General features: G+C 56.5%; 1 protein-coding gene and 1 non-coding gene across 5 annotated transcripts; one reads left to right on the top strand and one right to left on the bottom strand.

The window, feature by feature from the left end:
* The first annotated feature begins 20,687 nt into the window (after positions 1–20,687).
* On the top strand, positions 20,688–38,980 carry WDR5 (WD repeat domain 5). Of its 4 annotated transcripts, XM_065878674.1 has the most exons (14): positions 20,688–20,794; positions 23,543–23,718; positions 24,403–24,511; positions 24,719–24,792; positions 25,485–25,574; positions 25,779–25,868; positions 26,002–26,085; positions 29,693–29,748; positions 33,694–33,740; positions 35,973–36,048; positions 36,678–36,711; positions 36,972–37,046; positions 37,567–37,654; positions 38,598–38,980. In XM_065878674.1, exons 2-14 carry the CDS (start codon positions 23,638–23,640, stop codon positions 38,696–38,698), a joined length of 1,005 nt encoding a protein of 334 aa, XP_065734746.1. In that variant the 5' UTR covers positions 20,688–20,794; positions 23,543–23,637; the 3' UTR covers positions 38,699–38,980. The 4 variants fall into 4 exon arrangements, with proteins under 4 accessions (XP_065734746.1, XP_065734748.1, XP_065734747.1 ...); XM_065878676.1 differs by lacking the exon at positions 20,688–20,794 and having other exon boundaries at positions 23,638–23,718; positions 25,485–25,565; positions 38,598–38,698; XM_065878675.1 differs by lacking the exon at positions 20,688–20,794 and having other exon boundaries at positions 23,638–23,718; positions 26,002–26,082; positions 38,598–38,698.
* Positions 38,981–43,412: 4,432 nt separating this feature from the next.
* Positions 43,413–43,538, bottom strand: LOC136125226 (U6atac minor spliceosomal RNA). Its single transcript, XR_010655995.1, has one exon. It is a non-coding gene; the product is annotated as a U6atac minor spliceosomal RNA (small nuclear RNA).
* Between the last annotated feature and the right edge of the window lie 25,443 nt (positions 43,539–68,981).

Genomic DNA, 68,981 nt, shown 5'->3' with positions numbered 1-68,981 from the left:
CTCCGTTCCTCCGCCTGGGTGCTCCCTTTGAACCATATTCCACGCAGGACCAGGCTGCCCCACCAGAACGGCAGCCCTGCCCTGCGCCAGCCCCGCACCGACCCTGGAGCCTCCACGCCGGCACCTGCACTGGGTGCTACCACTGACCCACCTTGTAGAAGAGAAACCGAGGCTAAGGGGACGTAGGCATCAGTAGGTGTCAGTAGGTATCAGAGCCGGGATCGGCCAACACCCAAAAGGGCTCCCCCACTGGGCTCCCCTGCATGTACTGTGCCCATACTGGCAAAGTTCTGCACACAACACCGGGAGGTCCACAGAGGCCAAGGGGGTGCAGGGACCCCAGGTCAATAAGCGGGTCACAGAGCAGAGCAGGGAGCCAGGGCGGTGCACAGTCGCGTAACCCCTAGAGATTGGCAGGGCTGGGACAACACCGCAGAGGGAGCTGCATGCAGCCCTGCCGGTCTTCCCGGTGCCCGAGGCCATCCAGGGCAGCCACACCACCAGGAGCAGAGAAGGAGCTGGAGAAGGATGGACGCCTGCCTCTAGTTTACAGTGTCTCTACGCTGCAGTGAGCCCAGGCGCCTACACACCCACGAGCCTGTGACCCTTGCCTGGCCCCTCCAGTCTCTTTAAAAATAAGCTTTTAATTTTGGAATGGTTTTAGATTTACAGAAAAGTTGCAAATGGCACAGAGAGTCCCGTGTACCTTTCTCGCAGTTTCCCCATCCTTCCCACCTTACATAGCACAGAACGTCCGACACAACTAAGAAGCCGCCTTTGGCACAGACTGCATCTGGGGTTTGCCAGCGTGTCCGTTAGCCTCGTCCTCTGTTCAGAATCCCCAGATGCCGCTTGGACTCCAGCTGTCAGCCTCCACCCCTCTGTGGCAGTTTCCCAGATTCTTCTTGTCTGGAGAAGTACTGGTGAGGTGTTTCGCAGAATGTCCCCCAACCTCCGGTTGTCTGAGGTTTCATCATGATGAGTCTGGGATTATGGGTTCTGGAAAGAGACCACAGAGGTGGAGAGCCCGTCTCATCCCACCCCATCCTGTTGGGGTCCATGCTGTGCATCGCTGCCTGAGGCTGTGTCTTTTTTTTTTCTTTTATTTTGCGGTACGCAGGCCTCTCACTGTTGTGGCCTCTCCCGTTGCGGAGCACGGGCTCCGGATGCGCAGGCTCAGCGGCCATGGCTCACGGGCCTAGCCGCTTCGTGGCGCGTGGGATCTTCCCGGACCGGGGCACGAACCCGTGCTCCCTGCATCGGCAGGTGGACTGTCAACCACTGCGCCACCAGGGAAGCCCAGGCCGTGTCTTTTGAAGTCAGTTACAAGCACTTTCCACCCCAACTGGGCAGAGGGTTGAGCGCCCCCTCCTGGAGGGGGCAGTTACTACATGTACGATTTGGACTGCTTTGTCTCTCCTCCCCCATTTTTAAAAAATAAATTTATTTATTTATTTTTGGCTGCATTGGGTCTTCACTGTTGTGTGTGGGCTTTCTCTAGTTGCGGTGAGCGGGGGCTACTCTTTGTTGTGGTGCACGGGCTTCTCATTGCGGTGGCTTCTCTTGTTGTGGAACACAGACTCTAGGCACGCAGACTTCAGTAGTTGTGGCAGGCGGGCTCAGCAGTTGTGGCTCACGTGCTCTAGAGCGCAGGCTCAGTAGTTGCGGTGCACTGGCTAAGTTGCTCTGCAGCATGTGGGAATCTTCCCGGACCAGGGCTTGAACCTGTGTCCCCTGGATTGGCAGGCGGATTCTTAACCACTGCACCACCAAGGAAGTCCCTCTCCTCCTCCATTTATTCAGTCATTTCCTTTTATCAGTGTGGACTCACGTACATCTATTTTATACTTTGGGTCATAATCCAATGCTACGTCATTTATTTACTTATTTGCTCAAGTCACTCCAGCTCTGGCCTGCGGCATCTCCTTCAGGTCCCCCCTCCCCACCATGTCCCTGTGACTCACCACCATCCTTTTGTCTTCCGAGCAACTTCCAAACTTTCTGGCACTACGAGGTGCTCCAGGCTTGTATCAAAAGCTGTCACACCCACTCTCCGGCTGATTGACTTAATCTTCGGTGAGTTTCTTAAGCACCTGCTGTGTACTGCTGCTGTAATGGCACCGGGAATAAAGTTGGGGTTCCTAAAGTGTCCTCCCATCCTTCTGCTCAGCAAAGAGCAGCTCGTGAAGCCGCTGCTTCATCCCCAGGGTTGCACCCAGCCCGGGGAGCTCTGGAGAGCATGATGAACGTAGCAATAACTCTGCAATTAGGAGCGTGATGAGGTCGAGGCAGGAGGAAGTAATGGGAAAGTTTGGAGCCCCTCAAGTAGATGGAGACTGTAAATCTCTGACTCTTTGGAGCCAGCCACGGTCTCCATCCTCTTGGCAACCACGTGGCACATGACAGTGTGCACAGCACCTCTCCAGAACCCTCTCTCATTCCACGGGTGGCTCCTTGGACACGGAGGTGGAGGGAACCTGAACACAGGTCTGTCTGAATGGCTGGGCACAGGATGGCAAAGCTGGCAGGTATCACCATGGCAACCCGCCTCCCATCCCTGGCAGCCCTCGGCTCAGGGCACTCTGGTTTCCCACACCTGAGTGGGGAGCAGGGGCTGGTTAGCTGAGCCACATGCATGGCAGGTGCTATCTCAGGCGCTATTGTGTTATGACCACAGCTGACGCTGTGGTATCTCACCTGCACTGTGTACTGGCCTCCTGATGGCCTTTCCTGTATTCTGTTCATCCATCCATCCAACATTGATTGACTACCACATGCAGGCACTGGGACGTTGGTATGTCCTGAGCCCATTTCTACATTTATCTTTCTAAAGCAGCCTCAAGGTATATTATTTTCTAGTTCAAGATGAACCAGCAGCATTTTTGAAGGGCTGCTTGTTAGTATTTATCTAATTTAAATGATTTCTGCTTCTGGGAAGGTGGAATGCCATGGTGGTGAGTTCCCTGGGCTTTCCTTTTGCCTCTTGAATTATAGTTGAAAAGCCAGCAACCTGGAAATGAACAATGGTCACAGACACAAAAGCCCAACAAAAGCCTGCTCTACTGAGACAAAGGACCACAAGAGAGGCAGCCTAGCAAGACAGAAAACTTTTAGATAATAACAACTCTTCTGTAGCCCAACAACACAGAAAGCACTGTGGCACCACTCCACCCAGGCCAGCAAAAGCCGAGTGGGGAGATGACTTCTACCCTCTCCAGGCTGTACTGGGGCACCTAATCCTCCCCCCACAACCCCTACACTGCTGGGGCAGAGTCAGAGAAGGACAATTAGGAAGCTAGGAGTTTCATCCCTGCTGGGTGGAAACACCCCGCCACGGCCAACGGCCACAGTGTCCCCGGAGGCCACATTGGGGGCAGTAATGAGGTATTCCTACCCCTTCCAGCTGGGAAGGTATCAGTGGAGTCCCACAGGAGAGCTGGAAGCCCTCCCCTCTCATGACTTTCCCATTACTTCCTCCTGCCTCGACCTCATCACGCTCCTAATTGCAGAGTTATTGCTACGGAGCTCTCCAGAGCTCCCCGGGCTGGGTGCAACCCTGGGGATGAAGCAGCGGCTTCACGAGCTGCTCTTTGCTGAGCAGAAGGATGGGAGGACACTTTAGGAACCCCAACTTTATTCCCGGTGCCATTACAGCAGCACTACACAGCAGGTGCTTAAGAAACTCACCGAAGATTAAGTCAATCAGCCGGAGAGTGGGTGTGACAGCTTTTGATACAAGCCTGGAGCACCTTGTAGTGCCAGAAGGTTTGGAAGTTGCTTGGAAAAGGATGGAGGTATGTCACAGGGACACAGTGGGGTGGGGGGACCTGAAGGAGATGCCAACATTGAAATGACAGAGATCTTAGAATTATTTGAAAAATATTTTAAATCAGCTAACATAAAAAGGCTTTACTGAGCAATAGTGAACACACCCAAAACAAGCAACAACAACAACAAAGTCTCAGTAAAGGAAGAGAATATACAAAGAAGAACCAAATGGGAATTTCAGAACTGAAAAACAGAATAACTGAAATTTAAAAACTCAGTCGATGGGCTTCCCTGGTGGCGCAGTGGTTGAGAGTCCGCCTGCCGATGCAGGGGACACGGGTTCATGCCCCGGTCCGGGAAGATCCCACGTGCCGCGGAGCGGCTGGGCCCGTGAGCCGTGGTCGCTGAGCCTGCGCGTCCGGAGCCTGTGCTTCGCAACGGGAGAGGCCACAATGGTGAGAGGCCCGCGTACCGCAAAAAAAAAACAAAAACAAAAACAAAAACACCTCAGTCTATGGGCTCAACATCAGAATGGAGAGGAAGAGGACTTCCCTGGTGGCGCAGTGGTTCAGAGTCTGCCTGCCAATGCGGGGGACACGGGTTTGAGCCCTGGTCTGGGAAGATCCCACGTGCCGCGGAGTAACTAGGCCCGTGAGCCACAACTACTGAGCCTGCGCGTCTGGAGCCTGTGCTCCCAACAGGAGAGGCCGCGATAGTGAAAATCCCGCGCACCGCGATGAAGAGGGGCCCCCACTTGCCGCAACCAGAGAAAGCCCTCGCACAGAAATGAAGACCCAACACAGCCAAAAATAAATAAATAAAATAAGTAAATAAATAAAAAGAATCTGCCTGCCAATGCAGGAGACACAGGTTCGTGCCCTGGTCCAGGAAGATCCCACATGCCGCGGAGCAACTAAGCCCGTGCTCCACAAGAACTGAGCCTGCGCTCTAGAGCCCGTGAGCTACAACTATTGAGCCCGTGTGCCACAACTACTGAAGCCTGTGCACCTAGAGCCTGTGCTTCACAACAAAAGAAGCCACTGCAATGAGAAACCCGCACATCACAACGAAGAGTAGTCCCTGCTCGCCACAACTAGAGAAAGCCCTCACGCAGCAATGGAGACCCAACGCAGCCAAAAATAAAATAAATAAAATTAAAAAAAAAAAGAATGGGGAGGAAGAGAGAACAATAGAAATTATCCATTCTGAACAACAGAGAGGAAATAGACTGAGAAAAAAATTACAGAGCCTCAGGACCCGGTGAGATTCTAACAAAAGATCTAACACTCATGACACTGGAGTCTTGGGGGGAAAGCAGAGAGAAGGCAGAGCTAAGAAAGCACCCAGAGGAAAAAGAATGGCTGATAACTGCCCAAATCTGGAAAAAGACTCAAGCCTACCTAGAGATTCAAGAAGCTGAGTGAACCACAAATAGATTCAACTTAAGGAAATCCACACCAAGACACATCATAGTCAAACTACCAAATATTAAAGACAAAGAAAAAAACATTAAGAGCAGCAGGAAAGAGACAACGCTGATTTAAAAATATTGAAAGGAAGGGGCTTCCCTGGTGGCGCAGTGGTTGAGAGTCCGCCTGCTGATGCAAGGGACACGGGTTCATGTGCCAGTCCGGGAGGATCCCACATGCCGCGGAGCGGCTGGGCCCCTGAGCCATGGCCGCTGAGCCTGCGCGTCTGGAGCCTGTGCTCCACAACAGGAGAGGCTGCAACAGTGAACGGCCCGCGTACCGCAAAAAAAAAAAAAAGAAAAAAAAAGGAAACTGAATGACAGCAGATTTCTCATGTGAAAGTATGGAGGTCAGAAGGGAGTGGAACAACATTTTTAAAGTGAAAGAAAAGAACTGTCAATCCAGCGAAAAAGATCCTTCGAGAAGGATAAAGACATCTCATGTGAACGGTAACGAAAAGAATTTATGGCCAGCAGATGTGCTTTAAGAGAAGTTCTCAGGTAGGAGGGAAATGAAGCAAGAAGGAAATTTGGAATGTCAAAAATGAAAAGAGAGCAACAGGAATTGTAAGTATCTAGGAAAATAGACTCTTTTTCGGTTGAAGGAAAAAGCATCACATTGTCTAGTGGGAATTTTCAAGTATTTAGATCTAATACATATGGCAACTGCAACACAATGGCAAGCGGGTAGAGGGATCAACATGCTGGTGAGGTTTCCACATTCTACTTGAAATGGTAAAGTAGGAAATAAATTTAGAAACATACCTATTTTAACCCCCAGAGAATCCACTAAAAACTATACACACAAAACATATACGCAGAAAATCCACTTGATAATTTAAAATGGAACACTAAAAAGTATTCAAATAAGTTTTTAAAAAGCATGGAAAGAGAAAACAGAGGAAGAAAAAAAAGAAGACAAATAGATAATAAATAATGAAATGGTAGCCAAACCCAAACATATCAATAATTACATTAAATGTAAATGGTTTTTCTACAGTCAGCAAGAATACATCGTACACTCAAAAATCTGTTAGGAGGGTAGATATCATGTTAAGTGGGCTTTACACAATAAAATGAAAAAAAATGGCCTAAACACACCAAAAAAAGAAAAAAAAAGATAAATTGTCAAAATGGATTAAAATCCATGACCCAACCACAGGCTGTCTATGAGAGACTTACTTCAGATACGATATAGGCGGGTTAAGAGACAAAGGATAGAAAAGTATATACTAGGCAAACACTAATCAAGGAGGCTGGAGTGGCTAAATTAATACCAGACAAAGTAGACTTCAGAGCAATGAAAATGACTAGGGATAAAGAGGAACTTTACATAATGATTTAAGTGCCAATTCACAAAGAAGACATAACAATCCTAAAGGTCTATACACCTAACAACAAAGCTTTAAAGTGTTTGTTGCAAAATAATAATAAAACTGAAAGAAAAAATGGACAAAATTCTGATTATAGTTGTAGACGTCAACATTCCTCTCTCAGTAATTGATAGAAAAAAATTGACGAGAAATAAAGGAAATAAAAAACTGAAAAATACCTCAAACTGACCTGACCCAATTGGCATTTATAGAACATTTCACTCAACAACAGTTGAATGCACATTTTTCTAAAGTGTCTTTTGAACACTTTCAATATATATTATAACCTGGGTCATTAAACCAAACCCTGAAACAGTTTTTTTCTTCTTTTTTTCTTTTTTTTTTTTTTTTTGCGGTACACGGGCCTCTCACTGTTGTGGCCTCTCCCGTTGCGGAGCACAGGCTCCGGACGTGCAGGCTCAGCGGCCATGGCTCATGGGCCCAGCCGCTCCGCGGCATGTGGGACCTTCCCGGACCGGGGCATGAACCCGCGTCCCCTGCATAGGCAGGTGGACTCTCAACCACTGTGCCACCAGGGAAGCCCCCTGAAACAGTTTTAAACTGTTAACTTGAAATTATACAAAGTATGTTCTCTAACTATAGCTGAATTAAATTAGAAATATCTAATTCACATACATAAGAAAATTCCCAAATAAGAAATTAAACAACACACTTCTAAATAACCTATGAGTCAAAGAGGAAGTCTCGAGGGAATTCAGAACATAGTTTAGATGTAATGAAGATGAAAACATATCAAAATTTATGGAATGCAGCTAAAGCATAGCTTGGAGGCAGGAACTCCAGAGCATTAAGTGCTTATATTAGAACAGAAGAATGGTCTCAGATAAATAAGATAAGCGCCCTCCTTAAGCTAGGAAAGGAAAAGTAAGATAGAGCCAAAGTAAGCAGAAGGAAAGAAATAACAAAAACAAGAGCAGAAATCAATAAGATTGAAAACAAAAGCAATAGAGAAAATCAATGAGACTAAGAGCTGGCTCTTTGAAAAGTCCAGTAAAATTAGTAAAACTATAGCTAGACTGACAAAAAAAGAGAGAAAACACAATTTACCAATATCAGGAATTAAAGAGAAGATATCATTACAGACACCCACACACACACACACACACACACATTACGGGGATGATAAAACAATACCACGAGCGGCAGTCTGTACATAAAGTCATCAACTTCAATGAAATGAATGAATTCCTTGAAAAGCACAATCTTACCCAAACTCACCCAAGAAGAAATGGATAACACGAACGGTCTCGTATCTAGCGAATAAATAGAATTTTCAGTTTAAAATTTTATGAAAAAGAAAATAATCTAGGCCCGGACAGTTTCACTAGAAATTCCACTCAAATTTAAAGAAGAAATAACACCAATTCTACATAATCTCTCCCAGAAAATAGAAGAGGAGGAAAGTCTAGCCCCTATTATGAGGTCAGCATTAATCTGATACAAAACCTGACAAAGGCAATTCAAGAAAAGAAAACAACAGACATATATGCCTCACGAACATATGTGCAAAACCCCTAATATAATAGTAGCAAGTCAACTCCAGAAATAAATAAAAAGAATAACACTTCATCACCAAGTGAGGCTTATCCTAGGAATGCAAGGCTGGTTTAACATTTGAAAGTCAGCGAATGTAATCCAGCATGTTAACAGACTAAAGAAGAAAAATCACATGATCACACCAATTGATGCAGAAAACGTTTTTGACACAAATCCAATATCAATCCGTGATAAAACCCTTGAAAACTAGGAATAGAAAGGAATTTTCTTAACCTTAAGGGCAGCTACAAAAACCTATAGTCAATTTCATACTGAATGGTCAGAGACTGGATGCTATCCAGTAAGATCAGGAATCAGGCAAGGGAGTCCACTCTCAGTTTCCAGCACTGAGAAGTTTCTTGCAATAAGGCAAAAAAAGGGGGGGGCATCTTTTCAAAGAACAAACTTTTTTTTTTTTTTTTGCGGTACATGGGCCTCTCTCTGCCGTGGCCTCTCCTGTTGCGGAGCACAGGCTCCGGACGCGCAGGCTCAGCGGCCATGGCTCACGGGCCCAGCCACTCTGTGGTATGCGGGATCCCCCCGGACCGGGGCATGAACCCGTGTCCCCTGCATTGGCAGGTGGACTCTCAACCACTGCGCCACCAGGGAAGCCCCAGAACAAACTTTTGATTTCATTGATTTTCTTTATTGTTTTTTCTATTCTCTATTTTATTTATTTTCTTTCTTCTGCTAGCTTTGGGTTTAGTTTGCTCTTCTTTTTCTAGTTCCTTAAGGTGTAAATTTAGAGTGTTGATTTGAAGTCTTTCTTTTTTTAAATGTAAGTCTTTACGGAGATAATTTTTTTTCTTAGTGCTGCATTCACTGCGTCCATTAAGTTTGGCATGCTGTGTTTTTGTTTCCATTTGTCTCAAGATATATTCCAACTTACCTTGTGATTTCTTCTTTGATCAACTGGTTGTTAAATAGAGTGTTATTTAAATTCCACACACTTAAAAATCTTCCTTCCTTCTGCTATTGATTTTTAGTTTCATTCCATTGCGTTGGGAAAAGACACTGTACATTTCAATCTTTATAATCTTTTAAAGCTTGTTTTGTAGCCTTACATATGGTCTATCTTGGAGAATATTCCATAAGCACTTGAGAAAATGTGTATTCTGCAGTTGTTGAATGGAGTGTTCTGTATATGTCTGTTAGGTTCAATTGGTTTCTACTTTGCTTTATATATTTTAGACCACTGATGTTTGGTGCACATACGTTTATAATTGTTACATCTTCTTGGTGAATCAATTCTTCTATCAGTGAGTATGTCATTCTTTGTCTCTTTTAATAGTTTTTAAAAGGTTTTAAAGCCTATTTTGTCTGATACTAGTGTAGCCACCCTTGGTCTCTTTTGGTTGCTATTTACATGGATAATATTTTTCCATCCTTTCACTTTTTTTTTTTTTTTTTTTGTGGCTGTGCCACAGGCATGAGGGATCTTAGTTCCCCAACCGGGGATTGAACCGGGGCCCCCTGAAGTGGAAGCACAGAGCCCTAACAACTGGACCACCAGGGAATTCCCCATCCTTTCACTTTCAACCTATCTGTGTACTTAGATCTAAAGTAAATTTCTTTTGCTTGATTTTTGGCAAAAGTCCAGAGACATTTCAGTAGGGAGAGGATAGTCTTTTCAACAAATGGTGTTGGAAGAATTGTACATTTATTGCATTAAAATATACCTATACCTCACACCTAATACAAAATTTAACTCAATCTGGATCATAGATCTACATGTAAAATGTAAAATTATAACTCTTTTAGAAGAAAGACCATGGACTAGGCAGAGTTGTTGCATACGACATGACAAAAACAATTCATAAGAGAAAAAAATTGGTAAATTGAACTTCATCAAAGTTTTTTTAAAAACCCTTTATTTTGTGAACGACACTGCTAAGAGAATGACGGTAAGTACAGACTGGGAGAAAATGTTTGTTAATTACATATCCTGCAAAGGAATGTATCTATAATATAGAAATAACTCTCATTACTGAAAAATAAGAAAACAAACAACCCAAATTTACAAATGAGCAAAATAGGGAATTCCCCAGCAGTCCAGTGGTCAGGGCTCTGCGCTTCCACTGCAGGGGGCACAGGTCCAATCCCTGTTTGGGGAACTAAGATCCCGCAAGCCCATGGTGTGGCCAATAAAAATTTTAATTAGCAAAATATTTAAACAGAATAAATACTTCACCAAAGAAGATATGGAGGTGAAAATATGCACAACAATAGCCCAAAGATAGAAACAAACCAACTGTCTGTCAATAGATGAATGGATTAAAAAATGTGGTCTAGACATGGAATGGAATCTATTCATCCATAAAAGGGAATGGAGTACTGACACATGCTACTGTGGATGAACCTTGAAGACATTATGCTACTAATCCAGACTAGAAGGGAAAAAGAATTCATGATTCCACTGGTCTGAAGTACCTAAACGGGCAAATTCAGAGAGACAAAAAGTAGAATAGAGATTCTCAGCGGCTGGGATGGAGGAGGTGGGAATAGGAGGTTTATATTTGGTAGGTACAGAGTTTATGCTTAGGACGTTTAGGACGATGAAAAAGTTCTGGAAATGGATAGTGGTGATAGTTGCAACAACGTGCGGGAGGTACTTAATGCCACTGAATTATACAGTTGACCCACGAACAACATGGGTTTGGACCGCGTGGCTCCACTTATCTGTGGGTGGATCCACAGTCAGCTGAATCCACAGGTGCAGAACTACAGATACAAAGGAACTGTGTGTACGGAGGAGCCATGTCCAAGGAGGGCTGATTAAAAGTTCCAGGTGGATTTTCAGCGACATGGATGGTTGGCACCCTTAACCCCCGAGTCGTTCAAGGGTCAACTGTATTCTTTGGTAAATTTTAGGTTCTGCGTATTTTATCGCAATAAAAACTGTTGGCAAAAAGCCCGCAGTGAGAATTCACTGCACATCTATTAGAACGGGGAAAAACCTGATCATACCGAGTGCTGGTGAGGCCGCTGAACAACGAGAGCTCTTACACACTGCTGGTGGGAAAGCAAAACGGTCCAGTCACTCTGGAAAACAGCTTTGCAGTTTCTTAAAAGTTAAACACGTACTTACCCAAAAGATCCAGCAATCCCACCCCTGTGTATTGACTCAAAAGAAATGAAAATTTGTGTTCACGCTAAAACCTCTTCATGGGGCTTCCCTGGTGGCGCAGTGGTTAAGAATCCGCCTGCCAATGCAGGGGACCCGGGTTCAAGCCCTGGTCCGGGAAGATCCCACATGCCGCGGAGCAACTAAGCCCGTGTGCCACAACTACTGAGCCTGCGCTCTAGAGCCCTCGGGCCACAACTACTGAGCCCGCGCGACACAACTACCGAAGCCCGCGTGCCTAGAGCCCGTGCTCCGCAACGAGAAGCCACCGCAATGAGAAGTCCACGCGCCGCAACAAAGAGTAGCCCCCGCTCGCCGCAACTAGAGAAAGCCCACGCACAGCAGCAAAGACCCAACGCAGCCAAAAATAAATAAACAAAACAAAAAAACCTCTGCATGAATGCTTATAGCAGCTCTATTCATGATCACCCCAAGCTCGAAACAACCTACTTGCCCTTCAGTGAGTAAATGGTTAAACAAACAGCAGTCCATCCATGCAATGGAATATTTCTCAGCAATGAAAAAGAACAGACTTGATACAGCAACAGCGTGGATGGCTCCCAGAGGCAGTACGCCGGGTGAAAGAAGCCAGTGTCAAAGGTTACCTACTGTCTAATTCCGTTTGTATGTCATCCTGGAAAAGACAGGACTGTAGGATGTAGGACACATCTGTGATGGCCAGGGGTTAGGGATGGGGGGGATTTGACTGCAAAGGGCAGCAGGAGGAATTTGAGCGTTTGGTATTCGACAGTCCTGATTATGGCGGTGGTGGCACAAATGTACATGTGTGTGCAACTCATGGAACTGGAGAGCACCCCTCCCATTTCAATTTTACAATATATCAATTTAAAAAGCAGTAAAAGACTTGTAAACAGCTGGACCTTCAGAGTGCCCACTGGGGTCTAGACCCTGCACCGCATTCCACGTTATTACGTGAGAACCCTTCACACACCCCACCAGTTGGGCTTAGCGTTCCCATTTTACAGATGAGGAAACTGAGGTGTAGGGAGCGGCCTGGGTGTGTCTGACTGCAGAACTCACGCTGGTAGCGACCAGGCAGTTGAGAGCCTTGTAAAAGTCAAGTCCGTGTTCAGGCTGTGGGGGCAGCAGGCCTGCTTCATGGAGCCTTCAAGGAGACTGAGAAGAGGCCCATGGCTTCCTCGGGGATAAACCAGGACTCTGGCACTGGACAGACCACCCAATGGGAGGGGGACAGAGGCCGAGAGCCAAAGCGGATCACCCGGGCCGGCTGGCTGGGCGAGCACCACAGGATGGCTGGAGATGTCTGGACACCATGCCAGGCAGGCCGAGGCAGCTGTGGTCACACCACGGCCGCTTCGAAGCTTCCGTCGGCCAGCACAGGCCCTGCCAAAGGAGCAGCCCTGGGCCAGGACACTCCCCACCCCTGAAAGCATAGCTGAAGAGGGGGTACTGGCCAAAAGTGGCCTCCCCCAGGCTTGCCATTGGGAACGGGATCAGGAGAGACTGAGGCCCTTAGAAGGAAGAGCTGAGGCTGAATGGGGTCGGGGTTGGGGGAGAGGGCCGCGGGGGGTGGGGGTGGGGCAGCGTCAGAGGGAGCAGAGGCTGGGGAAGCAGGGGGGACGGCAGGCCTGACCGAGGTCTCAGCCACAGGGACAGATGGCGGGGGCAGACTCGTCCGAGGAACGGGTACGTCGGGGCTGGCCCCAGAACAGTGTTCCTCCGAGCGTGGCCAGGATGCTGCAGGGGGCCAGCTGGAGCTGCAGTCACCTGGGCTCCCACCAGGCACAGGGGGGGGTCCCAAGTCTGAGAGGCTCTAGGCCCAGTGAGGCGCCCAGAAGCCAAGGTCCCCTGCAGCCTCGCTACCTGTGGCAGCTCTCAGAGGGGCTTCCCCTGCTGCCCTCCCTTGCACCCACCAGAGGTAGCCTGGGGCACTGGGGGGGGGGTGTGCTCTGCACTCAGGGCCCCGAGCGCAGCAGACAGCAACCCTAGCCCTCCTAAGACTGAAACCCAGCCACGTTGGCCTCCTTGCCTCGGACTCACTGCAGGCTGCGCCATCCAGGCCCAGGCCCACCTCCCTCTCCCAGCATTTCCTAACGAGGGTCGGGCTCCCTGCGCAGCTAGGAGCTGGGCCGAACGCCTTGGGCTCACAAGGGCTTTGCTCTGGCAGCAGCCCTACAAGGCAAGTCCGCCCTCACATCACCCGCATTTTCAGGGGAGGAGGCAGAACCCATGGAATGAGTGTCCAGGCCACTCTGGGTGACCCAGCCAGTCTCTGGGTGCCACGGTCTAAGCCCAGAGCCCAGAGCCTCATCCCCGTTCCTACTGCTGTCCCAGGAGGGTTGGTTTCTTCCATCCTTGTGTCTTCCGGACCCTCTGCAAACTCGGGGCAAATCCCCGGGTGTGGGGAGCTGCAGGCTCGCCGCCCTGCCAGGCCTCATCCTCGAGCTGAGCTTTTCCCGTCCCCCGGTCTACGTCCTGAAGCCCCGCTGTCCGCAGCTTGCTGGCTGGGCCCTGCCTGCTCCAGCCTCACGCCTTCACTCCTCCACCCCGCTGGCCTTTATGTGGCCTGTTCTCCCCTCCCCGACCGCCCTCCCCCACCGGCCTGCACCCTGATTGTGGGCCAGCCCCTGTGCTTTGGGTGCCTCTGGTCAAACACCATCTGGGAAGGCCTCCTAGACTTTCCACCAACCCGCTAGAAGCCTATTCTAGAACCTGGCACCACGTTCTGGGACCACTGGCTTGTGGGTCTGGCTCCCTTTAGACAGAGAGCTCCCCTGGGCAGGGGCCCTGTGGGCCCAGCTTCACATCCACGGCCCCTGGCAGCAAGGGGTACGCGGGCCCATTCTGGGGGTGCTGGTGGGTGGGTGAGAGGGGGCCGGGGAATGGGCTGGATGGAGGGAGAAATGTTTGCAATGGCCTACCTAAATCATGTCATTCTCCTACTGTGGAAATGAAGGAAAACCGAGACCCATTATTATTCCCTTTAATCACAACGAACATCCGATTGGAAGAATCTCGGGGCGGGGCATAAAAGGAAAACTGAAGGGTGCCCCCTCCCATCCTTCCTAGTCCCCTCCCCCGGGCACCTATGACAGGGATGAACCCTCCAGAGACTGTGCCCGCAGATTCTCACTTTCTCCCTACACACAGCTTTATTTTACAATTGTATTGTCCTCTGCACAGCCTCTTTCTCCATGTGCCACGGCGGCTGTCCCTCCACTCACAACGCCCCCAGCTACCTCATTCTTCGGGAGGCTGCAGAATGTTCCAGTATCCAATGTACCATGATGGATTCACCTCTTCCCCTAGGGATGGACATTTACGTTGTCTCCAATTATTTCGTCCTTATAAATAATGTTGCTGTGGGACCTCCCTGGTGGTCCAGTGGTTAGGACACCGTGCTTGCACTGCCGGGGCCCGGGTTTGCTCCCTGGTCGGGGAACTAAGATCCCGCAGGCCTTGTGGAGCGCCCAAAAAAAAAAAAAAAAAAAAAAAAAAATTGTCGCCGTGAACTTCCTTGGGCAGCCTGCAACCTTCTGCAGCTGTGTCCGAGGGAAAGATTCCCCGAAGGGAACGGCGGCAGGGTCTGTGTGTTCTAAATGGCACTGAGGTCCATCTTTCATTTGGGTTTTAGGGACTACTGTTTCTGTTATTTAAATGGCATTCCTACCTTTGTAGTCCCTCCTCTTTGGTCCCCGGACAGCGTTAACATGAATTGATGTCTGGGATTAGAGCTATAGCCAGAACACCCACGCCCCACTTCCTCTGCCCCAGACTGCGCCAGTCGGCCCCAATTTCGAGTTTGCTCCAACTTCCCAAAGCGGGCCCACAGTGGGGAACGCCTGTCCCATTTGCTGGGAGCTGGAAGCTGGGTGGAGTGGGGTGCCCCTCCCTGCCGCCAGTTCCATCCCCCAAGGTCAGGCTCACACAGGAAGACAGCTGCGAGGAAGCCCTGGCTGCTGGCCAGCCTTGGAGAAGCCTTGTCCAGGGTGCCTGCAAATGCGAGGCCCTGAGCTGTTTGCAGGGGGATTTAAAGGCCCCGAGGATGATGGAGGCAAGTGGGGACGCAGATGCTGGGGGCACCGAGGCTCCTCGGGGGGAACCGGGGCTGGAGGGAGCGTGCCGGCAGCTGCAGCCGGAGCGCCTGGGCACAGACTTCGGCCCCTGGCGTTTCCCCTGTGTCAGCTTTTCTATTTTAGGCTGGTTGCTCCTCGTCAGGGAATTCTCAGCGAGCCGTGGGAAACCCAGAAAGGCGGGCGATGGGTCTGCGCGGCTCCCGCGCGCCCTTCCGCGGCCCTGGGGTGCCCTCCAGCACCCGGGCGAGGGGCGCACCCGGGTTGGCAGGCTCGCTCGCCCACACGAAGGTCACCCTTTCCCTGGCCTCACCCTTTCCCTGGGTTACGTGTCCCGTCGAGAATGTTCCCAACTTGCGACCCAGTCGGGCTCCTGGATCTTATCCCACAGAAACAATTTGCAGACGTGAAACCCTGGCAACGGCCCAAGCGCGCAGCCCGGGGCTCACCGCGGCCGTGGGAAGGGGGTGGAGAGCGCTGAGCGGGGTGACGTGGGAAAAGCCCGCGACAGGCGCTGAGCAGGAAGGGTGACTGCAGGACGGCTGTGATTACAGTTACGTGGAAACCGTATCTGCGCACGGAAAACGGCGGGCGGCTGGTGGCACGCGCGGGAGACTCAAGGCCGAGGGTGGGGTCAAGCCCCAGCTCTGCCATTCGCTGTGGCCTTGGGACCCTCTGCGCCTCCATTTTCCTTCTCTGTGAACCTCAGAATAGCTTACCACCACGTTTGGGGTTTAAGGGGACCGTGTTTATAATCCTCAGGCCAGGAGGACTCAGAAAGGCACACATTAGGGGCTCAGGAAGGGCAGCTGCCGTGGGTTTTATAACAGGGACAAATGGAAATAGTTTGACAGGACCGGGGAAACACCTGTGGGAGACCAGCAGCCAACTTCACGTCGCTTAAAAAGGGCCCCCATAAGCCACTGCTGCACAAGCCACACCGGTCCCCCCTCCCCCCACCCCCGCCAACCCGAAAAAAACCTCTAAAGCCTTTGAAAACTATCGCCTGGCTTTTTGGGGGTCTCTGATTCCCACCTTGCCTGTCACAGGAGCTGTTTCTTTTCTCGCTGCTGGGACCCTCTCTAACCAGGGGGAGTTCACCCAGGCCGAGGCGGGGAGGGGCATTTGCAGACCATTTGCAGACCGGAACAGGTGGGGCCTGGCTTTGGAAGTGGGAGCCGCGTTCCGCGGATTCCTGCCGGGCGCTCCGCCCAGCCTGGCTGCGGGCCAGGCCGGTGCCCGCAGCGCCCAGCTCCACCTGGAGAGGGCCCACCCGGAGGCATCGAGGCCTGGAGCCAGCAGGAGGCTCGAGGCTGAGAGGTTTCGTGGTGGGGACTTTCCAACAAGTGAGGGTAGGTTTAAATCCAACTGCAAGTGAAATCGAACATTCCAGGATTCATTCATCTGGAGGGTCTATCCCCTACTGTGTCCCCTCCCAGCAGGCATCTCAGCCCAGAAGGGCCACCCCTGCTCCTATGAGCCCACAGGAGTGAAGGAAGTGGGGAGGTGGCTTCAGGTGACTGTCCCCGCTTCCTTGAGACAGAGGGGCTGCCGGGGATGAGAGCTGTCAGTTCTGAAACAGGACAGTGCCAGGCAAACTGGATGGTCAGTCTCCCTGGGGAGAGCAACCTACAGGGCTGACCTCCGGGAGGGTGGCACCAGGAGGGGAGGCCATGCAGGGGTGCTTCCTAGCCAGTGGGAGGGGGAAGGGAGACAAGGAAAGATACGTGGGGCTGGGGGCTACACTGGGCAAAGGCCATGGAAGGAGGGAAGCTGACACCAGGAGAAATCTTGTCAATGTCAGAAGCTGGTATTCTTGCTGTCTAATCTGCTCTTTCTGTACCCAGGAAGGTGAGGCCAGGGGAGGAAGAGAAGGATGGTGGCACAGTTAGGACTAGAAGTGGCTTTCTGGGCACCAGGATTGAGAGCTGCGGGCCGCTGGGCCCCAGGGGTCGAGGGGCAACTGCCTGTCCTGATGGACTGGTGGGAGGTGTGGGGAAAGGGAGGGCAGAGATCAGGGAGGGAAAAGGGGGACAGAGTCTCGCAAACCAGCCGCCCTGGCGTAGTTACCAGGGGAAAAGGAGTTTTAACACAAAACCCCACTGACCTTGGCTGGCAGGAGCCTTGGGGTCTCCGGGCAGCGTCAGCAGCTCCCTGGAATGTGGCCCAGCAGAGGTGGCCCGTCCAGTCAGGAAATCTGGTGGGCAGTGCCTGCAAGCCCTGGGTCCTGGGCGTCTTCCACGACCCTCCCTTATCAACTGCCATGGAATCCAGAGCTCTGGGCCTGGCCAGTAAAGGGCCAGTTTGCCCACCCAGCGTCCTGCCCACTGTGGGGAGCATCACAGCCTTCCTGCCACGTCTGCCGCGTCATCTGTTCCTCTGTCACCTCCTGGCAAGCCCCGATCGAGTGCTGTCCCTGATGAAATATTTATCACTAGGTGACAAAATATGGCTTTTCAAAAGCTTCAAGTCCTATAAGAAGGCGATGTTCTCCATTTCAGCTCCGCCACTTCCGCAGACCCTTGCTGACGGCTCCCGTTGACATAGGTTGCTCCTTTGCTATTCATCCATCCATCCATCCACCCAACCATCCACCATGCAGGCATCTATCCATCCACCTGTCCATGTATCCATCCACCCACCATCCATCCATCCACCCGTCCATCCGATAAGCACCGCTGGGTGTGTACTGTGTAGTATGGTGGTTGCCAGTGCAGCCTCTGCCTTGCCAGCCCCGAATTCCATGGCTGCGCCTACTGCCTATGGGTCCTTGAGAAGCTTCTCAACGTCTCTTATTCTCAACCTCAGTTTCCTCACTGTGAAAAGGAATAAAGGCACTTACTTCACAGGCTTGCTGTGAAGGCGCAGGTGCGGGCAGGTAACACATGTAACGAACTTACGAAAGAAGAAAGCGCGCAGGTGCGCAGAGTGCTGTGATGAGGACCCCGACGCAGCTCAGCCAGGAGACGCTGAACAAGGAATTATGATGAAAGAAGAGTGCTTCTGCTGAGGAGGAGCTGGGAGCCGTGAAAATGTAGCCAGGAAGACTCACCAGGTTGGGGGCTCGGGGGAGGAAGCCCAAGTGGATGGACGTTGGCTGTCGGTGGGAAGGGTGCCCTGAGAGCAGGAGAGCCTGGTGGAGGGAGCTGGGTGAGTCGGGAGGGTGCCCAGACGTGCTCCGGTTGTCTGGTTGATGGGACAGCCTGGAGATGTGTTGTATTTATAGAAATCGTTCACGGAAACGGGTTCCTTTGCCAATTAGCTGCCGCTGGCCAAAGCACAGTGATAAATGTTCTAAAAAACACATCTCCAAAATGTTTTCTCCTTCTCTAGTTTTTATTCTCCCTTCCATTTCCACTTGCGATTTTTCTGAGCCTGACCGCATTTGGGGAGGGTTATAAAAGGATTTAAAACTTAAGACAATGAACAAATCACCTGCTTTTGTTAAACTGCTTTACTTGCTATGTTATTTGGTTTCAGGATTTTAGCTATGACCGCAAAAACACTCAACAGATTTAGAAGATTTTCTCATTTTAACCGGAAGGCTGTATCTCCTGGGGGCGGGGGGGAAGGCAAGACCGATTTACCTGGGAGCCTGGTTTGAGTCGAGTTCCAGGGTCAGGAAGTACTTCTGATTTGGGGCTGGGATCCGGGGTGCACAGTCTGGGGGTGGCATTAGGCTACAGGGGGAGGCCAGTCTGGTAAACCCCGTCAGCAGAGACTGGGTTTGGACCCGAGGGCAATGGGAAGCCGGCTCTGAGTCGTAAACTGGGGAGTGACAGATCAGACCTGGGGTTTTATAAGTTCTTCTGACAGTGCTTCGGAGAGGTTTGGAAGAGGCCAGCTGGGAGGTGGGACTGGGGTAGGGACGGAGGGAGGGAAGAGAATGGCTATAAGAGCTGTCTGAGAGGTGAGGGAGGGGTCTACGTAATGGGCTTTGTTTCCAGCCCAGGCAGCCTGGTGGATGCAGATACCCTTTTTCATCCGGAGCTGATTTTGTTACCTTTTGTAGTCAAGGCCTCATGCTCCAGGGCACCTGGCCTAAGATGACTAGGGCTGCAGGGCACAGAGATCCACATCCGGCCAGGTGGGGCCAAACTGGGAGTTTGCTTCCTTACACCACCACCACCGTCCCCCCCCCCCCCCCCCCCCCCCCCCCCCCCCCCCCCCGCCTCCACCGCATCCTTCTTGGGAGGGGCACTCCAGCCGGCTTGTCAATCGTGGCTCCTGTATCTATGACAACCACACAACTCATTTTCCCTGGTCATTTCCATTTAAGATGCTCTGGCCTTTTGTTTGCACGGGTTCCTGTGTCATATCTGGTGTTCCCATTTTTAGTTGGGAAATAAGAGACTGCATGTTGTTCTACCCACGGGCCTGAATGGGGCTGCGGAGAACATCCACGACTCTAAGACCTATGTGGGTAGCAGAAGTAGGGCAGTGGGGTGAGAATGCGCAGGCTTTGGGGTCAGAACGCCGGCTCCGGGTTCTCCTTGTGCCCCTGAGCCCTCCTCTCCGGGCCTTCCCTTCCCCACTTGTAACTGGAGGTGGTAATACCTGTCTGGGCCATCACCCTGCAGACAGCAGAGCAGCCCGCACGCAGTGACTGTTCGCACCTCCGCGCTGGGGGCTCAGGAGGGAGCAGGTGCGCCCCGCGGGCTCTCCGCACGGAGGGATCGGGAAGACCCGGATAACCCGGCCGCCGGCCTTGCGGGAGAGCTGGTGGGCGCAGTGCGGGGGACGCAGCTCCCAGAGACCGGGTCCTGAACCTTCTGGAGCTCAGGTTCTTCGTTTTAAACTTGGAAGGTAAGGGCCCCTGTACCTTCCAGGGTGTACGGGGGTGTCCCGAGATTAATGTACGGGGGTGTCCCGAGATTAATGGAGACGCCACGCGGAGACACCGCCGGGGCCGGTCGGACGCTCTGGACGCCGTAGCCGCCGCTCCCCAGCGTGCGCGATGACGGAGGGACGCGACCGCACAGGTGCCCCAGCCCAGGAGAAACGTTAGGGCCCCGCCGCCCCGCGAATCTCGGGGGCAGGGTGCTCTCTCCTCCCTGGGCGCTGCTGCAGGGCGAGCTCAGGATATGGACAATCGAGGGGCACATGAGCATTCCCTCTATGTATCTTCTTCCTACTTCAGTTTTCAGAAAGTGCAGGAGAAGGGCTGGAACCGGCCACCTTTGGGGTTAACGCCTGTAAGCAGGAGGCACGGGCGGCACACTGTCCCTTTAAGGCGTTGAGCCATGCCGAGGCGTTCTGCTCCTCTCCGCTCGCCGTAGCGGCCCTCCGAGAGGCCGGCTTTGTGCGTTTGCCCCGCCCCGGCAGGCCCCGCCCCGCGCGCGCGCGCACGCGCACTGTTGCTCCCCGCACCGCCTAGTTGAGCTCCCGCCCAGGCGGCGGCCGACGCGAAGCCTTGAGCGCCCGCCCCCGTCCCCCAGCCGCCCGGCAGGTAAGTGGGGACCGCCCGGCCGGCAGGCACGCCCCGGGGGTGCGGGACCGGGACAGACGCTAGCTCCCCCCGCGCCGCCCGCCGCCGCACGTGTTCCGGCGGGCCCGGCCCGGCGCCGGTTCAGCCCCGCCGGGCCTCCCGGCGCAGAAGCCCCGCGCCCGCCGCCTCGCCTCCGGGTGCCCCTCCGCTCTGCGCCCCTCCTCCCCGCCGAGCGACCGGGCCCCGGCGGCCCCCTCCCCTGACCCGAACCAGCCCCAAACGGACCCGCACGGACCGCCGAGCCCCGGGGACCCCCGGCTTCTCCCGCCCCCAGCGGTCAGGTGACAAGCCCCCGGACCCGGGACTGCGACTTCCTCCTGCAGCCGGCGTGCGTCCCCCCTTTGCCTCCAGAGAAAGACCTCTGGGCCACCGAGCCATCCAGTGCCTGGATGTGGCGCGCTGTCCGCTCTTCTCTGCTACCGAGGCGCCCTCACCCTAACCAGCTGCTCACCCCCAGCCGGGGACAGCCAGGCCCCGTCTCCCCCCGCGCGAGCCCGGGCCCCCAGGGCTGCGGGGCTGCCGGCATGAAGGGAGAGACCACCACGCTCTTGCTGTGGAGTCTCAGACCCCTTCTAGTCTGGCCCGCGAGAGCCATTTTGGGGGATGTGGAAGATACTCCCTGGTAGCCCTCTCACCCCGTTTCTACCCGCCCAGGTCCGCTGTCGACATTGCCTCTGAGGTTGGCCCGGCCCCGTAGGAGGCGGAGAGGTAAGCCAGAACGCCCGCGTGTCTGAGAATCCAGGTGGGGTGCGGAGAGCCGGGTTCCCTCGCTCTCAGTGGGCCTGGTTACCGCCTGTCTTCTCACACCCAGGGGCCCAGTCTCTGGGGTGGAGCCTAGTAATTTGCATTTTACTCTGAAGCTCTCCGAAGAAGTTCGGACGCTCAGCCTTGGGTGGTGTGGCTCACCTAGATCCCAAGAGGGAGCAGGTAGCAAGTGATCTGCAGGCCGGCTGCAAACGTTGAGTCGAGAAGTTGTGTTTCTAAAAGTTTGCTGAATTTTTGTGTTGGTTTTTTGTGTGTTAATGTTTTGCTGGCCGAAGTGTTGGGCAGGGGTTGAGCTGGGAGGGGCTGGGCACCTTTTCTGTAAGACCACCTATTGTATGTATTCCCAGCTCCTCACCTGAGGGCAGCAAGTTTGCGGGAGTCACACCACACCTCCTGGCGGGTCTTGATTTTTACTTTAGAAGGAGCTGCTCAGGCCTCTGGGCTGCCCTTTCCACCCCAGGTGGAGCCTCTTCAGTTCCCACTGGTGTTTAGGTTGGACGCGCCCTGGGCTTCCCTCCTCTCAGCCCTAGTTGTGGTCTGCCTTTCTCAGATGCTAGGTTCTGTGAAACAGACCATCCAGCTCTTGTCCTTGGCTCCTTTCCCCCCACTTGTCCGGCCCACCCAGGGGAAGGCAGCACCTGGGTTAATTGGCACGGCCTGCTTGCGCTACAGCTAATCACCAGGTAGGCAGCGTTTCTGGAGCGCCAGCTTTGTGCCAGCACTTTGCCCCTGGCAGCTGTATTGACCTGCCCCTCCCCTCCCCCACCCTACTGCTGGGGCTGTGCGTGCTGCCGGATCCGTTCTGTTCCTGGGCCGGGATCCTTGCTGCAGGTAACCAGCTGTGGCCTCACGGGGTGCTCTGCACAGCTGTGTTGCATTGTGATTTCGCTCCCCTCCTCTTGGATGAAGACTTGGGGATGTGTTCTTTTTGATGGCTTCTGTCCCGCCTTGGTGCGACAAGGAGCCCGTGCAAGCTTCCAGTTTTCAGCGCCGAGCTAGAATTTACAAGGTGTGACCGCATTGGATTAACAGTGGTGCCAGCTTCCGGGAGTCGGCTGGCCAGTGATGCTTGCAGGGAAAGGCGCCTTCCCTCGTTTCAGAGTCACCTGGTGTGCTTCTGTGCCACGTGTCCAAGTCGTGGAGTCTACTCCTGTGATAGAGGAAACCAGTCTCTCACCGTGCAGCATTTGAGGGGTTCCCGTTGTCATGCCGAAACCTAATTGAGCTGCAGTCTCTTTCCCTCCTCTGCAGTGAGTTTGCTTGCAGAGTGTCCTTGCGTACTTCAGGTTGCTTCTAGGAAGCCTAGCGCCGGCGACTCCAGCAGGCGGGGCTGGCTCCAGTCTGTGCTTTCCGGGTGTGTCTTGTTGCTTCACCAGGGACGGAGAGCCTCTCGGCTGTTAGTGTTTTGGAAGCAGCCTCGTGTCTGCCGCCTACACGTGCTGACCTTGGAGTCCCCGGGAGGTGTGGACCACTGGGGCCTGCTCTTGTGTTTTCAAACGTGGCTGTTGGCACTTTGCATCACTTGGGATGCATTTAAGGATTTGGATGAGTTTCCAAACTTCTGCACCCTGTAGCTCAGTCTCCTGTAATTTGGCGTGTTTGTTTCCTGACAAGAAGTCTTTGGCTGATTTTTTTTTTTTTTAATGCATCAAGAGCTCTTTGAAGAGAATTACGTTTTGTCTGCCTGGACTGTGCTACATTTCAGACATGCGGTAACAAAATAGGAAGCACCCCTGAAGGTGGGTCTTGGACTCTGATCACAGAAGGGACGAGAGCAGCACAGTACCTGCAAAGGACTAGCGAGGAGTTACGTGCAGAGGACTCTTAGTTTGGAACGGCACCCGCTACAGGGCTCAGTGAGGTGGTCAGATTTTTAAAATCCTTTTTCCTGGAAATTAATTTTTGAAGTGTGGTTTGTCTGTTGGCCTCTGTCCCCCACTGTAGGTTTGGATTAGCAGACAGCCCTTGCCACTGTGCGTCCTCCACTCGGAGCTGTGAACTCTCTACCCGCGTCGCCCTGCCTGGTGGGCTGCAGAGCCATGGCAACCGAGGAGAAGAAGCCCGAGGCCGAGGCTGCCCGAGCACAGCCCACCCCGTCGTCATCGGCCACGCAGAGCAAGGCACGTCCCTGCGGGCTCCTGGGCACGAAGGCTGGGAGATCCTCGGGAATATTTCACGCCCGGAACTGTTTCCCCTCCCCTCCCCACCCCCCACTTAAATATTGCCAGTTTTTACTCCAGACTACATTCCCAGCCAGTCCAGTGCTGACTGTGGGCTGTGTCGGGGATTCCCAACCTGTCACCTGGGGAGGGGGCTTCACCAGCAGTACACATCCTTGGTCTTGATCGTAAGGGTCTGTGTGGGACCTGGGAAACGCCTCTTGTTCAGCACCTCGCCCCTGGCCCGCACAGTTCCCTGCGGAGGGCGGTGTGCAGACCCCTCCTCTAGGCCGCAGGCGGGCGTCTCACCCAGGGCGCGGGCCTTCAGGTGTGCGTTGGGGAGCCTGACCTCGGGTGGTGGGCTGCCGAAGCAGGGCTGGGGCTGCCGGAGGTTCCAGCTGCACTGGCGGGACTGCCTGGAGGGCGGCCTGGGTGACGGGGGCTTCGGGAGAGGCAGGGCTTGTGAGGGGACGCGCGGAGGCCGGGTTTAGGCGGGTGTACCCCGGTGGACGAGGGCTCTGGGAAGCGCCGTCGCGGGGTAGGTGTGAGCGTGAAATTCGGCCTGGGCGCCAGCTCCACACTGGCGATCAGTGGGTTTGGACAGTGGTGGTTACTTTTCGCTGACTAGTACTCTCTCTTGAACAGCCCACACCTGTTAAACCAAACTACGCCCTGAAGTTCACCCTGGCCGGCCACACGAAAGCTGTGTCCTCTGTGAAGTTCAGCCCGAATGGGGAGTGGCTGGCGAGTTCGTGTAGGTGCCCCTGGGGCTTCCCTGCGTGTCCCCTCGATGTGCCCCTGCCGGTTGTGACTCTGAAGGGACGGGCCCGGGCCAGGGGGGAGGCCTGGGGGTGGGTGCCGAGGACCGCGGCTCCCTAGGGGAGGCCTGTGTTGTGGGCAGCCCAGATTTTGGCCCCTGGATGACTGGAGACCTCGGTTGCTTTTCATTCCTTTCTTTCAGCTGCAGATAAACTCATTAAGATTTGGGGAGCATACGATGGGAAATTTGAGAAAACCATCTCTGGTCACAAGCTGGTAGGTCTCAGCCCTGGGCCGAAGTTGCTGCTGGATGTGGGTTGGGGCCCATCTCCGGGCTTGTCAGGTTAAGATTGAACCTCCCTGCCCCCAATTTTTGGGATAGTTACTTGCCTCTTGGGGCTTTTTGTAAATTAGTTAATTAATCTTTGGCTGCATTGGGTTTTCACTGCTGTGAAGGGGCTTTCTCTAGTTGCGGCGAGTGGGGGCTACTCTTCGTTGCGGTGCGCGGGCTTATTGCAGTGGCTCGTCTTGTTGTGGAGCACGGACTCTAGGCACACGGGCTTCAGTAGTTGTGGCGCGCAGGCTCTAGAGCGCAGGCTCAGTAGTTGTGGCTCACGGGCTCAGCTCCTCCGCGGCGTGTGGGATCTTCCTGGACCAGGGCTCGAACCCGTGTCGCCTGCATTGGCAGGCGGATTCTCAGCCAGTGCACCACCAGGGAAGTCCGCCTCTTGTTTTTCAAGCAAATAGTTTTGACTTCCCCAGATGAGTCTCTGCCCAGCTGTGAGGCCTGGCAGAGCCACGGAGAGCAGGCTTCTGGGCCCGGCCTGCGGGTTCAGTCTGTTTGGTCAGCACGAACTAGAGGGAGTGGCTTGCTTAGTTATGTCCAGTTGGACGCTGAGGATTTGACTTTAGCTGGCTAATCCCGTTTTGCCGAGATAGTGACCGTGACTGTGTGTTTCCTCCCCCAGGGAATATCTGATGTGGCGTGGTCCTCAGATTCTAACCTCCTTGTTTCTGCCTCAGATGACAAAACCCTGAAGATATGGGACGTGAGCTCGGTAAGCTGCATGGGCCCCTCCTTGGGAAGCGTGTGCGTTTGGGGAAGGGGCTTGGGGTGGGACTGTGTTTGGGGAGCAGCCGTGCTTGTTGTCAGAGGGGCTTTACAGCTGCGGCGGGTCAGCTGCTGATGGGTTTAGCCTGACGGCTGACATTTGAAGAAACAACCACTGGGAATGACTTAGTCTCACAACACTTCCTCTCAGGGAAAGTGTCTGAAAACCTTGAAGGGACACAGCAATTACGTCTTTTGCTGTAACTTCAACCCCCAGTCCAACCTCATCGTCTCGGGCTCTGTGAGTTTGGGGCCTCCCCAGGGGCGGGGGTGAACCGGGGGCCGTCCTGGGCTGCTCTGAGGGCTCGGGGGCCAGCGAGTCTGTCCCGTCCGAGCCCCCGGAGAACCACTGCCACCTGCCCCTCTTTCTCCAGTTTGACGAAAGCGTGAGGATATGGGACGTGAAGACGGGGAAGTGCCTCAAGACCCTGCCCGCGCACTCGGACCCCGTCTCAGCCGTGAGTGCCCGCCGCCCAGCCAGGTCGCGGCGCTCGCCCGACAGCAGGGCCACGAGTGGAGACTGGGCTCAGGGTTCCGTGCCCGTGGGAGGCGGGGCGGGGAGGCGTCCCTGCCCGGAGGCTTACAGAGCAGGCGGGAGCGCGCGGGCAGCGTGGGTGTTGCGTGGAGCCACCTTTGGGTGGGTGGGCAGAGGGCCCTGGGGGCCGGGTGGCCCAGTCGTGGGTGAGGCGGTGGGAAGGTGGGGCCCCGCGAGCGCACTGCACGCGCGGTCCAAGGCTGCCGCCAGCGCACAGGATGGACAGGCAGGGGTTAAACTACATGCGTGTCGTAAACGGCTCCATTTACAAACGGCCAAGGTATTTCTTTGTCAGCGAAGGGCCCGAAGTGGTTTCTTAGCCAGGTTTGCCTTTTGGGAAGTGGAAGGGGTCACGTATAGACAGCTTGTTCGCTGTTACCGAGGACATGGTCCTCCTCAGGTTCTAGACTTGTGGAGGTGAGTGACTTTAAGTGGCTTCAGCCTTGGAAGGCCTTTGTCCAGCGGGGCCGTGGGCAGAGCCCTGACCCCCTGGGGGACGCGTAACGTGTGCTGGTCGAGGCTGCCTGGCGCAGTGCTGGCCCTGTGTCACGGCCGGTGCCTGCGGCTGCGGGGAAGGCGCCCCTGCCGTCTGGGCCCCGGGCCCTCCTGAGCCTGTGCCGTCGCTCCTCTGTCCTCCGCGCTGGGGGCCCTGTCTGAGCCGAGCTGGCTTCCAGACAGGCCGCAAATGGGCACGTGTGAAGTAACCAGGAGATAGTCGGAGTGAAGGCCATGAGTTGAAAGAGTTCTGTCTGTGTTGCAGTGGTCAGGGATGGGGCTCTGATCGCAAACGATGGTAGGATTTTTAAAGTCTTTGCTTCTTACAAAAGTAACGTGTGCTTACTTTTAAAAAAGGCAAGAGGCAACGTAGCGCGTAGCACATCAGAGCCTCCTGAGCTCCCGTCCTCAGGGGCAACTGCGCACAGCCAGCAGCTGCCGTCTGGGTGTTTTGGTTTTTTAAGTGCGTGTGTTCCAGCCCACCCCCTCTTGTTGGACGGCGGCGGTGCTATGGGACGGCGGCATCCTGCTCCAGCTTGTGCACCGCAGAAAGGTCTCGGACGCCTTCTGGCTCTGTGCCTGCAGGTGCTCGACACGCTCGTCGTCCCCCCGGGGACGCTGGCTTGTGACTTGCACTTTAGGGAGAGAAGTGCAGCGCACGTCTGTTGAACAGCCTTGCACGCTTGTGCCACAGCGTCTGCGGGCAGGTGTCGGGGGAGCACCAGGTCTGCGAGCGGTCAGCCTTTGCGAGGCCAGTCCTGGATCAGAGCCCTCGGGGTGCATGGGCTTCCCGCGGTCTTCCGCCCCCTTGAGTCCAGCTGCTGTCCCCCTGCCTGGACTCCTCCGTGTCAGTGCTTTCCTGAAGTCCCTGCTGTCCCCTTCATCCATCCTACCCCCTCTCCGCAGCTGCTGGCCTGTGCGTTTGCCTCACTTGCCCACTCTCTCCCTCCTCGGCGTGCCTGCAGGTGTCACTTCCAGGGAGCTCAGCGGCTGTCCGTCTGAGTCGAGACTTGGCGTCCCCACTGGGGTCTGTCTGCCCCCCCCCCCTTCCTTCTGGGTAGCACCGACTTTCTGGCCGTCTTGCCCCTCACACCTGCGCGCTGGTCTGCCAGCGTGTGCCGGCGGTGCTGTCTGGACGTGGCTGGGACAGAGCGGAGCGCGGCCCTGGTGGGGCAGGCTTTGGGGCCCCGTGTCGGCTCGTCATCACCCAGCGAAGGGGCTTTGATCAGATCGTAGTTTGCAGGTTCAGAGGGATGAGTGTGATGAGATCCGCTGCTGTGAGTTTTAGGGAAGACGGCTTTGGGAGGCTGACGAGCACCTGGCTCGGGTTGAGTGGGGGGAGGGGGGGCGCCGTCACCACCGCCGGGGGAGCAGGATGAGGACGGTGACAGCGGCTCTTCACGGGCCACGCCATCCACGCGGAGGCCACCAGCCACACACGGTAGCACCGCAGGCTGAGACATGCAGGAGTGGGCACGACGTAGGCTTCCAGCTTCTGGAGATCCAGTGCAACGGAAAGAACGTAAAGTGTCTTGTTTATAACCTTTAGCGTCGGTTATGTGTTGAAGTAGTATTTCAGGTATATGGGGTTAAGTAAAAACCTGTCAGGTTTGTTTCACCTGTTAACTTCCCTGCTGCAGTGGCTAAGAAGTTTAAGTGGCACACGTGGCTCCATCACGGGCCCCTCGACAGTCTGGACAGTGGTTCTCCAGGCGTGGCCCCCGGACCAGCCTCTGCTGGGGGTGTACAAGATCTGCGGGTTCTCGGGGCCCGGCGCTGGGCTTTGACAAGCCCTCCAGGTGCTTCTGCTACACGTGGGCTTGTCCCCTGGGGACGCCTGGCACCGTCTGGAGATGTTTAGGTTTTCAACAGCCAGATGCTACTGGCATCTCGTGAGTCAAGGGCGGGGCAGCTGCTACACGGGACAGCGCCTAGCAAAGGAGTGTGTGAACCGTGTGTCAGTGGTGTGAGGACCAGACGTTGGTCTGAACCGTGGCGGCAGGCGGGCAGCCCCAGCCCTGTCCCCGAGAGGTTGACCCGGGGCGCGACCCCCCATGGGACAGGCATCACACGTAGCAGGAAAGAGGGCGTTCCAGCGGGGGGTGTGTGTTGTAAAAAGGCTTTTCCTGCCCAGGACTCAAATGAAAACGACGGGAATTGATGAAGAACTCTAACTTCTGACGTTGTGATTCCTTCTGTATACGCTGAGATTCAGTTGGAAAAAAGAAAGAGGACAAAGGCAAAGGCAAACCACTTCTGAGGAAGGGACTGCTCACGTTGCCATTTCTTTATCAGACGGTGTATCTCGCCTGTCTCTGTACTGGGCAGTTAGGCATTCAGATAAAGTAACTGGTGTGGAAGTGTCACAGGTCGGCTTCTGGGCCCGGCGCCTGATCTGGACATCACGCCTCTTCCCAGGCACAGAGTTTGGAGCAGCCTGGATCTTGTTCCTGCCCCGTCTGCAAAGCTCGAGTGTCGCAGGGGTTGGTGCCCGGGCCCTCGGAGCAGTAACCGGGCCGTCTTGTGATTCTGGGGGTGCTCAGCACGCAGCGTTACGCGGCTGGGAAAGCTCGGGAGTGTCTGAATAAGCGGGCATCCTTCTGACTTCTCTGCCTTGTTTGATGGAAGTCGGGGAAGCCCTGGTCCCACTGCCCCCACGGCCGTGCGGGTCCACAGACACACTCTGGGCAGTGGGGCCTCCACGGAGCCAGCAGGTCTGGGTTGGTCGAGTTTGTGATTTAAATACTCAAGACGTGTTTCGGGGTTGGTTTTCTTTTTGTGGTTCAGTCTTCCGTCGTGAAACAAACTTGACGGTTGCTTGAGACACCAGGTAAAAATGACTGTTTTATCCACGTTGCTTGTGGTCTGCGTTAGCACCCTTGGGAAATCAGAACTTAAAGCTCGCTCAGAATGCAGCAGGGTGCGTGTCCCTTTGTCGGGGGCCGGTGAACGGAAGGCCGTCCAGGTGAGGCGCAGTCTGTGTTGATGCTCTGAAAGTAAGTTTCTTTTCCCCCCTCCCGCTCCTTCATCCTCAGGTTCATTTTAATCGTGATGGATCCTTGATAGTTTCAAGTAGCTACGATGGTCTCTGGTAAGTGAAAGAGCTTTACTTCGTTGAGTCAGCAAGTGTTTAACGGCCTCCCCCGGGACCGTTGTGCCTCCGGGCGTCCAGCGGAAGCCTCTGCCTCGAGGGGCTTGGGCAGGCGGGGTGGCGGTGAGCGTGGCCGGGAGAGGGGGCTCCTGTCAGCAGCGAGGCCCCAGCTGGAGACGCGGGGAGGCGCTGCTGTCCTGGACGTGGCTCCCCGTGGACCCTGAAGGGGGTGCGTCCCAAGCTCGTGGCGCTGGTGGGGAGGTGGAAGGAAGGTGTGCTGACGTGAACGTTCGAGAGTGTCCATCGGGGCCGTCAGGGTCCTGAACAGGTGGATGAAAACAGGTCCCGTCACGGAGGGTGAGGAGGAAGGGTGGCGGGGGCGGGACATCCAGTCTAAGTGGATCGTGCTCGTGGCCTTGGCGCTGGTAGTGTAAGTGCCCTGTGGATGCTTTAAGAGACGCGAGGGAAGACGCGGAGATAAACGTTTGAAATTTAACGCAGCACACGTGGGTATAAAGTACCAGGAGGTATCTGGGCTTGGAGGGTTGCGCGTCACAGCTCACCTGGTTACCGGGGAGGGGAACCTGGGGAAGGGATGGGGCGGCAGCAGCCACTGGCCGGACCGATGGCCCGAGAAGGACTTCCCAGCTACGCGGGAGAAAGACAGGGTGGCTAGAAATTTGTCTACGTTTAGTGAAAATAAAATAGAGAAACTCGAGTAACATAAGCGATAACGTGTAAAAGTACCGTGGGAGAAATGGAGCTCAGGGTACTTACTGGGTGCTTACGTGGCGGGGCTGGCTGAACACCCCCAAGAAAGGCTGTCAGGTTTGGGGTAAAAGCCCTCTGACTCTCGTTGTTTTCAAGAAACACACCTAAGGAAAAGTGATGAGTCAAGACTCGGAAAAGAAGGGTGGGCACGTGGGGTCGGGCAGGTGGGAAGCAGAGACCGAGTATCAGCCGGGGAGACGGTGATGGAAATGAAGCAGGTAGAGTTGACGGGAAGGCTGAGAAAGCTCTGGCACCAGGCCCCACGGCCGCCCGAAGCTGCCTTGGGGAAAGTAGGAGTACAGGGAGCCGCAGTGTTTGTGAGGGAGTCCAGCCTGCTGCTTTGACTCTGACAGCGGGGCGCTTGGGGTTGGCGGGCCGAACGATGCCACGGGCTGTGTATCTGCTACAGAAGTGCGAGTTCTCTTAAGCCTGTGGTACATTCTCAGAATTGCTTGTGGACTGCCTCTAAAAGCTTTGTAAAGAAGTTAGGGGGAAGAAAACCATGCCAGAAAAAGTGAGAGGAGAGGAAAGTTGTAAAGTTAAACAGTGGAGAGAGGGGAAAACGACAGGAAAATTTAAATAAGCTCTATTCTTAATAAGGCCCGTAAAGTGGTCAGCCTTTATAAGCCTAGGTAGGGAAAAAGAGCAGAAACGTGCAAGGCTAAATTAGAGAGGGGACGGGAATTCCCGGCGGTCCAGCCGTTAGGACTCCGCGCTTCCACTGCCGTGGCCCGGGTTCAGTCCCTGGTTGGGAAGCTGACATCCAAGGCGCGAGCCATGGACAGAAAATAAAAAATAAAAAGGGGGTGGAAAAGAGCAGTTTCGGGGGGATGAGGGACGAGCAGGAGGGTGCCTGGCCCGCCTCTGAGCAGGCTGTGTAGACGGGGATTAATTCCGACTCCCTACATTGAGCAAGGGGTCACCGTGGCGGAGATTGGAAAAAGCGATGAAAGGTCTGAAAACTATATGGGCCCTATGATTTTACACTGGAATTGAGTTAAATAGCAGAAACTTCTAAGGCTGTTGGAACTGGACCACAGGACAAGTTGGGGAACCCCCTGGTTCATTTCTGGGTCCAGCATGACCTAACTCCCCAGCTTGACTGCTAGTCCAAAAAAGACAACCATGGAGGACACTTCACTAGTGAATCTTGAGGTCACAACCCCCAGGAAAATGTTACAAACTGAGTCCACAGTGTGTGGAAGAATAGTATTTCGTGACCAAGTGGGTTTGTGAGTCATGAGACGATTGTAGTAATGTACCAACTGACAGGACATTGAAAATCTAATAATTATACCAAGAAATTGGAGGCAAAGATCCATATAATTTTCTTACCGGTATAAGTCAGGTAGGCACCTGATAAAATCCAGCAGCCATTCCTAATAAAAACTCTAGCAAAATAGGCCAGTATCACAGACTGTTTAACAGAAACTTAATCATCACGTTTATAGTAAGTGGTTAACATGCCAAATCCATTTCTGCTAGAATCGGGCAAAAGTCATGCCCGTCTCCTTCAGCATTTGGTGCTATTTGGAATTTCTAGCTAACGTGATAAGAAGATAAAGTCATTGTGTGAAAACTGGATAGAGACATCTCTTTGTAGGTGGTACATTTGTATGGTCCCCCACCCCACCCCCGCCGGTACGCGGGCCTCTCACCGTTGTGGCCTCTCCCGTTGCGGAGCACAAGCTCCGGACGCGCAGGCTCAGTGGCCATGGCTCACGGGCCCAGCCGCTCCGCGGCCTGTGGGATCTTCCCGGACCGGGGCACGAATCCACGTCCCCTGCATCAGCAGGCGGACTCTCAACCACTGCGCCACCAGGGAAGCCCTGTATGTTTTTTAAAACTTAAAAATCACGTATTTGTACTTTACAAATAGGGACTCATTTAAGCCTCATAACTGTCCTGTGACTCGGGTACTGGATGGTCGCCATCCCCGATCCTCAGTTGGGAAGCTGAGGCAGGGATAAGCCCCTGCCCGCCATCCCCGAGCTGGTCAGCGAGAGAGCTAGGGTCCGGAGCACACTTCGGGCTCTGGAACCCAGGCTCTGAGCCACCGAGCCTGCTAGTTACAAAACGTGGACGGGCATTTGATGAGGTCACTGTTTGCAAACTGACAGTTTTTCGCTATCCTGGGAGCTACCAGTTAGTGGATGAGAGCAAGTTCCCCCGTAAGAGTCACAAAAGCATTGGAGTACTTAGAATGTGATTAACAAGAGAGCAAGGCCTGTATGCAGGAAATGGTAAAATGTAACCAGAGGGACACAAAGAGGGAGGGACGGGGGACCAGGCACGTCCTCATCCTGGCGGTGGGGAACGCCCGTCTCCTGGGCTGGTACGCTGTAAGCGGTTCGATTTAGAACCCCTCCAACTAGATAAAGTGAATTTAAAATTCTTCGAGAAGCGTAAACTGAGTTCTCTGCCAGTAGAATTAAAACAAACAGTGAGTGGGGGAGTGATGTTTCTGGGTGTTGAAACCCGAGACACAGTTACTGCGGCCCCCAGGGCGGGATAGGCTCCGAAGGGCTGCAGGTGGGACAGTGAACGCTTGGGCGATAACCCCTGCATTCCCGTTACCTGTAAAACCCGTGTGCCCTCGACCCAACGCCCGCCCCCATCGCTGGGCGTCTGTGCTCCAGAAGCGTCCGCGCGAATACACCGCCACGGTTCCCAAAACAGGGTGTTGTGTTGGCAGAAATCACAGAAGCACTGAGCAGCGACGGGATACCTGGCGCGTCCCGTCAGGGAACAGCGGCCCTTCGAGTGGGTTCTCTTGCTCCTGAACCAGGGGACGCCCAGAAAAGTGCCTACGATATCCTGTTTTTATAAAAAGCACTCTGCCCCAGGGACCGTGTGCTTGGCGTGTTTTCGCGTGGAGAGCCCTGCAGGGACGCAGGTCGGGGTGTTGGCCTCGCGGCTGTGGGTGTGCGGAGGGGGCCGGTCGTGCCGCGATGAGCGCGCTGCTCCGTGGTGAAGGCAGCAAGAGCACATGTGTGCGGGCTGCACGTGCCGCGCCCGTTCGGGCCCCTAGGACCCAAGGGAGTGGTTGTGAGTGGTGACTGGGAGACTCCGGGAGATAGGACTGGCTGTGGATTGGTCCTGAAACATCCACGTTGAGAGCCGTGGAACGTAGGAAGCCGCTTGTAGTCACCTGCTGTGCTCGTTGCTTTGCAGTCGGATCTGGGACACCGCCTCGGGCCAGTGCCTGAAGACACTGATCGGTGAGTACTGCCGGCTCCTGCTTGCAGGGGGGCCGTGTCCCAGGGGACAGTCTGCCGGGTGGCCATGGCAGCTTCTCCCACGCTTCCTGCCCTCCATGTGTGGTTCTCTGGAAGCCTCCCTCTCTCCCCGCTGGACCTGCTCCCTCTGGGAGGGCCCCCCCTCTCCTGAGCGGTTCCGTCTCCCATCCGCTCCTTCCTGATTGGCTCTCCCTTCTGGCCTCGCGTGGCGCTGCCCGGCGGTGTCCTCTGAAGGACCCGCAAGACCCTCGGACTCTGCCCACGCTCAGCAGACCCTTGTCTTCCTCCCCGGCCTTGGGGACCCTCCGCTCGGGTCATTCCTTCAGCACATGGGGTCGAGCCCCTGCCCTCAGTGAGCCCTGTCTGCTGGGAGTGCAGAGATGGGGGGGAGGAAGTGGGCAAGGGGCCCCGAGGTCTCTGCACATGGGGCTGGGCTGTGCCTTGGGGAGGAGGGGAGGACGGCACGGAGTGGAAGGACAGCGTGGTCTGGGCGGCAGCTGGTGCTGCTGGGCGTGGGGGGGTTGTGGCCAGAGGGTGGCCTCGGGCCTGGGAAGGCAACGCGAGAGATGGAGCCCTGGAGGGGTCCGGTCACTGACTCGGCGGGAAGGTCTTTGCGGTGTCGCGTTGAGCAGGCAGGCAGGGCCGCCAGGGCGGGGCGCCTCCCTGAGCCTCCTGCGCCCGGCTGTCCTGGGAACAAGCGTGGCTGTGAGAGTGCGCTGGGACCACCGTGACAGGACACCGCGGGCTGCGCGGCTTCAATAGCAGAGACCCGGCCCCACTCCCTGGCGGCCAGATGTTCAAGGTCGGGGCTGGGCCGGGCCGCTTCTCCCGAGGCCGCCCCTTGGCCTTCTCAGCGTGTGCTCGCGTGGTCGTCGGCTGCGTGGGCTCCTGCTGTCCCCACCTCCTGCTCTGACAGGGACGCCGGTCAGACTGGCTTGGGCGCGCCCCCCGCCCCCCGCCTTATTTTAACTTAGCCCGCCTCCAGGATGCTGTCTCCTAGGTGCCGGGCTAGGGCTTCAGCAGGAGAACCGGGGAGGGACACAGCGGCCTCTGTGGTTTTCTTGCTCTGCGAGGGGGGCCACCCTTCTGACGCGCATCCTTCCCCCGACCGCGGCATCTCCCTGTGTCTGTTGCGCTGTCTTCCCCCCCTGAAGCCTGGGTGGCCACCTCCGCCCGGCGGGAAGTGTCCTCGTGCCCAGACGGCCGAGCGCGGGCAGTCCCTGCAGCCGCCCCGCAGCTGGGTGGGAAGCCGAGGCCAGAGAGGTTGACGGCCGGCAGCAGCGAGCGGTCTGGGGCCGGGGCTGGGGCGGGAGGGGCGGTGGGGAGCCGAGTCCCGTCCCGTTTCTAACCTCGGGTCTAGGGCGTTAGAACCTCGGGCGTTGATGGGCAGCCCCGCGGTGCTTCGCTGTCGGAGCCTGGTTAGACCTCTGGGCACCGCCTCCTGTCGTCTGAGCTGGGGCGCTGGGGGGCCTTCCGTGTGGCCCGGCGACCGGGTGGCCCTCGCCTGCTTCTGGGGACCGGCTGGAGGGAGCAGAGGCCCCCGGTGGGGCGGGGGGGCAGGCCTGGGCCTCCCGCGGTGGTGATGTGTGTGCTGCTCCGTGCCTGGTGCTCGGGACACGTGGCCACGCTGGCCCCCACCAGGGCGCACGCCCAGGGCTCTCCTCGCTCAGGCAGGGACACCCTCCTCCCGAGGAGGCGTGGGACCGTCACAGAGCCCCAGCGCCTCCTGGGCGTGTGCTCCCGTGCCAGCGGCTGAGAGGGTGGCAGGGCCTCTGACCCGCCTTCCCAGGGCACCCTGGGGCATGGGCTCTGACCCCAAGTGTCAGGAGCAAGGGTGTGCTGTGACGTCGCCGGGGTTGTTTCCAGGGAGAAATTACACGCCTTCCGCTATAACCATGCAACCAGAGAGCGCCTGCCTGAGCCACTGTGTTCTCAGGGGGATAGTTTCTCGGTTTAGCTGGGTGTTTGCAAACTCCCTTCTGTGAGGAAGGCGATCCCGAGGCCGACTGGCCGCAGGGCCTTCGCTCCTGAAGCCCTAGTGTCATGGGGTCACTGGGAGAGCCGGCTCTCACGCTGGCACGAGCAGTGGGTGAGGGAGCTGGCCGGCCCTGGGGGACGCCCGCGAGGGGCGGTGCCGGCGCAGGTGGCGGTGAGGGAGCCCCCTTCCCGGCAGAGCCAGTGCCCCACTGGCAGCCGTCTCTGTGCTCCGTGCAGACGATGACAACCCTCCCGTGTCGTTTGTGAAGTTTTCTCCGAATGGCAAGTACATCCTGGCCGCGACCTTGGACAAGTAAGTGCTTCCATCCCCGGTGTGGCGTGCGGCCAGGCCCGTCGCCCCCCAGGGCCGGATTCCCAGCGTGAAAGACGATTCATCCCGCTGGGGCTGGGCTCCGGACGTGGGTGCCACGCTGGGACGGCCTGTCTGTGTGGGGGCTGGATCTCAGGTTGTTGGCTCCGTGGTCACCGTGGCCCATCCTGTCTGAGGTGGTGGCGGGCACGGTGGCCTTGAGGTGCGGGGCCCCGTTCTGCCCAGGCACCCTGCTTCTCCCCCGACACGCTTCCGGGCAGATGTCCCTGGCCACCGGCCGCCCTCCCGGGAGGTGGTTGGCACTCGGTCTCCTGTGCACCGTGGGCTGCCCTCAGGTGGGCTTGCCGGGTCGGCCCCCATGGGAGGAGGAAGGACTGCCCTGGACGGGGCTTCTCCTGTCCCTTTCTGGCAGCAGCGAGGACCCCTTACTGGCTTAGAGACACTGAGTAGCTTCCTTTAGAAAAATGTCTTCGACCCACAAATGCTGGAGGCCCCATACTCTGCTCGGGTGTCCTCATGGTCCCTGGACGCCGTGCGTGCGGGGCAACTGCACCTGGAGGGGGTGGGGCGGCCGTGGCGGAGCGCACTGACCCGCCCCCTCTGCCTTGCAGCACACTGAAGCTCTGGGACTACAGCAAAGGCAAGGTGAGCGGCGGGCGGGGCTCGCAGAGGGCTCGTGTGGGGTCCTGGGCTGTGGCCGGAGGGGCCCAGGAAGCGGCTCTGCACGTTGCTTTGGTGCACGTTGCCTGACGACTCGGGTTAAAGCTGGACCTGGGTGGGTTGTGCGGGGGGTGGGGGCCACGGTGCTCTTCAGAGCCATCCGGTCGCTGTAAGATGCCTGGACGGGGGCAGCACCTGGGATGCAGGGCGGTTGTGACTGAGCTGACGTCCCCTGGCCGTTTCAGTGCCTGAAGACGTACACGGGCCACAAGAATGAGAAGTACTGCATATTTGCTAATTTCTCCGTCACTGGAGGGAAGGTAAGTCGTCTCCCAGCTCAGGAGCTGCTCCCGGCCCCTTCCTGAGACGGGCCTTGTACTCTCACCCACAAAACAAACAGGAATTTCCTGTTTTTTAACCAAAATGAAGTCACGCCACACAGAGTGCTGGTGACTCTCACTTGTTTTGGGGTGTCCTGTCCTGGCTGCTTGGGGCCCGCAGGCTCCGTTGTCACGCTGAGGCCTCCTGGGAGTCGGTCCCCGGTGGGTTCTGGTCCCTTGCGGGCGGCCCTCGCCCAACCCCCAGGCTCAGACTAAGGAGCTGATGGTGACGAGCAGCCGAGCCGCGACTGACGGCAAATGTCAAACGTGGCGATGGAGTTGAGGAAGCAGCTTCTGTCCCAGAAGCGCCTCGAGACGCGTGGCCGGCCCTGCATCAGCCTCTGGACGGGAGGAGGGCAGGGGCTCGGGGCCCACACGGGGGCGAGTGTGCCGTGGGGTGCAGGGTACTGTCGTCCACATGTGCGCCCTGACCCTGCTCTCCCTCTTCGTCTGTGACCAGTGGATTGTGTCGGGCTCGGAGGACAACCTGGTCTACATCTGGAACCTGCAGACCAAGGAGATTGTACAGAAGCTTCAGGGCCACACAGGTGAGCTCGGCATCTGTGCCGCCGCCCTCCTGCGCCTGGTGCCCTGGGAAACCCGACCCCGCGCACGTGGGCGCCTTGGGCTGCCTCTGCCGCCTTCTCGCCTGCGGGTGACTGGGGGACGCTGCCCGTTTTGGGGCTGCTTGCGGCGGCGGAGGTGGGGGGGGGTGGTCTGGTCCTGGCTCCCGCAGCCTGAGGCCACAGCCTTTAACCTCTTCTTCCTGTCGGCCGGGCTGCCCGGCCCCATAGCCCACGCGGGCGCTGTGGCCTGTCCTGCGTGGAGGTGGCGCGGGGAGCGGGGATGCCCGCCGTCACCCTGGCTGCCCTCCGGGCCGCTGCTCTTCCCCCGTGCTCGGTGGAGAGTGGTTTTGAGCCCGGTGAGAATCAGATCAGAGTGACACCCTCCTTCCTAAGAAGGCAGCTCCGCCTGGGAGCAGGGCCTGAGCCTGGAGGCCGGCACCGGCCTTCGGCCTCCATCGTTGGCCTGTTGCTTCTCCTCTGCTGTGCGGGCAGGACGCTCAGAGGCTCGTTTGAAGCCACTCAGACCACAGGGAAAATTCTGGGGTTCATTTTATTTAAAAGCTACAAGCGCATTAACCTGACCAACCCCAAGTGGCAACTCGCGGGATCTGCCGTCCCCGCCCTGGTGGACTCGCAGAGCTGGCCCCTCGGGGCGTCCTGGGGCCCAGCACTGGTGGAGGGGGGCAGCCCCGGGCTCTGGTCCAGGTGCAGAGGGTGCAGTGTTGACACCGTGAGACCAACAGCGGCCCCCAGCTGTGCCCCCGGCCCGTGCGGCGCCCCAGCCTCCGGGCTGGGTTCTGGGCTGGGAGCCCCTGCTGTCTTCCCGCTCGGGCCCTGGGCTCTGTTTGCCGAGTGCACCGCGGGCAGGGCCCTGTGGGGAGGGGCCGGGTCCAAGGAAGGAACTGTTGTCGGCTGTCGTTTCCAGACGTTGTCATCTCGACGGCCTGTCACCCGACCGAGAACATCATCGCTTCGGCCGCCCTGGAGAACGACAAGACGATCAAGCTCTGGAAGAGTGACTGTTAGGCCCGCCGCGCGGGGGCTGTCGGGAAGCCCACCCGGACTGGCGGGGGCGCGGCTCCCGGAGGGGCTCCCGGGGTCCGGGCCTGGGGGCCGGAGGGGCTGGGCCTGAGCCGCCTCTGAAGACGACTTGCCTGGGGCGTGTCTCCCACTGGAGGGTTCTAGAAGTTGCTGGTGAAGTTTCTCGCCAATTCCTCTCACCGTTGGGGAAGAGTTCCTAGTCTGTGTTGTGTTCAAAGAGAGTCAACAGAAATTTTTAATTTTTTATTACAAAAAGGTGAAGTTCAATTTACCACGAGTTGTGTGTTTTTCCAGTAACTGTTCTGTACCGTTTATGCGATTTTATTCCCCAGTGCCAGCGCTGTGACCACGGCTGTGTTGCTGCCACGGCTTCTGGCCGCCAGCCTGGCCCGCCCGAACTCGGGGGCTGCCCTGTCAGTGCTCAGCAGGTGCCCTGGAGACGCTGTCCCGCCTGTAGCAGTAGCCACGTGTCTTGAGCCTTTCTGGGAAGCACAGAGCGGTGTGCACCGACGTCCGGGTAAAAGCCTTCTGTGTTTTGGGCTTGTGGCCCCTGTGCTGTCGGCGTGGCGACCACACTCAGGGCTTCCGTTTGTCCCAGGGGTGGTCACACTGCAGGCAGCGCCTCGGGCTGTAACGAAGGTAGGGTCGTGTGCGCGTGTGGCAGCCGAGTTCTCAGCAAAGCTTTCCTCCATGCGGCTCTTTTAGGAAAAGTCTCAGTTGGCAGGAGGTTGAAAGGATTTTTCTCACGAGACGGGTCCCCCGAGTGATGTGCCCACTCCTTCCTTGTCCACGCGGGGTCCGGGGCCGCAGAGGGCGAGTCAGCCGTCCCCGCGGGCTAACGGCACGTAGATGTGGGGCCGCGGGAAGGAGGCGGGGGGCCTAGTTGGGATGGTGCCGGGGACCCTGCGATGTCGTCCTGTGGAACGTGGCGGACGCTGGCGAGGGCGGGGGTGTGGGCGGCCCGGGTCTGGGGCGCACAGGCTGGTGCCCGCCCCCGCCGCCAACCGCGGGACCCACGGGCTTGGGAGCCGGCCCCTCGCAGGGAGCTGGGTGTCAACCGCCCTCCTCGCGCACCCAGCGGCTCTGCTCGCTGGGTCAGGGGCCTCTTTCCTGCCGGCGGGAGTGGGGTGTGGGGCGCACCGGACTGCAGGGCAGTGTTGTCGCAGAGCCGCTGCCGTCCACAGGGACCCCTCCCTGCAGCCAGGCCACCCTGGGGTTCCGATCTCGCCTGTGGCCCCGAGATCCTTTGCTGGGGAGGCGCGTCCCCTGCCTGATGCCGGGCGGCGGGGCCGGTCCTTGGGCTCCGGGGGTGCCTGCAGATGGGGGAGCGGCAGCCCACCCCGCAGCGGCCGCTGTGGCCCAGAGAGGACAGTCGCACCGGCGTCTGGAAACGAGCCTCCCGCCGTTCCCCGCCGCCCCCCCGCCCCCAACGTGGGAAGAAGCCGTGCGGACGCTGGCTGTCGTAGGAGCGAGTTGCTCCGGTGAAAGGACCCCCGTGTCGGCAGCGTCCGCACGGGGGACGCTGAGGCCCCGCGTCGGTGGCGGAGGCCTGGCCTCGGGATTTCCGAGACCTTGAGGTTCTTTGGGTTTTGTTGGTTCCGGTGTCGGACTCGTCCCGGGGGGAGGGGCATGCGTGCAGAGTGCCGTGTCCTTGAATATAGTTTATTTTTTCTACATTTGAATTCTCTGTTGTAGATTTATGTAAAAATACACTCTCTTTTTGAAAATAAAGAATTTCCTGTCTTGTAACTGTGTCTCCGCGAGAACTGTTTACCTTTCTTAACGTGTAGCGGCTTGTGGAGTGGGAGGCGGGCCCCGAGGCGGTGCTTCTCTGCAGTGCCGCGTGCGCTAGCGGAAGGTTCTTGGTCTTTAAAAAATGCCATCTTCTTACTATTATGATTATATATCTGTGCTAATGATCAACAGAAAAAAAAAAAAGCAAAGATAAATCACCCAGATGCCTCTTACCACTAACATTTTGGGGAATATCTTATATTAAAAACAAAATCTTTATTGTGGAACATTTCGAACGTATATAAAAGTGGAGAAAATCCCTGTGTTCTATCATCCAGTTTCAAAAACTTTTAACCTCTTGTTCCAGGCATCCCTGCCTGGTTATTTGAGTATAAATCCCAAATGTTTTATAATTTAAGCAGTGAATTCATGGTATCTCTAAAAGATAATTCTCCAGAAGCATTACCCCAGTACCGTTTTCACACCTAAAATATGAATTCTTTAATCTAGTGTCCAGGTTTCCCTAGTCGTCTTAATATCTTAAAGTGTATGTGCCTACGTATGTACACACAGGTACATATACACATACGTACGTATACACCCGCGCACACGCACACAAGCTTGTTGTGAACCGGGGGCCCCAGCAAAGCCCCCGCCTGTGTTTCCTTCTTGAACCTCCGGGTTCCCCCGTTTCTCCCTTGGCATCTCTGTGGAGAATGGGTCACTCGTTCCCTAGGTGTCCAGGTCCGGGTTTGCTGCCGGCACCTCCGAGGGGCTGCCGACCAGCTTCCCGTCTCCCCGTTTCCTGAGAGCCGGAGTGGACCGACCACCACCCCTCTCTGTTTAAGTCGTCGGTCAGGTTGCTTCTATTTACTTTGACCATCATTTTAACTGGGTCCTTAAATGAGCCCTGCATTTGAAACTCACAGCAGTTTGTGCTCTGGACATAAAGGGGGAACCTGGTTCAGGGCATCTTCGGCCTCGCCTTCCCTGACCACTCCCGCCTGCTCTGCTCGCCCCACAGAGGTGGTCTGCTTTGGATCTGTCCGCTAAGGCTCTGGAATGGTCCAGGATGTGAGCTCCTGGGGCTGGGGTCCTCTCCCACCTGGATCAGTGTCCCACGGAGGATGGCTGCTCAATTCCTATTTGTCCCCCGAATGTCTGTGATGCTGAAGAGACGCACATGGAAACTTTGAAGCCACCAAAAAAGGCCTCAGACCTCAGCCACCTGCGGGACCTGGTCTGACCACCGGGTCACCTGCCTAACCTCCCCCGCCCCGTTCCTGCTTCCACGCTGAGACACACTGACAGGAAGTGGAAGCCACCTGGGTGTCCTGATGTCCGCTCCCCGGCCCTGCCCCCCACCCTGTGGCTGGGGATGAGGTGAAGGCACACCTGCCCCAGGTGCAATGATACCCATACAAGAAAGCTGTGATCCACTTTGTATTATGAAAAATGCCAAGCATCTCATTAAAGACCTAAATGTAAGGCCAGACACTATAGAACTCTCAGAGGAAAACACAGGCAGAACACTCCATGACATAAATCACAGCAATATCCTTTTTGATCCACTTCCTAGAGAAATGGAAATAAAAACAAACAAATGGGACCTAATGAAACTTAAAAGCTTTTGCACAGCAAAGGAAACCGTAAACAAGATGAAAAGAAAACCCTCAGAATGGGAGAAAATATTTGCAAATGAAGCAACTGACAAAGGATTAATCTCCAAAATTTACAAGCAGCTCATGCAGCTCAATATCAAAAAAACAAACAACCCAGTCAAAAAATGGGCTGAAGATCTAAATAGACATTTCTCCAAAGAAGATACACAGATTGCCAACAAACACATGAAAGGATGCTCAACATCACTAATCATTAGAGAAATGCAAATCAAAACTACAATGAGATATCACCTCACACCAGTCAGAATGGCCATCATCAAAAAACCTACTAAGAATAAATGCTGGAGAGGGTGTGGAGAAAAGGGAACCCTCTTGCACTGTTGGTGGGAATGTACATTGATACAGCCACTATGGAGAACAGTATGGAGGTTCCTTAAAAAACTAAAAATAGAACTACCCTACGACCCAGCAATCCCACTAGTGGGCGTATACCCTGAGAAAAACCATAATTCAAAAAGAGCCATGTACCACAATGTTCACTGCAGCTCTATTTACAATAGCCAGGACATGGACGCAACCTAAGTGTCCATCGACAGATGAATGGATAAAGAAGATGTGGCACATATATACAATGGAATATTAGCCATAAAAAGACCCAAAATTGAGTTATTTGTAGTGAGGTGGATGGACCCAGAGTCTGTCATACAGAGTAAAGTAAGTCAGAAAGAGAAAAACAAATAGCATATGCTAACACATATATATTGAATTAAAAAAAAAAAAAGGTTCTGAAGAACCTAGGGATAGGACAAGAATAAAGGCGCAGACGTAGAGAATGGACTTGAGGACACGGGGAGGGGGAAGGGTAAGCTGGGACGAAGTGAGAGTGGCACTGACATCTATACACTACCAAATGTAAAATAGACAGCTAGTGGGAAGCAGCCACATAGCACAGGGAGATCAGCTCAGTGCTCTGTGACCACCTAGAGGGGTGGGATAGGGAGGGAGGAGATATGGGGATATATGTATATGTATGGCTGATTCACTTTGTTATACAGCAGAAAGTAACACACCATTGAAAAGCAATTATACTCCAATAAAGATGTTTAAAAAAAAAAAATGCCAAGCATCTCAAAGAGCCGAGCAAGTAGCGTCGCATAGGTGTTTGTCCACGCGGCACACACATGTATCACACAGCCGTGTATCACAGATCCCTGTGTCGCACCCCCCGCCTATGCACCCGCGCGCGTCACGCCCACGTGTCACTGTGGACAAGTGCAGCACACATTGTATAGCGATGCACCCCCGCGGACCACACGCCCTTGTGTCCGCACAGCAAAAAAAAAAAAAAACAGTGGTTAGATGCCACGAAGTAAGTGGCAATGCCTTAACCGTATGCGTGTTGTTAGACCCGAAGGTCTCTTCCATCCTTGTCAAGGGGAGTGCTAACCTTCTCTCCTTTCATACAACACGCTTTCTCTTTCGCGCCCTCCATATTTAAGAACCCGTCTGCGCACTGCCTTCTGCTTACGGCGACTTCGGGTTCGCGCCTCAGACACGCTGGTGAAATCGATCGCATCCAGCAGAGAGCCGAGAATAAGTCCTTTTTAAGTCGCTATATTATTTTAGCGCGGTGGAAAAACTTCTTTTTCGTGTTCTAATATATTCATAAAACAAGCCAATCAGAGGCTGAGAGGAACACCCGGCAGTCCAAGCGTCCCTCAGGAAAATAGATTCCCCCGGAAACAAAACAGGGTTGGCGCGCACTTCCTACAGCGACACGCCTCGCGGAAATGGCTCGGAACTTTCTGCGGAAATGGAAGTGGTTGGTAGCGAATCAGAGGACGAGGAAGGAAGAGCCGCTCCACGGACATCCGGACGCGGCCCTGCGCTTGGAACTGTGGGTGCGGCGGGAGCCGGGGCGCGGTCTGCGCATGCTCCCAGCCTACGCCACTCGTCTTCCGCGCATGCTCTGAGCCCGCTCCGCGCCATTTTTGAGCCGGCGGTTCGAACCCCGGGGCGGGACGGAGTCTGCGCGGAGCCGGCTTTTGCTCTTCCCGTCCGTCCTTTCCCTAGAGTTTTAAGATTTAAATCCGATGCTTCGGGTGCTGGCCGTCCCCGCAGTGTAGACGGTGGGGCCATGCGGCCCCGGGCCGAGGCGGTGACGCCGTGCCTCCCCACGGCTGCGGGCGCGTGGGTCCCCGGCCGGACGCGCATGTGCGCTGGGCTCCGTGCGGCCGGGGGCGACCCTCCGATGAACCGCGCGGGCTGAGACAGGCGTGTGCATATGTGTGCAGACACGCCTGCGTGTCCACAGCGTCCGTGCACGCCCAGGCGTCCACGAGCGCGCCCGTCCACACCGTGTATGCGCGCACAGACAGCACAGAAGGGCAGTGGACAGAAGGGGTGGGCGGTAGGTCCAGCCGAGGGACGGTGAGCCGGCTGGGGTGGACACGGCCTGCAGGAGGCTAGCAGTGTCCCCCATCCAGTTCTCCTTTGAGAAGTTTCCGATCAGCCGGTTAGTTACAGGTAGAGAGCTAACCAAGCGCGCACGGGAGAGCTCTGCCCAGTTTGCAGAGCATCGTGGGAGAGAAGGGAGAGAAGAGCCGAGGGCGTGACCAAGGGACAGGCAGGCAGCCACCAGGGACTGGGTCAGCTGGGAGCGGGTGTGCGTGTGCTCTGGGCAAGGCCCTGTCCTGCCCTGCGTCGGCGCTCGCAGGTGCAGCGCGGGGCCTGGGTGTCACCCCGGAGCTGGTCGGTACAGTGGGCAGCTGCGAGGGGCATCAGTCCTGTCTCAGTCACTGCTCTGTCCAGCTGCCCACACCGTCCTAGCGGCCGGGCTTCCTTAGTCTCAGACCTGCGGGGCTGCGACTCTTCACTAAGGACAAGCCGCTGCAGGCCGTGCTCAACACCCACTGTGTGCCAAGGCCCCAGTGGCCCTGCGCTGACGTCCTCCCGTTTCACGCCCCTCCCCCACGAGGTTGGTGCCATGAGCACCCACACGTGATAGCTGAGGACACAAGCCAGAGTGGTTGGGTGACGTGGACGTCACACCCCCAGTGGGGCAGCAGAGGGGTTAGAGCCGGCCTGCGGGGTGAGGGTCGGGGAGTCTGCTTGTGCCAAACTGTCCCGCTCCACTGCTGGGACTTCTGCGCACAGCACCTCTGCCTTGGGCCTCCTGGGACCCTCTGGTCTGGGCACATGGGAGGGTCCATCCAGAGTGGCCCGGGGCCCCAGTGATGTCACCTCTTGCCCATCGACAGGCCGCATGGAGCCTTGCCCTTCCCTTGAGTCTGTAAGCTCCTGGTCCCCGTTGGCTTGGAACAAAGGGGCAGCTGGCTCCTCAGGAACCCCAGACTAGGCCTCTCAAGCTTTAGGCTGACTCCAAACCGCCTAGTGTTAAAATGTAGATTCCTGGGCAGAGTCTGAACCTGGGGGGGGGGGTGTCTAGCGGCAGGCCTGGGAATCTGCATTCACGAAGCCCTTTGGGCCCCCACCTCCCGCCCCACTCTTGACGGCCTGTCTTTGCTCTGGGTGGAGAGTGGGTGACTCCACTTCTTCCAGGCGACTTCAAGATGATGACACAGACTGGGGAAGAACTTGCAGAATAAGGTGGAGGCTGCCTGTGAGGGAAGGTGGCCAGAGGGTCTTCGCAGTGTTGAGAGGACCAGTCGGGAAGGACCCACGAGGAGCAGCTCCCTCCCGGGACTGGCGCAGACGTGGGTTCCTGGGCTGCATTTACTGAGGCTGCTTTTCCGGGCGCCTGCTGGTGCCTCCCGGTCATCATCGGACCCGAGTTCACCGGGAACGGAACTCACTAGACCATCCCCAGGGGTGGTTCCTAAAGGCTCCCGCGTGGGATCAGGGGCTACACCCAGGAAGTCCCAGAAATAAGAGAAGGCGAGATCACCCACCTGACCTGCCTGTTTTGCAGAAGCTGAGGGGGAGGAGGGGCTTGCTGAGCACCCCCCTGCCCGTTGTTTCCCGGGTGGTTGGGGGGAGGACCCAGACCCAGATGGTGGAAGTGTGGGGTCCCCTCCAGCCCTGGCGAAGCCCCAGGCCTGTGTGAGCCTTTTCCCTGCAAGTGTCCTGGTGAAGATACTAGATTAAATACCGACGCCTGGTTAGATTGGAATCTCAGGTAAACAGTGAGCACTGAAAGTATGAGTATGCCTCAAATATTTTATGGGGCGGTGCTTATACTAAAACGTATTCATTATTGCTCTGAAATTGTCCTGGATTTTCATTTGCTAAATTTGGCAACCCCAGAAACAGGGGAGGGGGCGCTCTTGTCATCTGCCTGGGAAGCAGCCCCTCCCAAAGTGTGCTCTAGGGACCACCGTGCAAACAAAGGAAGGGCTTCCCTGGTGGCGCAGTGGTTGAGAGTCCGCCTACTCAATGCAGGGTGAGGATTCCACATGTCGCGGAGCGGCTGGGCCCGTGAGCCGTGGCCGCTGAGCCTGCGCGTGCGGAGCCTGCGCGTGCGGAGCCTGTGTTCCGCAACCGGATGAGGCCACAGCAGTGAGAAGCCCTCATACCCAAAAGAAAAAAAGGGAAGGTGTCCTATGGAAAAAAGGAGAGGAGCTTGTTTGGGGAACTCTGTGTTGAACCAAGTTGCAGAGTCCTTCTCTACCCCCACCCCCCTTTAAAAAAAATTATTTTATTTATTTATTTTTGGCTGTGTTGGGTCTTCGTTGCTGCACGCAGGCTTTCTCTAGTTGCAGCGAGCGGGGGCTGCTCTTCATTGCAGTGCAGGGGCTTCTCATTGCGGTGGCTTCTCTTGTTGCGGAGCATGGGCTCTAGGCACGCAGGCTTCAGTAGTTGTGGCATGCGGGCTCAGTAGTTGTGGTTCGCAGGCTCTAGAGCGCAGGCTCAGTAGTTGTGGCGCACGGGCTTAGCTGCTCCGCGGCATGTGGGATCTTCCTGGACCAGGGCTCGAACCCAAGTCTCCTGCATTGGCAGGCAGATTCCCAACCACTGTGCCACCAGGGAAGCCTCCCCCACCCCCTTTTTAAAGGAAAGCCTGCTGGGGGGCCATGGAGCTTGTGAAAATGAGGGCTGGAGGGGGCGTGGTCATTTAGTCATCCATCTTGGCTCATGGGCTGGTGGCATGCAGGTCTGTGCAGGAGGGAGAAGAGAGGGCCCAGGGGAGGGAAGAAAGCAGAGGAGGAGGGGGAGGAGGAAGGTCAAAGACAGAGGGGAGGAGGCTGAAGGGCCTCAGCGGTTCTTGGGTCCATCCAGACCAGCCAGGGTCCACGCCAGGGCACCCCCTGGTGGTGGCCACCGGATTTGCCAGCACAGAGCTTGGATGGTTGGCTCTGCACATCCGGCCCCATTCCAGTCCCTCAGTCCACTTCTAGCCCTGGGGAAGCACTCCACAGTGGGCACTGAGTCGACGAGTTCAGGCAGTGATCCGGGTTGTTCAGAGCCAAATAATCCTGCTTCTGCTCTGATTATAATACTCTTATTTCCAGGTACAGGTGACTTCGGAGAGCTTGAGTTTTCCAGCTCTCTGGTGAGGTCTGCACCTGATCTGGAGAGATGTCAGGGTCAGGACTCAGGCAGCTGGAGGAAGTCTGAGGCCAGTTTGGGCCCCCGAATGTGGCCAGTTCCCTTTCCCAGAAACCCACCTGTGGGATGGCCCAGCTCTGCCGGCTTTCACAACTCGGGCTTCTTGGCACCTGCAAGGAAGGGCAGAGCCGAGATGGAAACGCTCTTGCCACTCCCAGCACCATCCTGTAGAACTGGGGGTTTGGTGGGATGAGAGCTGACTCTTGATTCAAGGATTTGTCTTGACACAGCTTACTGTCAGCATCCATGGGCTGCGTGGGGTGAGGGTGGGCGGCTATGGGGGGGCCTGGCCCCTGCCCCGCTCACCTCCAGCTCACAGACCTCTGCCTGCTGACCAGGCGGCCCCTAAGCCCTCTCCAGCTTCCTGGGAGGTCCTCGGCTGGTGGGGGGAGAGCAGTGACATTCCCAGGAACGGCGACAGGCCCTGAGGACTCGTCGCCTTTTGGAACGGGAGACCTAGGTGACCCAGCAAACTTCTGGGACCGTCACGAGCCTTTCGGAGTGACTGCTGGGGCTCAGAGCATCAGCTTCAAGGCCATTGCTAGCGGCCACCACCTAGACTTGGGGCCTTTGGAATCGGGGAGGCCCCAGCCTGGGGGTGCCCCTGTCCACTGGCTCCTGTCTTGCTGGCCTTGGAGTGGCCGGTGGGTTGCCCCCTGGGTGGTGGGTTTCTGCCCCTTGCCTGTTCTTTGCTCTCCGTAGGAAGGGACACCCCAAGGCTGGGCATCCACCCCAGGAGGTCGCTCCTGTGGGAGCAGCGCTGGGTGGGTGGGGAGCTCGGGCTTTCTCCTCCACCAGGGGGCGGGGTTGCACCTCTCAGGGTCTATGCCGCCGTGATGGAGCTGGAGCATCCTTCCTGGGGGAAGGGCCTACATCTCACCTTCTCTAAACCTCAGCTCAGCCCCTGGAGTTCAGAGTCTGGCTCTCTGTGGCCCTGGGCAGGTCACCTCACGGCCGAGCCTCAGTTTCCTCCCCTACAGGACTGGAGCTCAGGGCCTGGCTCACAGGGAGGGTTCAATAGAGGGTGGCTGTTACTGTCCTATTTTCCAGGTAGGGAAACCGAGGCTCAGGGCATTTCCAGGATGCCTAAAGGTGGTACCCCCAGGTACGGCAGGCAGTGGGGTCTGGAGCCCAGACTCTTGGGCCCCCAGAGGCACCAGAGGTACTGGGAGGTACCGGGAGGTGCTGCGGGCTGGTGGCCGTGTGGGGAGACGTCAGATTTGTACGGTTCCTGACATGCGCCCGACACACAAAATCTCTATCCGTGTGTAGCCTGGACACTTTTCCTGGAGTTAATTCTTTCAAAAGTCCATTTTTTTTCTCATTATACATGGTATACCTACTCATGGCACGTGCATTTAAAACCACACAGGAGCAAAATAACCCTGCATCTTACCAACCACCCATCCCGGTCGGCACACTTTTTACTGGTTTCCTGTTTCCTATAAATTCCTGTGTTGTAAAATAGGTTTGCAATGACTTGAGGGGTACCCTAGGCAGGACCAGCGGTAATCTTTTCTTTTCCAATTTCAAAGCCTCACGGTTTTTCCTGGCGGTAGAGGACTCATCTAGAGGTCTGCTGTGCAGAGGAGGGAGGGAAGGTCCAGATAAAGGGACTAACTTTCCAGATTTTTCTCTGTGTGTTAATGGGCCCAGATGGTTTAAGGCAGGATTTTCTCTGCAGTGCTGAGACTCTGCCCCTCTCGTCCTGAGTGTTCCTGAGGATGAGGTATGTCGCTGTGCCGAGGTACAGAGTTAGAGCTGTTATGAGATTGATGCTGTGTGTTGCAGTTGATGGCGGGAGGGAGAAACTGTGATCTTTGAAACCTGCTTTTTCCCTCTGCAGTGTCTGGAGCCTCCGGGCAGGCAGGGTGGCGATGTCCCCCAACCGTCCCTCCGAGGGATGCCCCCAGGTCGCTCGGCCAAGCCCACAGGGCGGGCGATGACGGTCCAGGGGGTGAGGCCTCTCCTCGGGGGCTGCTATTAATAAAGTGACCGCTGACCCCGGATGTGTGGAAGGAGGAGAGGACCGAGTGTTCCCAAGGCTGGTGTTTGGCCGGAGGCCTTTCTTGTGTGACCGGCCAGCCTCCCGGGCGCTCCGGTTCTGCCCTGGCCCCCATGGCCCCGATGGACAGGAAGCTCCTCGGGGACCAAGCACGGGGACTGCCCTTCCTCCAGGATATAAATGTCCCAGGACCAGCTCCCTGCAAGCGTCCTGAGGCCCCGAGGGAGGGAGCCTCAGGCCTGGGGGGCCAGGCAGGACCCAGACACAGGTCACCTGCCCTCCAGGAGCTGGCTCACAGCTGCTCCAGAACTTTCTCAGGCTGCCCCGCTGCCCGGCCCCACTTACAGGCCCCAGAGGCAGCCTGGCAGAGGGTCCTGGTTTATTTCTCTTCTCATTCGGTCATCTGTGGGACAGAAGAGGGGACTGTGTCCACATGCCAGGAGTCCTTCCCCTCGCTGGGGAGACAGGGAAGACGTGATGGGGGCAGTAAATGGCATTTGTGTGTCTCGTGTCCTCTGCCTCCGTGTGCCGTCCTCCTGGGCCTGGGCCCGGACCCTTGGGTTTCAGGAAGCAGAGACAAACGTTTAAACGAGCCATTGCCGGAACAACTTGGCCGACAAGAGTCTGTGCGGGCACACATCCTGCCCCTCGTCTGGGCCCAGCTGCCCCGGGTGCTCTGTCTCGGTTTCCTCATTGGTCCACGCACAGCTCTGCTGCCCCCGCCCCCTGTGTGAGATGCTCACTCCGGGCCCTGCAGCTGGGAGGAGTGGCGCTGGCAGCCATCCCACTATGGCCCCTGGCCGGGCATCTGGGCTCTTCCCAAAAGGCTGCAGGGACGTCGCCCCTGGGGCCTGGGTTCTGGTCCCTCTGGTTGGAATCTGGAAAAACTCTTGCTGGAGGGAGAAGCAAGCGCTCCCGGCACTGTCAAAAGGACCCAAATAGCCTGGTGTGGATAATCATCCGTGATTCTCATCGCTCTGCCCCCCAGCAGGCCCCGTTCTGCCCCCTGGACAGCGCGTGGGGGTCACGGAGCCCTGGAGGCCTGGGATGGAACACAGTCCTCCTAGTTCTTGGCCCTAGGGGGTCAAGTTTGGCAGGGATGCTGGAGGACTCAAAATGATGAATCATTTACACACCCTTCGCTTGGGGCACCAAAACTCACCCTTAAGAGTGAGACTGGAAAGAATTCAGCTTAAGAAAGGCTGCCAGACAGAGCAAGGCTGACCCAGGAGGAAGTGGCAGGCGCCGGCTGCCTGCCCCTCTCCCCCTCAGGCCGACCAAAGTCGCCCCACCCTCTGAGTGCAGGCTGCAGCCAGGTGCCACCCGGAGGAGTTCCACCCCTGGGACCTGGGCATTGCTTTCTCCAGGTGACAGAGGAGAAAGCTGAGGTTCAGAGAGGACCCCCAGCCAGAAGAGAACAGAGAGGGATTTGAAGGCAGCTGCGGGTAACCGCAAAGCCCGGGCTAGCCCCTGCTGTCTACCAGGGGACCGAGACTTCTGCCACATGGGGATCTGGTCCCACCCCCTGGCCAAACACTGTGGGATGTCTGCTAGAGTTCTCCCCCAGGGCCGGTGTGCACAGCGCCTAAAGGCTCCGAGAAGTCCTGTGGGAAAGAATTCTGCTCCCCGTTGCGCACCCAGCACTTCCCAAAGCCCCGTCCCCACGGAGCAGCGCCAATAGCACCCCGTCGTGGATCTAGGGCTCCACGGACACGCACTGGGAAGAGTGCTGCCCTGTAGGGAAGGAGGATGGCTGTGAGCTCCGGGAAGCGTGGGGGTGGGCCGGTCTCTCCTGCCTGCCTGGTCCTTCCCCGGGCGGGGCGGGGCGGGGGCAGGCCGGTGAGGATAGGACCACCCAACCGGTTGCCCCTGGAACGCCCGGCGCCCCTCTGTAGGAGCCTCAGGGCCCTGGGGCGAGACCTTCCCCTCTCTGCACCCCTCTTCTCCACGGTGAATGGAGATGGAAACGGTGCCCACCTTTCAGGCGAGACACAGGGGAAGACCTCGCCCAGCAGTTGTAGACGCTCTTCATTCGGGGGACCATTGCTTGTGGAAGGTCAGTCCCAGCAAGAAGACATCCCCCAAAGGCACACGACCCTACCTTCTTGGAGCTTCAGGCCTGGCAGGGAGCCGGCAGTGAACACATGGCTCCTGGGTTAGGTTCCTGAGGGTTCCAGGGGCTGAGGGAACTAGTCTGGGGGGTAGGCAGGGAAGGACGAGACCTGGAGTCGGAGTCAGGGTTTACCCAGGAAAGAAGGAGAGGGCTTTGGGGTGAAGACACTGCCAGTGTAAAGGCCCTGGGGCAGGAAGGAGCAGCGCCCTCCAGGGCCAAAAGGAAGGAGAGACGCACAGGAACACCTGCGGAGGAGTCTGGGAGGCTGCAGAGGCAGCAGGGGGAGGGGCCAGGCAACAGGATGGGATTCCCCAGGGCAAAAGTGGGCAGCATGGAGGAGGTGGCCCAGTGAGTCACTGCGGTCGTCCGGGTGGGACGCGGGGCTGGTCTGCCCTGGGAGCGGTGGGCTCTGCCTCAATGCTCCTCTCAGCGTCAAACAGCTGCTGCCCTGCCCGTCCATCTTGTCCAGGGCCCCAGGGTGCCGCACTTAGGGAGGCTGGCGGGCGCTCTGCCCATGCGTCCCCTCGGGGAGATGGTCAGCGCAGGGCCCTCTCCCGGCAGCCTGCTCCTCCCAGCCAGCCCCACTGGCCCCATATGTGGGAGATGCTACTTTGGAGAGGGCTGAGAAGCGTATGTCGGAAATTTGGGGATGCGGTTCTGGATACGCAGTCTGGATGGCAGGGGCCCAGGCCTGGACCATCGCTGTGCCGGCCTTGGAGGGGGTGCCCTGGGGGTGACTGAGCATAAGGCATAAGGCTGCCCTGGTGAGGGAGGTGGGGAGTCACTGCTGCAGCCTCCACCCTACTCCTGGCGTCTCCCTGTACCGTGATGGTGGGGGCGACAGCAGTGTCCACTCCCGGGCCCGGCTCCGTGCCAGCTCGGGCCTCCCCAGGACCACGAGGTAGGCGGTGGTCTCCCATTTACGGATGAAGGAGGCAAGCACAGGATGGGATCACGGCAGAGTGGGGGTGGGTGTCATCTTTTGGGTCACGTGCCCTAACCCGGACTTTCTGTGGACAGCGCGGGCTCAGCCCCAGAGGCAGGCGCGACTGAGGAGGTCCCACAGAGGGCAGGGCCTGGGGGTAGAGGTCGGGGGGAGGCCTGGACTCTGCTGGCCCGGTGCAGCCCATTGAAGCATCCCGCCCTGACCTGACGACCCTGCTGTTGCCCCGGCGGCCTCTGCTGTTTCTGGCCCCTCTGAGGCTTGGCCCGATCACGTCCCCAGCTCCCTGCAGGCTCCACACTCGGCCCGCTGCCCACACAGGGGACAAGAGCCGCGTTGGACCCCTGAGCTCGCTGCAAAGACAGGGAGGTAGGTGGTTACTGTGTACCTCCCAATAGCCAGGCCAGATGTCAGGGTGTGGCCAGGGCCTAAAGCGAAGGCAGGAAGGCCCAGTGCTGCTCTCTGGGGCTCTCTGCGAGGATGCAGCAGGGTCGTCTCCGGCTCGGACTCCGGGGTCCCGCCCACCGGGCTGCATCCCCGCTGCGTCCTCGGTGGCGTGGGCAGGGGCAAATGAAGCTGTCCGCCTGAGGCTCCTGCAGCTGCTGTAACAAAGCACCCCAGACTGGGGGGATGAAAACCACAGAAACACGTGCTCTCCCAGCGCTGGAGGCCTGAGGTCTGAAATCCAGGTGTGGCAGGGCCGCGCTCCCTCCAGGGGCTCCAGGGGAGGGTCCTTCCTGCCTCTTCCAGCTGCTGGGGGCCCAGGCGTCCCTGGCTCATGTTCACGGGGTCCAGGGGACGTATCTCTGTGGGGCCAGCCTTCACCCCACTACACTCTCCAAGCCTCAGTCTCCACATCTGGAAATGGGTGCATCGTGAAGACCAGACGGGGCTGAGCGGGGCGAGCTGCTGCTGTTTCTGTGCCCAGCCTGGACCTCCTCCTTTACCCGCAGACGGCTCAGTCCCCTCCAGCGAAGCAGCCCCTCCTCGGGCATCAGGACCTGGGTTTTGGCCCTGCTCTCTCACCAGTCCCTTCGAGACCTTGGGGAAGTTGCTCCTGCATCTTTGAAATGGGAAGATTCCTGCTGGGGGTAGGGGGATGGAGTCCTAGGCCTTTTAGACTCTGAGAGAAGCCTGTTCCCACTCCATAAAAATGCTGCTATGTTCACGATTCCAGGGGCTCAGAGCCCGCCAGAACCTGGGTTCATTTCGTGCTATCCATTAGGCCCAGAATGAAACCTGTAGGCTGGCGAAGCTGTGTAGGCAGCTGGGAGGAAGAACGGTGCACTGGCCCTAGCTGAGGCTGGGTTTCCACCTTCAGGCCTGAGGGCGGGGGCCAGGCTGCAGCTCTGCCCAGGGCCCCTCGGCCCTGAAGGTGTGGCCGTGGGCCTTTTCCTCACCAAACAGGCTGGCAGCTCCCCCAGCCCGCAGCCCGCCTCGGCCAGCAGTGAGCCCCACGGTACTGCCCCAGGCTCCCCACAGCCCTGGCTCACGGACCGGCTGGCGGGCTAGCTGACGTGCTGTGTCCACTCATCCCTCCCCGCCCGATTCTTTTGTTTATTTAGCCTGGAGTAACCCCTGCATTGCCTCTGCTCAACTGGGAGCCAGCATCCTCCACACTTGGCCCGTGACCTTGGGATTCTGGGCCCAGGGCTCCTCTTCCCTTCCGGGCCGGGGTCCAGGGCGGGCCTGGGGGACCGGAACACACGGCCCTGTGCTGACCACATCAGGCAGTAAAGTGCGGACTGAGCGTGGCCGGGGCCTCCTCCCCCACGTCTCCTCCTTTGTAAAAAGGGGTGACCCCGTCTGCCGCCAGGGGCCCCGAGGAGTGCACAGTAGGTGTGACCCTGAGTGCGGCAGGCATTTCTGTGGGAGCGAGGGCACGTCTCGGGGCTCGGGGACGTGAGCAAGCCCTCAGCTGGGGGCTCTCGGGAAGGTCTCACAGGAGAGGTGAGTGGACGTCTGGCTCTGGTGGGCGTCACCTTCCAGAAGGAGACTGATCAAAACACAGGGAAAATGAGGAAGGTTCAGAGGACAGGAGGTGGACGGGGCTGAGTTCGGCTGGGAGGTCAGGGAAGGCTTCTCCGGATCCAGCTTCCGACGGAAGGCGAGGACAGAGCTAGCCACGGGGTGACCTGGAGAAATGGAATCTTGAGCTGGCGCGTGCAAAGGCCCTGAGGGGGACGAGCTCCGTGACTGAAAACAGATGAGGCTGCAGGGGTGGAGCTCGGGAGGGCCTCAGGGCCTCCTTTGCTGCCGTCTTTGGGCTCAGCCCCCTCTGATCCCAACCCCAAGCTCTGAAAGTCCTGGCCCCCATACTGGGCTCCCGATGTCTGCCGTGTGGCCCTGAATCCATCAAGCCCTGGGCGCTCATCATTCCTTACACCTCACCTCACGTTCCCCCGCCCAGCTTCAACGTCTAAGGGTCAAGCTCAGACACACCCACGTGCCTGCCTTCCCTGCTGCCACACCGCCACCCTCCCCTGGGCTCAGCCCTGGTCACCCCTGTGACATCCCCTCTTTGATTGCCGCCCCCGTCACGCCGCCTCCTTCCCAGGCTGTCCTTCTGCTGCCGCGGCTGCCGTCACTCCCAGAACCCCGTCCCCACAACCCCCCTTGTTGTCACCCCATTCCTCCGCTCCCCTTACCCAGAGGCCCCTTAAGAGACGTGTTCCCCTTGCAGCCCCGCCCCCTTTTGCCCAGGAAACCCCCCCCCCAAGCGTGGCTCCCCCTCCTCCAAGGGTCACCTGTGCAGAGCCCCATCCTCTCTAACTGGACCGTCTTTACCCTTCCTTCTTCCACGTGGCTGCGGAGCCCTCCCTGCCGGGACCCCTGTGGGCTGTGCCCGTGCTTGGCCTCAGGTGCTGGTGGGTCCCAGTCTCCCCCCTTGGCTGTCTGCACTCCTTAGAGGCGTCGTCCAGGCCATGGCTTCTAGTCCCTTCCATGGGCCGACGACCCCACACCCCTCTCCCTTCAGCTCCTGCGCCGGGGTGTCCGCGACACGTCCAACCAGGAGTCCTGGCCACCCCGTTGCCTGCCGCCCCCAGACCAGTTCCCCGCACCGTCCTGTCTCTGACGGCGGCCCCTCATTCACTGACGGGAGAGAACGGAGGAGGGAGAAAGCTGGTCTCCACGCTGGCTCTGGACTGAGCAAGTGAGGGGCGGGCTCCCGGCAGGCAGGGGGACTTGGCTTTGACCTCAGAAGCACCTGTACGCCGAGGTGTCTCTCCCGGACGCACGCTGCCTGGGGGTCACAGGAGTCTCACGACCAGCCCGGGCGGCGTGGGGGGCCGGTGGGGATGCCGTAGGAGGGGTGGGGCTCCAGCAGGGTCCCCCTGCCTTTCCAGCTGCGATGTGGGAGCAGCGGACAGAGTGGCCGCCTGCCCGCCAGGTCCGGCTCACGTGCCGGGGGTGATGCGCGAGATTCCAGTGCCGGGTCCTGAAGACGGACTCTATCAGTTCCCGCGCTGCGAAGGCGGCCAGTCACCTGGTGGTTTCAAAGGCCACTGCTGCTGACGTGGCCACAGCTCCCTCCAGTTCCACCCTCAGAGACCCTGGGGTGGGGGGAGTCAGGTGTCCCCCCCTTCCCAGGTGAGCTCTGAGGCCCTGTGACCTGCTGAAGATCACGCGGTCGGTTCCAGGCCGGGTGCCTTTCTGTGGCCCATTTCTGGGCTCTGAGGAGAGCTTTGGAAAAGAGGGAGGTTTTAGCATTTAGTTGTGGAAAAAACCCCTCAGATATTCAGTATACAGAAAATGAAACAGAAAGAATAGAAAAGTGAAAAAGAGAGAATCAGTTCTACCACCCAGAGACCACAGCATTTTGGTGTAAGTCTTTGTGCCTTTCGTGTGTGTGTGTGTGTGTGTGTGTGTGAAAATTGCCCTGTTTCCTTCCAGGACAATAAACGGGGAAACTGAGTACCTTTACCCTCCATCTCATTAATTTTAGGTATTAACAGAACAATCACTGCCAATTCATGAGGGGTAAAGAGATGTCTTCTTTCTTTTAACTTTTGAATTTTGTGGAGTGAAACACTTTGAAGTGCTTTTTGACTATAAGTGAATTGGTGTTCCTGTCCTTTGCCCGTTTTTTTTTGTTGTTGTTGTTGTTTTGTGTGTGCGGTACGCGGACCTCTCACTGTTGTGGCCTCTCCCGCTGCGGAGCACAGCCTCCGGACGCGCAGACTCAGCGGCCATGGCTCACGGGCCCAGCCGCTGCGCGGCATGTGGGATCCCCCCGGACCGGGGCCCGAACCTGCGTCCCCTGCATCGGCAGGCGGACTCCCGACCGCTGCGCCACCAGGGAAGCCCCCTTTGCCCGTTTTTTACCCGATCGGATAACCATCTTCGTTACGTGCTTGTAGGACCCTTTTCTAGACTAATAATAATAATAGAAAATCTTCTCCAGCCGTATGTACAGCAAGTGCTTCTCCAAGTTTGTCTTTTCTGCCCTTTGGCTCTGTCTGTAATTTGTCTTTGGAGTTTGAACGTTAACACTTTCCTGGATCCGTTCAAGTTGCTCTTTCCTTGACGGTGGTCACGCTGGCGTGCGCTGGGTGGGGGGGCCCTTGGGGAGGGGGCAGCCCCTGGCCGGGCGCCGTCACTGTGAAGCTACGGCGAGAGGGGAGCGCTGTTCTCTGAGACTGGAGCCCGCGCTACTGGGGGCTTTCTGCCGGGGCGGGGTGGGGACGTGCCCGTGCCATCGAACTGTTCCTGGAAACGCATTTCGTGGTGGGACAGTTTGGGGTCATCCCTTTTGGCTCCTGTCAACCTAAACAGGACATTCTGTGCAGTAACAGAGATTATGCTTTGTTTATTTGTTGGAAAATCAAAGATATGTGAACGGGTGTGGGTGTGCGTGCAAGCGTGTCGGGGGGAGCGCAGCGAGACTCACCCAATTAGCAGTTAAAAAAAACGCCTTTTGACCATCCTTAAAATCCACTTCCTTTTCAGTGCAGAGTGCCGAAGGGGCCGGGCCCCTCCCTGAGCCCTCAGCCCTCCCGTCATGGGAGAGCCCTGCCAGCGGGGTGGCGGGGGGAGGGTGGGAGGCAGCAAGCAAAGGGAGGGTGGGCCGAGGGCAGCACATGGGTGTCCAAGGCACCCAGGCTTCCCCTCAGCATCCGGCAGCTCCCCCGATGTGGGCGAAGACAGGAGTCCTTGAGCCGAGTCCAGCACGTTCTGTCGTGTCAGGTAGAGGTCGCGTTTGCACCGGACAAAGGCTGCTTGGCCAACAGGCTTCCCAGCACCATGCCCTGGTTGGGGGCCACTGCCTGCGTCTCTCTTCAGACCCACTTTACAGACGGGGAAGCTGAGGCCTGGCGATGGGGTCAAGATGCCCAAAGTCACAGAGCCGGTGGGAGCCTTGGTAGGCCTGGATCCCTGCCGCCCTGCCCCACACCCCACCAGGGCTGTCTCTGCCCCATCACTTGACTGTGTTGGAAACAGACACCCTCTTGCCACTCAGGTGTGGTCAGGCTCACAGCTCCAGGTTTTGCCCCCATGAGATGGGGAAGACACCTCCAGCCTAGGGTCGTGATGGCAAGGGTTCCATCAGACGGTGAGAATACAGTCGCTGGCAGACAGCCGGTGCCCAGTCAATGCTGGTGACGACAGAAGAGAAAAGTGTAGAATTGGTTTCACGTTGTGATTGCTTTTACATTAATGATTCCCATGAGGCTCCCAGCCTGGGGAGGAAGGGGTGATTTCACGCTCTCCTGACGCGCCTGTTGGGGCAAGTACCCTGCCTCCCAAATAATCCTCCAGTCAACCGAGAAGTGGTCAGATGGCCAACCTCGCAAGGATACCCTAGAGTGGGCCCACCTCACACGTCCCTGTAACCTCCCTGGGTGATGAGATTGGGGTCCTGGCACCAGGTCCCTGGACTCCTGGGGACGAGGGACCTCGGAATAGAGCACTGGCCCTGGGGTCCTGAGGCCTGTTTTCCAGTCCTGGCTGTCCTTCTCCAGCTCAGCCTCAGTGTTCTCCTCTGTAAGATGGGTCTACGTCCCTCGCCATCAGTGAGAAGCAGGCAGACTCTGTTTCTGTGTCCGCCCCACGGGCATCCTACCAGTGCAGAGCACCTCAACACTTCCCTGCACTTTTCACCTGCCACGTCCTGGTTCTCTCAGGCCCCGGGAAAGAGGCCAACTGATGCTCCTGGAACCGTCGCAGAGTGTCTGGGCTTTGGATCGCTGAACCCAGGAGGAGTGCCCTGGAGGAGGAGTGCCCAGGAGGAGTGGGTCTGGATTGACGGCTGGCCTGTCTCGGATGGGCGCGGGCTGGTTCTAACACCTGAGCGCCTGCCTCATTTCCGCCAGCCCAGACAGCAGACGGGCAGCTCCGGGCCAGCCCAGAGGCTTTCCATCAGGAGGTTCTGGGAGGAGGCCACGGGAAGCCCAGTGTTGGGGCTCTGGTCCCCCTCACCGCCACACAAAGCCACACTTGTCCAGAGCCCAGGCCCTGTCTGCACTGGCCAAGGGGCCACATGGGGACCACTCAGCACGGAGGCCCTGGAGCCTCTGGAGGGGTTAGACCCAGCCATGTGGGCAGTGAGAGGGTGGCATGTGAGGCAGTGATGTCCCCTGGCCCAGCATTCTCAGACAGGAAGGAGGTCACCCCAAAGACCTACAGGGGGTCAGGCAGAGCTGGCCCTGGAGCCAGGAGTCCTGGCCCCCAGTTGTTGCTGGATGCCGAGCCAGGAGGAAGTTAGAAGGGCCAGAGCCCAGGGCTCCCCAAACACACCTCAGGCTGGGCAGGGGCGGGCAGACAGAACCCCACTAGTCTCCAAAGCTTTAAGGCACTCCGAGTGTTTGATTTTCTCCCCATTCCTCCCCGCTCAGAGTCCAATTAATCAATAGAAGGATTCTCTGGTGTCGTTCGTCTCCAAGCCCCACAGGCTGGAGATTGATGAACACAAACATCAATTCCTCGGGCTGCATGCCTCCGAAAACACGGCACTTCTTCAGACTGAATTGCTACTGTGTGCCCGGTGTAAACAAAGGAGGGGGTAACGCAGAAGATTTGTTACTGTGCCCGGGCTGCTGTTCCCTCTCCACCAGCGCTATTGGCGGGAGGGGGTTGGCAGGGAGAAGAAGAGAGAGAGAGAGAGGGAGAGGGAGAGGGAGAGAGGCGCTCAGGGGAGGGGAAAACCCAGGAGGTGCGATGGGGTCGAGGGATCGGGGAGGCAAGTGTCATTGGTTGGTTTCTGGTGGTCTGTGGAGGGGTGGCAACGGAGGGGGGCGCTGCTGGCCTTGCAGCGGCAGCCGGCGGGGTGGCCTGGACCCTGGCACTTGGGTCCTCCCTCCCTCCTTCTTTCCTGCATCCCTGCAGAGCAGGCCTTCAGAACAGGGGGTGCAGGACCCAAAGGCCTTGCCGGGCTCGGCTTGACCATCAGAGGCCAGCAGGGTGAGAGCCCGAAGCAGGGAGACTGGAAACCAGGGACCAGGCACAGGGACACTGGTCCCGCAGACAGTGGGGTTGAAGGCCCAGAGCCCAGGAAGCTGCTTCACGCAGTCACCCCTTTGCTGTGACCAGGACCTGTTGGGTGCCCTCCCAGCCGTCTCCCACATGCTGGTCCCGTCCCTCGGCCTGGTCCTCTGCCGGCACCAGCTCAGCCCTCAGGGTGCCTCCAGCCTCTGCGCTCCTTGTCTCTGCAGCGGGGGCACCACGGGACCCAGGATGCAAGTTGCAAATGTGGTAAAACATGGTTTTAAATTTTAAATTTCCAGCAGCTGCACGAAAAAACATAAACTGGTGAAATTAGCTTCAGTAATGTTTTGTGTAACGTAACGTACCCCACAGACGGTCATGTCAACACGTAATGACGAGGAAACAGCGGTCGGCGCATCTGCTGTTTGGGCCGCGTCTCGCGTCGCGGCATCTTTCTTTGGGCCGGCCCGTAGCCTGTGCTCAGTGGCCAGCGTGGCCAGTGGGCCGTGGTGGACGGTGCGGCTCTGGACCACAGTGGCCTTGGCCTTCCAAGTGTGGGCGCCCCGTTTAGTCCTGGCGACCACAAGTCAGGGGGCTAGTGGGTCCTCCCTTCACAGACGAGGGGCCGGCCCAGTGCCCAGCACGGGGCTGGGGAGGGTTGGGGGGGCTGGCGACTCCGTTGTTGAGGGCAGGAAGGAGGCTTGTGCAGAGAGAACCCAAGTTCAAGGCCAGAATTCCAGCTTCGGTCAGCTCCAGGCAGGCCTCCTGCACCCTGACCGCGGGGGCTCTGGGGCCTTTGAGGGACGTGAGCGGGGCCAGCGGCCAGGTGTTGGGGATTACTATTGTCTTCGTTGTCATTGTTATTATTCCCATCGGAATCCAGCTGGAATCCCTGACATGCCTCCCCGACCAGTGCCCTCTAGTAGAGCTCAGGCCCCTCCCCTTTGCCCTCCAGACCCCGAAAGCCAGCACGCCCTCCGTCTCACTCCTGCTCCGTCTGCCTTCCCAAGGCTGACTTCAGCTGTGCCCTCAGGACCTGGCTTCCGAACAATCTGGTGACGTCTCTGAGGGCTTGCCAGGCGCTGGGCTCTGGAGGAGCCCCGGGAGCTTGAGATCTGGGGTCCTGTCTTGCTCCTGGAGGCCCTTTTCTGCTGACAGAGAGGGGCCCCTCGCCCCCCCCCCGCCCAGCTTCCCCCAGGCCCTGCCTCCTTGGCCCCTGCGTGTCGGGAGCTGCAGGGCCCTGGGCCCAGCGGGAACCCACGAAGCTAGGAATCTCAACTCGAGTCAAACAGTGTGAGAGGCGGTGTGGAGGTTGGGGGAGGGGCGCTTGCCACTGGGGACTCCGTGCCTTCCCCACCCTCAGCCTGTCACTCACCAGATGTTTCCTGAGCACTGACCTGGGTCCAGGGGACACACGTGTCGGTCGTGCCCGAGGTGGCTGTCGGGACAGATGAGAGAGCACGTGGTGACGGGACTGAGGGAGGGCTGAGCTCGGGACAGATGAGAGAGCACGTGGTGATGGGACTGAGGGAGGGCTGAGCTCGGGACAGATGAGAGAGCACGTGGTGACGGGACTGAGGGAGGGCTGAGCTCGCGCAAGTTCCGGGTCTGTGGAGCATCCCTGCAGGCTTCCAAGAGGAGGCGTCTCCTGAAGCTTGAGTGTGAGTTTCGTGGGGCAAGGAACCGGGCCAGGGTGAGGGGCAAGGGGCCTGGGCTGCAGGCGGGGGCTGGAGGCTGTGGGGCCGGGTACCCGAGGGTGGCGTGGCCTGGCCCAGGTGGGCCGGGGAAGCAGGAGGAGGGGGGGTTGGAGGGAGGCTCCGAGGCAGACGGAGGGCCCGTGACGGGCAAGGTCAAGACAGAGGTTAGTGCTTCTTCTACCCGCCGCAGTGCCCTTCGTCATTTGCTGTGTGTGGCATCGCCCCAGAAGCTTCCGCAGAAGCAGGCCAGTGGCGCCAGTGCACCCCAGCCATCTCCCCCGTGGCTGTGTTCCCTCCTCCCGTGTCGCCTGGAAGCCCCCCTACCTCCCCACTCCGCTCTTCATTGAAGAGAAGGGCCAGGGACCAAGAGGATTCGAGCCCTTGGCTATACCGCACTTGAGGGCCCAAGGCGGCTTCTGCCGTCTGTTTTCCATTAGTCTGAAGTCCACTGGTTCTCGAGGGTCCCCGACGGGTGGAGAGCCCAGAACCAGGGGTAATGCACCTTTTCTCTCAGCAGGGGAGCTTCTGGGGCCTTCCTGGAATCAGGGGGGCCGTGGCCCAAGAACCTGAGGGTTCCCGTTACCCCCCCTCGGCCCCGAGGAGCTGCCTGGGCAGAGGTCTTCCTCTCGACTTGAACTTAACGTACAAGGAACACGCACACAGCGGTAAAGGCTGCCTGCGCGGGGAAGGAAGGCTCCCAGGGCCGCTGTCAGGCTCAGGCACTCCGGCCTCTCCTTTCCCAGCTCAGCGGTCCTCCGCTTCCTCTGCCTGCCTGCACCCATTTTCGGGACTTTCTGGGTCCTGGAGGCCTGAGCAGCACCTGCGAGTCCCTGATGTCCCACAGTGAGAACAACACAAGGTGACCCAGTGTGTACCTGCCCCCAGCCCCGCAAGAGCCCCCAGTTCTAAGCCTGCCTCCCTGATGCCCTCTGACACTCGTTACCCCTGGGGAATGGAAACTGGATGGGGTGCAACGTTCATTTATTACTGTACTGATGGATTTTTGTCCAGTGAGCTGTATTACTGTTTTTATTTGAAAGCTATTGAAAAAATTGAGGTTTAGCTCATATACAGTCAAGGGCACAACTGGTAAGTCTCCAGCTCTCCGAGATTTTACATACTTTTCCTGAACAATTTTTGAAAGGTAACAAAACGTAGATTTTATTTATTTATTTCTTTTTGGCTGCGTTGGGTCTTCGTTGCTGTGCACAGTCTTTCTCTAGTTGCGGCGAGCGGGGGCTACTCTTCGTTGCGGTGTGCGGGCTTCTCATTGCGGTGGCTTCTCTTGTTGCAGAGCACGGGCTCTAGGTGCATGGGCTTCCGTAGTTGTGGCTCGAGGGCTTTCGTAGTTGTGGCTCCCGGGCTCTAGAGCGCAGGCTCAGTAGTTGTGACGCACGGGCTTAGTTGCTCCGTGGCATGTGGGATCTTCCTGGACCAGGGCTCGAACCCGCATCCCCTGCATTGGCAGGTGGATTCTAAACCACTGCGCCACCAGGGAAGTCTGAAACGTAGATTTTAGAAGAGCCTCTCTGAATCATCTCTGCTGTGCCAGGTAGGAAGGAGATAACACCCCTGACTAGCCTCCCTTTGCTGAGAACTTGACTCCCCCACCCCTCCGAGCTGTCCTCACCAGGAGTGAGTGTCTGGGGTAAACAGGTGCAGAAACAGGCTCAGAGGAGGCGGGAGTCACGGGTGGGAGGAGACCAGACTCAGGCTCTGGACTCTCAATCCAGTGCTCTCTGTGCAGCCACACCCTGGGTCTCGGGTCCCTTCCCCAGGAGGCACCCCAGAGACTGAGGCCATCAGCCCCATTGCACAGAGTATGCAGAGCAGTGTCAGCCAGCACACAGGCACACACATGTTTATTCTTTCATTCAGTCATTCAACAAACACCCGGAACCTGCGATGGTGCCAGGCACTGTGCCACCTCCTTTAGACACAGTGGCTCTTTAATACCCAGCGATGTGGGGATTATTGTCCCCATGTTGTAAGAAGAGGAAACCAAAACTCAGAAAGGGTAAGAGACTTGCTCAAGGTCACACAGCCAGAGAGTGATGGGGAGGGAACTGAGCTCGGTCTCCTCCCCAAACCCCCAAATCCATTGCCTTAATCTTCCACCCTCTCCATGGCTTGGCCCCAACCAGCAAGACTTCTGCCACGCCCTCAGTGCCATCGGGGGATCTCCGGGGTGGGGACAGTCCTTCTGTAGGAGAAGGAGCTGCTGGTAGGGCTGGCAGGGTCTCGCTGTGAGGTGAGCTGTGGAGAGGACAGGCAGAGGGGCTCCGGGCTGCTGCGTCTCTGCTGTTGCGTCACGTCTGTGCTCAGAGGTCTGGCTTACTCCAAACCTCTGCTCCGCGGAGGGGAAGCAGGCCCAGAGAGGGGGCGCATACTGCCCCAAGTCACACAGCAGCTAAGCTGAGCCTGGCCTGGTAATCACAAGGGTGTGTGGAGGGTGAGTGTTACCCACTGCTCGTGAACTCCGAGTGGCATCAGGCGAGTGAGTCAGGCCCACTGTGGGCTCTGCGCGTGGCTGGGCAGGCAGGCGAGCGGTAGGCGAGCGGCAGACGGGCAGCAAGTGGGCGGGCGGCGGGCACTTGAGTTAAGTGTGGCTAATTTGGTACAAGAACACGGATGCCACTTGCAATTTCTGCATCTTGGAGAAACAGGGAACATTATGAGGACTGTTCCAGGTGCAGCAAGAATGGGGGCCCAAGGGGGCTGCTGTGCACGAGGTCTACAGAGTGTGCGGGGTGGGCAAAGGTCCCCAGGCCCCCACAGCCACTTCCCCTGCCAGGGCGCTGGTTGCACACCTGCAGCCGGTCGGAAAGGCGAACTTGGCTCCAGCGTGTCGACAGGTATCTGACAGGTTGGGGTGAAGGCCGAGGCCGAGGACTCTGTCCACCCGTGGCCACTCTGGGTTCACTTTGCCCCCTGAGGCAGGTCCCCATGTGCTTGCTCTCTCTGTGTCTCTGAGTTTCCCTCTCTTCCCTTTGAGACAGGCTGGGACCTGGGACCCTTTGCTGCAGTGCTAGCACCTGGACACACCTCTCCTGGAGCATCAAAATACAAAGAAACTATAAGGGTCTAAAAATAAACGCGTGCATGCACAGTTGGGGCAAATTCTGGACAAAAGGTACAAAGAGACCAAAAAGCCCAACTGCCACTTCTGGAGAGCCGGGAACAAAAGCAGGGGGTTGGGAGCAAAAGCAGGGCACTGCGCATGCCCCCTGCACACACCACCACCAAGGGGGTGGGCAGACCTCCTAAGCCACGCCTCCGGCCCGACCCCTGGACACACCCCCTACCCTCATCCCATATAGGGAACCAGACGCCCCACCACCACCGCCAGCTCAGCGAGTAAGGGAAGTTCGTGCTGCGGCCCCAGTACAGCCTCGCCTGAATTTCTTGTCTGGCCTCTGATCAGTTTCTGTTGATTAAGGAGGCCAAGAACCCTGGTCGGTAACACCTGCCTTGCATGGGGAGAAACAGGAGGGTCCTGGAGGTGAGCGTGGTGTGATACACTCGGCAGGGACACCACGGAACATCCTGGCCTGGGAGGGGCTCGGCTGGTGGGACAGAGCCAGACCCCAAGTTGGGTGCCTATGTCTGTGCCTATGCCTGGGGTCCCAGCTGGCTGCAGGGTGAAGCTGCCAGTTCAAGACTTGGTATTTCTCCTTAAAAACATCCATGCCCTCGATTCCAAAATACAAACACCCACGTAGGTTCTAGACTGGAAGGAAAGAAATATGGAGCCAGTGGGCAGAGTACGTCTGAGCTATCCTGGGGAACTAGATGGTCTCAGGAGATCTCCACGAACCAAACAGTCAAGACCTGCAGCTTCTGCTCTGACACAGGCCCCTGCTGGCCAGGTGACCATAAAGAACATGCAAAAAGAATAATAATTCTCCCTACTTTGAAAGGAATATTGCAAACTCGGGAGATAATGTTTAGGGACTGCTAGCCTACCGTCCCGGGTGTACAGTGAGGGCTTCTTGACTGCTAGCATCATATGTGTTTGGGCTGGTGGATAAGGAGCCACAGAGGGGAGAAGTCCCTCATCCTGGAGCATGAGTTAGTGACCCTTGGGTACCAGCTGCTGCCAGAGCATCAGAAAGGCTGAGGTCCTGATGCTGCCCCAGGTGCGAAGCCAGGGAAGGGCTGAGCTGGAACAGGGTATCTGAGAAGGCCTGATGAATCCTCACTCATTTTCTCTCCTTTGAACAGCACTTTCGGGATTGGCCCAGGGCAATGTGGCGTCTTAGCCAGGATACTGGATGTGGACTTCCAGAGTCCCAGACCGTAATCCTCTGCTTAGGTGTTACCCAACTCTCTTGATGACCCCATACACCCAGGGCCACACAGCTAGTCTAGGGGAGTGGTTACGGGCAAGGGAGATGACCAAGTATTTTGGATTGAATGAAAATGAAAACACAACAGATCAACTTTGTGTGATGTAGCTAAAACAATGTTTACAGGAAAATTTATAGCTTAAATTTATTTAAGGAAAATTTAAATATTTATTTAGAACATGTATTTATTTAGAAAATTTTCTTAAAGGAACACTTAGAGTTAAATGCTTATATTAAAAAAGAAAATCAGTGATCCAAGCTTCCACCTTAAGAAACTAGAAAAAGAGGCAAATTCAAAGCAAACAGAAGGAAGGAAACAGTAATCAATGAGACAGAAAACAGAAAGGCAACAGGAAAAAATAGTGAATGAAACCGAAGTTGCCTCTACAAAAAGATTTATACATAATTGACAAATCTCTAGTTAGACGGACCAAGAAGAAAGACAGAAGGCACAAATTACCAAGACCAAGAATGGAAAAGGGGACATCACTACAGATCCTATAGATATTAAAAAGGATAATGAAGAATGTTACAAGCAATTTTATACCCATAGAGTCTACAACTTGGATGAAGTAGACAAATTCCTCGAGAGACATAAGCTATCAAAGCTCACACAAGAAAGAACAGGCTCATATATGTGTTAAAGTCCCATTAATACTAAGGAGTTTGATGTTAAAAACCTTCCAACAGGGACTTCCCTGGTGGTCTGGAAGGTAAGACTCCATGTTCCCAGTGCAGGGTGCCTGGGTTTGATCCCTCTTGGGGATCTAGTTGGGGAACTAGATCCCGCCTGCATGCCGCAACTAAGAGTCCACATGCTGCAACTAAGAAGCCTGCATGCCGCAACGAATAACCTGCATGCTGAAGATCCCGCATGCCGCAACTAAGACCCGGCACAGCCAAAATAAATAAATATTAAAAACAAAACAAACCTTCCAACAACAACGACAACCTCCAGACCTAGAGGAGTTTTCTGGCAAATTCTACCAAACACTTAAAAGAGAAATAATACCAATCATACACAATCTCTTCCAGAAAATAGAAAAGGAGGGAACAACTACCAACTTCTTTTTATGAAATCAGCATTACCCTGATACCAAAACCTGACAAAGACATTACAAGAAAAGAAAACTATAGACCAATATCTTTCATGAAATTGGACATATAACTTCTTAATAAAATATTATCAAATCAAATCCAGCAGTATCCCGAAAGGATAATCTATCATGACCAATGGGATTGATCCTAGGAATGCAAGTCTGGTTCCACATTCAAAAAGTAATCAATAGAATTCGCCATATCAACAGATTAAAGAAGAAAAACCATATTTCAACAGATGTAAAAAGAAACATTGATAAACTCAACATCTACTAATGAAAAAAACTTTCAGCAACTCAGAAAGAGAAGGGAATTTCTTCAATCTCACAAAAGGTGTCTACAAAAACCCTATACCTAACGTCATAATTAATGGTGAAATACTGAACGGTTTCCCTCTAAGATCAGGACGAAAGCGAGGGTATGCAGTGTCATTACTCCTATTCAGTACTGTACTGGAATAAGTATTGCCAGTAGAATAAGGCAAGGAAAAAAATATATACACAGACTGGAAAGGAAGATATAAAACTTCTTCTGTTTGCATTCAACATGACCGGAGTTTCCCTATTTAGGAAGGTGGGTTTTTTTGTTTTTTTATTAAAAAAAATATTTTTTAATACATATTTTTAAATTTTTAAAATTTTATTTATTTATTTTTGGCTATGTTGGGTCTTTGCTGCTTGTGCGCAGGCTTTCTCTAGTTGTGGCGAGGGGGCGGCTACTCTTCGTAGCGGTGCGCGGGCTTCTCATTGTGGTGGTTTCTCTTGTTGCAGAGCAAGGGCTCTAGGTGCGTGGGCTTCAGTAGTTGTGGCGCACGGGCTCAGCAGTTGTGGCTCGTGGGCTGTAGAGCACAGGTTCCGTAGTTGTGGCGCATGGGCTTAGTTGCTCCACGGCATGTGGGATCTTCCCAGACCAGGGCTCAAACCCATGTCCCCTGCATTGGCAGGTGGATTCTTAACCACTGTGCCACCAGGGGAGCCTTGTTTTTCTTTTAGCTGGCTAAATTCATGTAATGGTCATAGGACCACTCAGTATTTCTATTTCTATTATTTTCTATTTCTTCTTGAGTTGTTTTGTTTTGATGAATTATTTTATTAATTAATTTAAAGAAATTTGCCCATTTCATCTAACTTTATGTATTTTTCAAATGTATAGGTACCTTGTCCATCTTAAATGGATGTTAGACATCTGTTTGTGTCTTTGTAGAACCTAAGCATCGTTACCTTAGAGTCTTTGTCAGACTGCTATACAGACTTAATTTCTTCTTTCTCCCATTTCTTCCCGTGTTTTTCAAACATTAGTTTGGAGGCTCATTTTGAGTTGGAGGACTTGGGGTTTTACTTTCACACTCTCTTCCTCCCTGACCAGCCCTGACCAGCTTTGTGTTTGTCTACCAGCCCCTCGCCCCTAGTCCAGAACCAGGTCTTGAGGTGATGTTTACGGAGGGTTGTGACACGGGGGTCAAGCAGATCTAGTCCTGGAGGCAGAAGGCAGCTTGGCTGGGCTTCTCCCCTTGAGCCCTGGCATCAGCCTCCCTCTGCCTCCCTCGCTCCCACCTCCAAGGCACGCAGCCCCTCTACAGGGCAACCTTGTGTGGGAGCTGCCCTGCTCTGTTCTTGTCTCCTTCTACAGACCTGTGTCGGGCCCCACCTGGACCGAGGTGCCTGCTCCCTGCAGGGACTGCCAAGAGTCCGGATGCCCCACCCTGAGTTTGTGT

This window comes from Phocoena phocoena, chromosome 6, assembly GCF_963924675.1.
Source record: "Phocoena phocoena chromosome 6, mPhoPho1.1, whole genome shotgun sequence".
In the NCBI taxonomy this organism is placed as follows: domain Eukaryota; kingdom Metazoa; phylum Chordata; class Mammalia; order Artiodactyla; family Phocoenidae; genus Phocoena; species Phocoena phocoena.
Note: the sequence above shows the minus strand (reverse complement) of the source record. Positions and strands in the feature narration are given on the sequence as shown.

Coding starts and splice junctions, on each gene's coding strand:
- WDR5 (XM_065878674.1), top strand. CDS start 23,638: ATGGCAACCGAGGAGAAGAAGCCCGAGGCCGAGGCTGCCCGAGCACAG. Junction 24,512..24,718: donor GGAGTGGCTGGCGAGTTCGT/GTAGGTGCCCCT, acceptor CCTTTCTTTCAG/CTGCAGATAAACTCATTAAG. Junction 37,655..38,597: donor GAAGCTTCAGGGCCACACAG/GTGAGCTCGGCA, acceptor TGTCGTTTCCAG/ACGTTGTCATCTCGACGGCC.